General features: G+C 35.8%; 5 protein-coding genes across 5 annotated transcripts; 3 read left to right on the forward strand and 2 right to left on the reverse strand.

The window, feature by feature from the left end:
• Positions 1 to 12,303: 12,303 nt before the first annotated feature.
• LOC144450571 (peroxisomal membrane protein PMP34-like) lies at positions 12,304 to 13,415 on the reverse strand. Its single transcript, XM_078141214.1, has one exon. It carries the CDS (start codon positions 13,413 to 13,415, stop codon positions 12,465 to 12,467), a length of 951 nt encoding a protein of 316 aa, XP_077997340.1. The 3' UTR covers positions 12,304 to 12,464.
• A 6,005-nt stretch (positions 13,416 to 19,420) lies between these two features.
• On the reverse strand, positions 19,421 to 32,884 carry LOC144450773 (uncharacterized). Its single transcript, XM_078141486.1, has 14 exons — positions 32,661 to 32,884; positions 31,920 to 32,271; positions 31,292 to 31,346; positions 29,001 to 29,128; positions 28,420 to 28,583; positions 28,014 to 28,093; positions 27,191 to 27,277; positions 26,921 to 27,005; positions 26,204 to 26,434; positions 25,124 to 25,507; positions 23,604 to 23,786; positions 22,517 to 22,713; positions 21,492 to 21,600; positions 19,421 to 20,714 (listed from the first exon to the last, which is right to left on the reverse strand). Exons 1-14 carry the CDS (start codon positions 32,853 to 32,855, stop codon positions 20,544 to 20,546), a joined length of 2,421 nt encoding a protein of 806 aa, XP_077997612.1. The 5' UTR covers positions 32,856 to 32,884; the 3' UTR covers positions 19,421 to 20,543.
• Positions 32,885 to 34,738: 1,854 nt separating this feature from the next.
• On the forward strand, positions 34,739 to 42,655 carry LOC144450572 (uncharacterized). Its single transcript, XM_078141215.1, has 7 exons — positions 34,739 to 34,824; positions 39,357 to 39,686; positions 40,585 to 40,936; positions 41,316 to 41,361; positions 41,618 to 41,745; positions 42,182 to 42,345; positions 42,635 to 42,655. The coding sequence occupies exons 2-7, from the start codon at positions 39,435 to 39,437 to the stop codon at positions 42,653 to 42,655; spliced, it is 963 nt and encodes a 320-aa protein (XP_077997341.1). The 5' UTR covers positions 34,739 to 34,824; positions 39,357 to 39,434.
• Positions 42,656 to 45,571: 2,916 nt separating this feature from the next.
• LOC144450574 (uncharacterized) lies at positions 45,572 to 54,103 on the forward strand. Its single transcript, XM_078141216.1, has 9 exons — positions 45,572 to 45,708; positions 46,097 to 46,178; positions 46,725 to 46,958; positions 47,990 to 48,367; positions 49,795 to 49,977; positions 52,139 to 52,335; positions 52,812 to 52,923; positions 53,433 to 53,530; positions 54,097 to 54,103. The coding sequence occupies exons 1-9, from the start codon at positions 45,572 to 45,574 to the stop codon at positions 54,101 to 54,103; spliced, it is 1,428 nt and encodes a 475-aa protein (XP_077997342.1).
• Positions 54,104 to 60,648: 6,545 nt separating this feature from the next.
• Positions 60,649 to 72,044, forward strand: LOC144450816 (uncharacterized). Its single transcript, XM_078141551.1, has 12 exons — positions 60,649 to 61,000; positions 61,532 to 61,687; positions 61,983 to 62,146; positions 62,616 to 62,695; positions 63,241 to 63,321; positions 63,996 to 64,077; positions 64,563 to 64,793; positions 65,487 to 65,840; positions 66,599 to 66,781; positions 67,132 to 67,328; positions 67,921 to 68,029; positions 70,727 to 72,044. Exons 1-12 carry the CDS (start codon positions 60,673 to 60,675, stop codon positions 70,886 to 70,888), a joined length of 2,127 nt encoding a protein of 708 aa, XP_077997677.1. The 5' UTR covers positions 60,649 to 60,672; the 3' UTR covers positions 70,889 to 72,044.
• Positions 72,045 to 72,089: the final 45 nt, after the last annotated feature.

Raw genomic sequence — 72,089 nt, forward strand, 5'->3', positions numbered from 1 at the left:
GGTGTGGAGTTTTTATTGAAATTAACACAGTGCTGAAAATACACGTTCCCCCATGAAAGCATATACAAAAGGTACTGATGTACGTAACGCTTGAGGGCGATATACCAAATGCAACACTAGATTCTTGTGCAATGACTCGATGCAGTGAGGCCAGTTGGAAACCGTATGTAGGATTTTCTCCTTTTTTATTTTCGAGAGTGGAAGTGCAGTTATATCGTCTGATGGCAAGTAAACGTGATACATACAATGTAAAGAATTACATATTCTGACGCCACAGAAATGTTTTGTCACAGGGTGAGCGAACTTGTCATGAAGGCTACATGTATAGGTGATTAATTATGTATGGTATTCAGCTGGCAGCTAATTTGACACCACTAATTAATCCAGCCTGAGCTACAACCGAGAAAAAAACACCGGTGCGTTTGCTTGCTTGCTTGCTTGTGGTAAACAGGAATGAGGCAAATTTCATGCAAAGACATCCAACGTGTCAGTAGTTTATAAAAGTATAAACACCACATGAAACCTGGCTCCCATAACTAGCTGTTTACTGTTATAACGCTACACATTATAACGATGGAGTCTGACTAGTACTGTTACTATAACATTACAACTTCCATACATTTGCGCAGTCTTTGTTCACTTCATTTAAGCAAACGCACTGGTGTTTTTTCGAGGGTTGTATCTCATATATAATTAAAATCACACAAGGTCCGTTTCATAATCATGTGTGACACGCTCGCTGCACCCTGTGGTTTTGCAAATATTATATGGTAATATATTTGTTGATAATTATTATTTTAATTATTACAATTAGTTAACGCTTCAAATAGTTCATGTTTAGTTTACTTTTTTAAATTTCTGTCGACGTCTTCAACATGTCAAGCGGGGAATCGATCAACACGAAGCAGAAAATTACCACTAAATGTAACTATGTTGCTTGTAATAAATTGTAAATATATCTGAGACAGAGGTAGTTTATGTTTCAAGATAAGTCGTGATGAAACAGTACTGCTCGTTTGTAAGTTCTGATATAAATGTAGCGGGCTGATTTCCAAGCTATACGGGGACAAGATTAATAGTTCCATGTAGGATACATTGTTTTAGTTAGGCCTTACAGCCCCCTAACCCCTTTAACTAAATTGGCCAAAATTGAAAAATGTCTCACTACAGCGTAGTCAGATCAGTATGTAGTAGTATCGTAATGCTATGAATATAAAGCCAGTAAGTAGTGCGTAAAAATAGCTCTTTTTTGTTGACGCTTTACTTTATTTTAGTGCCATGCATTTACTAGAGCGAAAGGTCTTCCATCTCTCTAGATCCGTTTTGACATTTTTTAAACAGAAATATTTGTATTTAGGGGTACCAAACAGATTCCATTAAAATTAAAATCTAAACTAATATGGTTCAACTCAGTGTGTCCCCCCCCCCCAACTAAATATTTTTTTTAAATCCTACATTGAGCTATGATCTGGCCCCTCTGGTCAGATTACTATAAAATGTTCTGTGGATTATATGCAATGGAACAAGAGAAGGGCACTGATGATACGGCTTCTTTAGATTTGTTGGACGGTTTAACGTACATGCGAATGTGTCTTCAGTCCGTCCTCCATTTGAAAACACCTCCAGGAAATCTCCAAAAATTGTCCTAAACTTACATACAATATTTGTGCGTGAACGACTGGTTCGGCCGTATCATTCACTGAGGGCGCCATCATGTGAGGATACATAGTGTTGCCGCTGACAAAGTGTTTATACGGATGCACAGACACCTGTTGATGGTGACCATGGAAACGATGTGTCTGTTTCTTGATTAAGTCTGTTCATGCAGTTCAATACCATCGTTTTGAATTTTGGAACTGTAACTAAAACATATATAGTTGCGTTTTTGCCCGCCATCTTCACTACTCTGTAATCGTCTGTGTGGTACAAGTGCAGTATACTAGTACATCTAGCTAGCTTATTATAGCAACCTTTACTCTCACAGTTATCGCTCGGCTCAAATACACTGCACGTTCTTTACATAGGCCATGCATACGTATACGCCATGGCGGTAGCTCCACAGGCCATTTGGCTATCACCACTAGGGTTTGTCGTGTCAACATCTACGAGAAAAAAATAAAATAAGATAATAATACTTGTCTTAAAATTCTTTACTTGCTCACTAAATAGTGATAAACAAAAATATGGCTTAGCTTTTAGAAACGATAACCCGCAGTTTACCTGGGTGTCAAAAATGATCAAAATCAAGACTTTTCAAGCTCGACCATAATTTCGAACTCACGTACCCCTAGTATGTGTATAGGGTCCATGTTACCCAGCTTCTTGCCGTTGAGGGCTACACCCCAGCAGAGCCCTCAACCGCAAGAGGCCGAGATGAAGTATCCCACCCGCATTCAGAAGGGTGGAGATCGTCTGCGAAAGGACTAGGATTCGAAGAGCGTGTCTCAACTTACCGTGTTCAACCATCTCAACATCATCTGTCTGTATGACTTTATTGTTTATATCCAACCACTTTAATTTGACAAGTTCATCCACAAGCGCCACGGGTAGACTTTCAATCTCATTATCTCTTAGTTTCAGATCGACAAGATTCCTGAGGGCACAGAACGATAGCGGTAGACTGGTCAGTCGATTGCAGCTCAAATCTAACGTGTGGAGGCGCTTCAAACGACCGATTCCCCTGGGTAGAATTCTCAAATCGTTGTTGTTGAGGAGGAGAGTGTGTAACCTCGGCATTTGACAGATGGATTCGGGAAGAACGTTTAGCTTGTTGCAGTCCAGACACAGTACTTGCAGTTGTTGGAAAGTCTCGCCGAATCCTCCGGGCAACGTTGTTATGTTATTGCGGTCCACCTGTAGCTCAATCAAGTTCTCTAAATCTCGTATTGTGTTTGGTAGGGTAACAAGGTGATTGTCACTCACTAGAAGTCTCTGCAGACAGCTTGATTTTCTGTCACTATACGCCGGCAACTTTTTCAACTGGTTGTGTTTGATGAGTAGCGTCCTCAGATTCTTCAACATAAACAAACCTTCTGGCAGCGTGTCCAAGTTGTTGTAGTTAGCTTCGATGAGTTTCAGCGCTGGTAGACCTCGCCAGCCCATCATAAAAGGAAGACTCTGCAGTTTATTCCTGTTGATGTACAGACTCTCCAAACTTTGCAGCTCGCAGATTGAACCTGGCAAATCAACTAACTGATTCTGACTCAGGTCCAGGTATTGTAGATTCTGTAGGCACCTTCCGATGTCGGCTGGAAGGGAGGAAATTTCGTTTTTCCTGAGACTCAGTTTCTGCAGACATTCAAGATGACAAAAGGAGTCGGGGACGGAGGTCAACAAATTTCCGTGTAAATCCAACGCGGTTATATTTCTCAAGTTACTGATTGCGTTCGGTATCTCAGATATTTTGTTATACGCCAGATCTAAATATTCCAATTGTCTGACTTCGAGAACACCATCAGGAATCGCTTCCAGTTCATTGGAGTAGAGAAACAACGCTTTCAAATTCAACAGTTTGGCAAACTGGAACGGTATGCTTTTGATGTGGTTATCTTTCGCCCATAGTGATTTCAGGCTCAGTAAACTGCACACTGATTCTGGCATAGCTTCGAATTCATTGCTGCTTATATCGAGCCAGATGACGTTCTTGAAGTTAGCAAACTCCGATGGGAGGGTAGTTAACTTGTTGCTTATCAGACGGATATTTGTTAATTCCTCACATTCGAAGAGTTCATCCGGGAATGACTCCAGTCCGAGATTGAACAGCGCCAACGACGTCCTGTTGTAGATATGCTTGTCCCAATCCCCCATGGTTTGTCTAGAAACAATTTACAAAATAATAATCAATACATTGAATTATACAGGTACATTCAGAATTCAAAACCTTTCCATTTTTAATCTCCCCTTCCTTCTCTCCATTACCCTATACTTTCCATCTCACCTATGGATTCTCGTCTTCCTCTTTATCACTTATCCTTCCATCCATCCATCCATCCATCCATCCATCCATCCATCCATCCATTCATCCATCCATTTCATCTACATATATTGCATTTCTCTATCTATCTATCTATCTATCTATCTATCTATCTATCTATCTATCTATCTATCTGTCTGTCTGTGTATCTCTATATCTATCTAATCTATCTTCTGTCTGTCTGTCTGTCTGTCTGTCCGTCCGTCCGTCTGTCTGCATACCTGCCCTTTCGTCCATCCGCCCCTAAGCACCTACAAACCTCTTTAATTTAATTTTCGTAAAATAACGTGGAAAAGATAAGTAACTAGTAAGTCGGGGAAGCCTAATGTCCCACTCTGGATACTTTTCAGAAACCTCTTCAGTCATAATGTCGCCTTTTGAACAGTAGTAATAAGTATTTGACCTTGCACAGTGGGATTGAGGAATACAAGAATCCAAATATCCACGATGACAAATTGTACGCTGTTGACCGGAAACTATTGTCACGACCCGCTGTCCTCTCTACGGCATCACGTTACCACAACAAGTACTGTACAGTACGTTCTCTATTATTTCGCCGTCAGCAGTAAAATAAATTACTCAGGCTTGCCGGAGAAAGCATGAAACATTCACGTTCCGTCACCATGTAGTGTATTGAGTAGCCTTCGTGTTTCATAGCGGCAAATGTAAATTTATCAAGTTATTGATTAATGTAAATGACGCCCTTGGTTATACGGAGAGTAATAAATTAATACTCTTCTGCGAGAAATAGTTGCTTTTTTACGATTGGCTACAATAAATGTCCTTGGAGCGCATTGCATGGTTCATTTAGCTGTGTATGTGGCTCTCGCTTCCCCTCCCTGCTCTTTCTCTCTGCCCTTCTGTCTGTCTGTCTGTCTGTCTGTCTGTCTGTGTGTGTGTGTCTGTCTGTGACTGTCCTTGTCTATGTCTGTCTGTCTGTCTGTCTGTCTGTCTATCTCTGTATGTATGTATGTATGTATGTATGTATGTATGTCTGTCTGTGTCTGTGTCTGTCTCTGTCTGTCTGTCTGTCTGTATGTCTGTCTCTCGCTCTCTCTCTCTCTCGTAATGATTTTGCCGCGTGTTGTTTTTTAAATACGATTTCTAAATACGAAGGTTCTTTAACTGCATATTTACTTACAGTATTCTACTTACTAAAATAATCTTCGTAATTTTCTTTAGGAGATTGCATAATGTCTACCCCTAAACAGTTTTGTGTTGAATGTATGCGTTGTTATACCGAACCAAATTCAAGAGTTAAAAAACAGGACAGGAGTATTACAACGGAGGCCAGTTAACGTGGAACACAACTCGACAAAAATCATACAAACATTTATTGCTACACTTATATCGTCTGGTTCGACTTCAATCTTACTAACACTGCTACATTTTGAATTGTCGTCTGGCACTACAAATATGTTACCGATCAACATGTATACTTTTTCTACTTACACCCGTACCCGTACCCGGTATAGGATTCAAATGTAGCAGTTATCATTGAACGCTAAAATGTAGTAATGTTAGCAAGATTTTTGTCGATCCAGACGATGTTCTATTTTCAGACAGACTGACTGGCTTCTATTGTAACGACATGTCGCTTGTTGTGTTTCAACTATTTGACTAACTCAATGAACATGACACAAAGATTATTTCTGATTTAAATACCCTCAATCTTTTAAAAATCAACCGTTGTCTGATCGAATGGAGTTTATTGGGAAGTTGCGATGACTTGATGATAACTGTTATGTTATCTATGCTATGTACACTGATAGTATTGGTAGTAGTCACTTCCCAATCACGAATCATGCGACCATGATGGTACCCGGTGCGCATGCTCCGTATCGGAACTAATATTGACCTATATTTCACGTTATCTTATTAATATTTCATAAATCATAGAAGCTAATCATATCGTAAATGTATTTCAAGACACCGACTTGAGATGACCGCTTGTCCGTCCGTCAAATTAAAATGGCGTGTCCGTAGAGTAACCATAACAACAGATCCGACGTCCTGATTTGTATACGAAATCGCTTTATATAACTACGTGATGCAATTCTATTTTTCTTTATAAGCTTAGCCACAAGTCTCCTATTTTACGGCCCAGGGGCAATTGTTGTTGTGGCTGCAGCGGTTTCAAAACGGTACACGTTTTCTTGAAAGGGTCTGACCGTAAATAATACAATCAAACATAATAGCGGGGTGTGTACTTTGTCTAAACATGTCCCAGTAGAGACAGACGTGTACGTACATGCAACAAGTGTCTCCAAGTTCGCTATGAAATGTGATCAGAGTCTGACCGCGGCAAAGGTCAAGTCGAGTTAGTTTTGAGTTGCACTTGACAGAGAATTAATTCAAAAGCTTCATTTTAGCGAAATTACCAACTTTTTTACTTTCTCCTGGCAACGTTTACGTCTTGACGCATAAAATTTCCTTTTTATAAATTCATGGCGTTTTCTGAATGAGACTACAAATCGTTGGAGTCAAACTTTGAACGGGGCTTACGCATGTGTATTCCCGCTACACTATTTGTGTTTCGTTTATTTGAAGTTCAGATTTAGCCCAAGTTGTCTCTTGTACGTCACGCTGTAGTAGGTTAAAGATTTTTTTCGTTCGGTCTGTTCGCCAAAGTGCACTTAATTAATCTTTTACGACCACTATAATAAATTCAGTTTTGCTGAACACAAAATTAGCCTTTTTAAACTGTAAGTGCCGCAAATACAGCTCAACCATGGCAAATTTAATTTGTTTCAACGAACGAAATCGTGGTCGGCTGTTCTATTTTTATACGCGAACAATGTTAATCTACACGCAATTGATATGGCAAAGAGCCAAAATGATATACAAATGGTCGCTCGGTATGCCCCTGACGTGACTAAAAAATGTGACCGGTTGTCTAATATTGAAAAGCAAACGATTTGCACACCTATGAATGTATAATTTGTACAATCTATGACACGGATTTCAATCATAGTTGATCTTAAATGTCAAGTACTTGACACAAATTGGTGCATACGCCGATTTACGTACATGTTCACTAATTATGGAAGTATATAGGAACTGACTTTGACCGTCGCCTACCTGTATGTACTGCCCTGGTACTGGCTCCCCGGTCACTGACGAATTCTCCGGTCACAAATCGACGAAGAAGCGTTTACGTTATCAATACATCCAAATGACAGATAACTCGGACTCCAGGCAAGATTGTAGCCAGTCAGGTATGTAAGAATACACGGGCTGGCACTTATTACCTGTTGAAGCAGCATTGTCAATTGTTAACTTTATTAACCTGTGACGAAAGGTCAGCGGAGTATCATACATATCGATTGCAGTCCGCCCTCTATCGTTCAGTCGTGCCATTGTGGTCTATACGATAATACGTTTCAGATTCGTTTACAACATTTAAAATCATGCAATCTCGAATAAAAGTCAAATTGTAAATTCACTATATCTTTTACGATGTTTCGCAATGTAAATGTCTTTTTTGGTAACGGTACAACATAGTGTGGTACATGGAGTGTCCTGTAAATTTTTAACTTCTGATACCCATTTCAATACTAGGGTCCAACAATTTTCTGTTCCCCTTTTTTTCGTGTTTTTTATTTTATTTTATTTTAAGTTTGCCAAATTTAAATCTGCATAGTACATGTAGTATATGCAAACTTTAGAAAATGGATGCATTTGCATACACAATTTTGATAAGTAATATGTACATGCACATACACTATAATAACACTATGACGGTATATTTATCATGGAAGCACTTTGTGACGATTCATACACAAGTTCTCTTCTTGCATGCACTTCTTGAATGAGAAACAAACATGTTTCAAACAAATCACTTGTCCTTCTCCAGTGTCTAACGGGATCTGACAGATTGATCTAAATTTGCTGGAGGTGTTGAGTAACTAACAAGAGGTGTGAAAAGGTTAGCTTCAATATATGTAAATATATGTAAATTCAGGTGTGAAAGTACTTAACTTGTCAGTTATATGTACATCTAACTGTCCACCTTCTGTGATGATATCAATGTAGATTGGTGAAATATAAACTCTACGATGGATTGTTGATTTTGATATACATGGCCTGCAATTAATAATCTTCTTTTTTTTCCATGTTTTGATCCATGTCGACGACATGATCTTGACTGATTTTGACTTGACTGATTAGCGTCTGCGGCTTAAACTCGGGTCGATCGGGGTTATCGGAAAGGCATTTTTTTTTTAATTTGGCCTTTTTTAAAAGGCCTAAAAAATTAAGTTATGTGGTTCTGGTTACTCGACCACATCTAGTTTTTCACTGCAGACCCTAAAATATTTTTACATATTCGAGAAAAAAATTGTGAAGTCTCGCTAGAAATAGTGGACGCGGAAACTGCCATCAACTTAAAAGGACAATATAAAACTGTTCTTCCAGTCTGTAATGGCTGTACATGTGATGGGAAGAAACCAACAACACAGAGACCTCTGGAAAACACATAACTAACTGAACTAGACACTCACAACTGGAAAAAATAAAATAAAATTTTAAAATCTACTTACTTCACCTACTATATTCTAAAATTGAGCGTAATCGGAACCGTACACAGGTCTTATCAGAAACAAAAAATTATTTTCATTTGGCCTTTTAATAATGATATGAACAGACATACAGTTGAACATTTTGAACATAGCATGCAGAACATATTTACAAAAAAATGTTCATGGCACTATAAATAGACATTAGCAGAAAGAACAATGCATATTTTAGGATACAAAAAGATATACTGGTATTGTATTGTATAGCATACTACTTTGTGTCTCGTTTCAATTGTTCAAAAATACAATAGCATATTTTTTCTAGTATGATAAAGCATCACACCAATACATTTGTAATTGTTCTAGCCACGTTAATTCCCATACATCAATTTCGAAACGCAGACGTTGACCCAAATTACTCTGCCTCGTTTCAATTACAATAGCGTATTTTTTCTAGTATGTTAAAACATCTTTAATGCATTTGTGACCCAAATTGCTCACAAATTGCTCCATATATAGCAAAGTGGTCAAATTGTTACAAGCTGGGGTTATAAACTCCACTGATTCAACAACGGTGCAGGTTTTCTATATCATTACGATTGTCTTCTGGCAATGTTAAAACAGTTTATTGCAATGTAAGGAGTTTTTGGACTTTTTTTTAGTACGTAAAGTAAATGACGTCATCGTATCGTTTATAAAATTAATGTCAAGTTTGAGTTCAGTTAAGTGCAAGAGGTGGATAAGTGTGATCCAGTCAGTACAATATACTATGAGTACCTTACAAATATGTGGCAGAAACTACGCCCAAACACGTATAAACTGAAATTGCAGTATACGATGGTACCCGCAACTTGTCAATATGTATTTATATAAAAATGCCAGTCTGCAACAAACTATTGAATTTCCAATGAGACGCACACAGACAGACGCACGCACGCACACACGCACGCACACACACACACGCACACACACACACCACTGTGCTACAGCATTTCCATTTCGACTACACATGCAACTTTCAAAACTTTTCATCCACTTGATTTTGTCTACACTCAAATTAGATCCGTCGTCGTTTTCCCCACATATATATCAACCACTCATAACATCCAGGGGGTGCAGGGATTGATTACATGAACAGAAACAACGATGGGACTTCCAGTCTAACCTCAGTACAAAGAGATTGTAATTTAGATGGTTTCCATGTATTTACTGATGTTTGGTGTAATTCGAAATGGTAGAAGTTCGTGGACAGTGGTCGACACACTTTGTTAATATAATGGTCCGAGTACTGATTGTATGCTGTACATATGCATAATATGAGAGAGGTGGGTATCATTATATAATAAAGTTATTAAAAAAGCGGCTCTTTCTCTGGATGGCTTATTACATCAAGTTGAGAGAGAGAGAGAGAGAGAGAGAGAGAGAGAGAGAGAGAGAGAGAGAGAGAGAGAGAGAGAGAGAGAGAGAGAGAGAGAGAGAGAGAGAGAGAGAGAGAGAGAGTGTGTGTGTGTGTGTGTGAGGGAGAAAGTGGGAGGGAGAGATAGAGAGATAGAGAGTGAGAGAGTGTATGTGTGTGTGTGTATGTGTGAGGGAGAAAGTGGGAGGGGGAGAGAGAGAGAGAGAGAGAGGGAGGGAGAGAGGGAGAGAGGGAGGGGGAGAGAGAGGGGAGACACAGAGTAACAGAGACAAAGCTAGCTATTTCAGCAACTTTCTAATTTTATTTTTTTCTGTGAACATTGAAAATTTATTAAGCATTCAACATGTTTTCGCTTGACAAGTTGGTAAACAATGCAGCAAATAAACACAAATACAGCTGTTCCAAAAAAATCATCACTTAAGACAATAACTTCAAAGGCACCAAGAGTCTTGTATCCCTAAATTAAATGATGTGAACTCTGCCCCTTCCATAGAAACTTGATAAATGGGAAAGGTATCAAAAAGTCAAACGAAATTTATGAAGAAATTATAAAAGTGCATAATAAACAAAAAAAATGAGAAGATATATATCTGTACAAAAAATATTTTTCTGTCATTGAATAAAACTGATGCACACAACATACACATGTACAGTATATCGCAGGTTAGTGTTCACTGACTGTTTGATAACACCACATAGAAACCAAGAGGAAGCTGCACATTCTATCCCTTAGGATCACAGTTTCTTGAATGAAATAAACCATTTCAAACATACTGCAACTAGATGCAGACACAGTGGCACCAATGTTTTATTATCTGCATTTGATGTCTGCATGGTGGCAAGTGAATTGAGATAAAATGTTGCAAAACAAAACCTGTATTCATTCAATCCTGCTATCTTGAAGTGTAGCATGTGTAGTTTCGTATTGGTTTCTGATTGGTTGTATCAAACAAGAGCCAGTGAACAGTAATCTGCAACTTTCTGTATCTGGGTGAGTTTCATTCACTCACTGAGTCTCACCATTTAAATGTCTGTATGTGTTACATACTAGTCTAGTTCCTATACAGTATCATTACCTTGTGGTTTAGTTAGAAAACACATCCAGACTAGTTGCATACATACAAAATATAATAAAATTCATAAATTACTACATTTCTTCATAAAATAATATTATAAATGTAATAATAAAAATGAAATTAGAATTCACAGTGCTAAATTGGGCAGTAGTAAACGTGACATTATCGACTAAAACGTTTTATGTGTATCGTATTATTTAGCCCTGAATAACATCAAGGGATGTGCAATAGGGAACTTGCAAACCCGCCATGTTGAATGTTGCATCATGTGAAATGTGATAATAAATACTAATAAATTAGCATTGTAAACAATATTGTTACATTGTTTATAACCAGGAATGAACAATTCATAGTCATCCTGAGCTCAGTGGGAGGTTAATTGTATCAGTAGCTCCAGATTAGGTATTATATATCACAGATAATCCCACAGTCCTTTGCGTCTGAGCATGCCCAGTTTGGATTGCAAGTTCCCTATTGGAGGTCAGTGTTGTAATGGCATATTATATGTACTATGAGTCTCTGTTAAGTCCAGAGATTGAATTCCATGTTCTTGCATTGGTGTTATATGCTGGCCTGTTTACTGCGCTTATGGTATATTTTATTCAATCTCTCATACCGATAACTTGTAAGTTGTGACTAGAGTTGCAAAAAGCTGTTAATGTGGTTTGAAAATCTCAACACAAATTGTCCAATCAGCTTGTGGTCACCCTGGTGTATTCAAATATATGCAGATAGCATACATGCAAAGGAAGTGTATGCAGATAGCACACATGCAAATGAAGTGTAGGCTGATGAAGACACATTTCCACTGCAAGTCTTCATCTGCTGCATACACTTCATTTGCATGTGTGTTATCTGCATACATTTGAATACACCACTGTGATGACAAGCTGATTGGTTAATTTTGCATTGAGATGTTCAAACTGTATGCCATTCTAGTTACAAGCCTACGGTATGAGGGCAGAGTGAGAGATTGAATGGAACCGTAAGGGCCATATGAACAGGCTAGTTATATATGCAGTGTACTGTGTAGTCATAAGGATACATAGGATCATTCTTTTGTTCTGAATCAATTTTTTTCTATAGCTGTGCCAGACAACTGTATTTCACTCCTAATTTCAACTCTAATCTGAACTGTGCCTTTGGAGTCAAAAGTACACAATTCACCCTAAATCTTGGTCAAAATATTCAGATCCTCTAATGATCTGTTTAAAATCCAGGGTTTCAATCCCAGGTTTTTGCACTAGTGTTATCTTATCAATGGATAACATACTAGGGTCATTCTTTTGTTGTGGACCAACTTTTTTTCTGTAGCTCTGCCAAAATAACTGTTTTTTAACACACAAATCTTGATCCTGTTCCAAACTGGACCATCAGAGACAAAAGTGCATTCAACCTTGGTGATGATATACTTATGCTGGAATGATGTGTCAATGGAGTAAATTTGAGTGATGAAGACTCAGAATCAATAAATTTCACCATCAATGTTGTTTTACGGTTGCTTTACCTCCCAGTAAAGTGAAGATAAATGCTGTAATTTTCTCATAAGTGAGAAACATCAAAGCTGCCATGAGTACAGTTTGAAGCAATTTGGCCTCGAGACCTTTGTACATTCCCTTCATGCCCTGAGTTCTTATCAGCTCAATAAGTAAACCTACTATTCCTCGCTTCTTTCCATTTTTCTCCTTGTCACCATGGTAACGTAGACGTGACTGGATAACTTGGAGAGGGTATGTAATCACCGTAGCAACAGCCTTAGCAACAGCGCCCATGAGAAAAATTTGTAGACTTGAAAGTTCTTTGTTTCGTGATAACTGTCGCTTCAATGCTTCGTAAACAGCAAATTGAATAGAAGGGTTTGCAACCAGAAACAAAGATGGAAGCGTGCCACTCCATAGACTGGCCAGGCCTTCTTCTTTGTAGATACGTGTTAATGCGTCTATCATACCGTGGTATCGTGGATGCTTGATGTCTTTATCGATTTTGCTTTTAAAGCTAGCACCCTGCAACTTCAAACGAGTGTTTGCCACCCATAGCGGTGTTGTCATCAGAACATTGATAACTCCGGAGATAAAACCAATACCCAAGTCCCTCAGAGCGTCAGGTTTTCGGGTTGTTCCATAAATCACAACTTTCAAACTGTTGTACGCATAAAAGTACACGAAGTTTGAACAGTATAAACTTTGTAACACTGGGAGCAGGCCCCTGTAGAGAGAAAGCACTCCTTCTTCTCGGGCAATCTCCGCGATAACATGAGGTGTGAATCGTGCTTCCCGCTTGTCGTCCAGTTGCAGCCGTACTCTTGCTGAATCAAGGGGAAAGAAGGCCGTCATCGCTGTGGCACTACCAGTGGCACCTGCGATCGCGTGTACCAGGTTGTCATAAGAAAACTGCGAGACGACTGAAACAGCTGGGGACGAAGTTCCTGCCATTTTGCCGGCCTTTGGAGGAAATACTTACAAACCAATAAACAGTGTTTTTGTATATTACTGAATACACTCACTAAAAACCTATCAAACAATCACCAGTGTACTTCTCAATCATCTTAGATTGATGAGAAAACCCCCAATAAATGTTGGGGTATGGCGTCTGCGAAGTAATGATATGCTAAGTCATAAACAAGTTGTCAACAATTTGCAGAGGTCAACTGGGGTCAAGTACCAGGGTGGCGCTGTGCATGCTGCAACATCGGATGTCAACGGGATCTAGGAACTCAACAATTCATCGGTCGCCGTCGCAGGACTCTGCATCGTACAAATTTATTGCTGCACTTTTACTACGAAGTGGCACAATCGACTTGATTATTTGCAGTTGTTCTTTCAGCATTCATTTTGGACTGGATGTTCAGAAAATCAGTTTTATATATGGTCCCAGGATTTACTCCGGAGAGAGGCGGGTAACAGGTGAAACCGAAAGTTTGTGAAACTCGAGTGTGGTAAAACTTAAAAGACATGATATCGGCATGAAGTGAGATATACGAAATATTTGTTTATGAAGTTACTCCATATTGTGCTTCGCCCTTTGATATTGTTATATAACAACTCAGGAGTATTTCTGTGGTAGTCGGACAGGTTTAAAAACTCATGAGAAGTTGAGAAAGCACGTACGTATATCAACCCGGATACTAGTACCCGGATACGAGGACATTAAGTGGTTTGCCAACAAGGAACTTGCACAAAACTATACTTAGTCGTGCACAAACACATGGAACCCAGTCATTAGGTATTCTTAGAGATTTGACGGCAATCTTCACATACTCAGCATGGCCTTGAAACCCAGCCACTGATGTACGTGGTATTTTTTTGGCCTTTGATCGCAGCCATTGATGTGATATATACAGTGTTGTAGAGAAAAACAAACTGAACACATGCCAGGAAAAATGAAACTTTTAAACCGAGTATTCTGTATTACTGCCACGACCATTGCCATTCTAACATGTATAGTCCTGGCTTTGAATTTCACTAGAGCAACATCGGTGTCATTTCCATCTCGCAAAGCTTGGTGGAGTAAAAGAATTTCAGACGACTTGCACACTGCAGGACGACTATCTGAACGCCAAATCAAGTATGCCAGAGAGACAGGATTTAAGTCCATTATTTCAATCTGTGACTATCCGCAGAGTTTGGGTTTTGGGGATGGAGATCGCTTACCATCATCACAAAGAAGTCTAGAAGTTGCTGCTATAGCTGGTATCACGTTTAGAGTGTTGCCGTTTTCTGTTGCAGATCACCCCACTGTTGCAGTGTTAGATTATTTTACTGAAGTCGCTGATAGTCTTATGAAACCTATCCTTGTTACAGGTACCAATGCTGGTTATTATGCCACTCTATACACTTTGCTGTACTTAGTACAAAAATCTAAAACTCAAATCTTAAATCCTGAATTTACGGTCACTGATATCGTAGAAATTGGTCATGCACATGGATATGATTTTACTCAACAACCTGCTAGCGACCTCATTGCCATGACAACAGGAAAGGATGTTGCTATGAAAACCTTGGATACCATGACTCCTGAATCATGGGAGACCTACTGGATGGCAAAGCCGATAGCATCCGATTGGTTCATCGCAGGACAGATTTACAGAGAACACCTGTCTGTGATTGAAGCAGCCGGATTTAAATCGATCATTAACATGAGGAAAGGGGTTAAAGTTCAACCAAGTGGTGACCCCTCGCAGGAGGAAGTAACGCTCCTCAATGTACATGACCGTACTGGCACATACACAGATGTAGGACGACAAAACTCACAAAGACTTCTTCAGACAAGGATAGATGCAAGTAAACCAAATACATACATCTCAGACACATCGCCTGTAAACTATGAAGATAGAAATATAGGAGAATTCGGTGATGACATTGGTTTTAATGAAGTTGTGGAAAAAGAATATATTCGTAGTAACACTGGTTTGAAATATTACCATCTACCTGTAGGTAGGTATTCGTGAAATTAAATTACCATTAAATAAATTATCATATTCAGTTAATTAAATGAGAATTAAATTGTGGCTGGAACATTCATAAATTCATATTTAGGAAAAGTACTTTCTGTACTTGTAATATGGCTGCCTTGAGTGACTTTCAAAAAAAGAGATTTTTTGACCTTTGACATTTCCTTTAATCCCCCTCTGTGTGGATGTAAATTGATGTTATTTTCAACAATTGTACATTGCAGTAAAATCATATCCATTGCAGTTTTAAAATTGGCAAATCTGGCTTGGCCACTGCTGTACATTTGTGTGGGGCATTGTGGGAAGTAAACATGCCAAGTCGTGAAGAATGGACTTACAAAACTTACTTCCTGGTACTTAAGAGAAATGCAAACCTGTTGCAAATTTTAGGGACCTTGCTCATTCAGCTTGCTATGTAGGATTTGCAATATTTCCCAGAATGCACCATTCTGCAAGAGCTATCCAGCATGGATAAATTTCGAGAAAGGGTACTCAGACTCTCGTCTAGGGTGTCTCATAGCAGATCCCCCTGTGTTTAGAGTTTGGGTAACCAAGCCTTATTAAAATCTTAAATCTTATCTGCATTTCTCAGCATGTTTTTGGGACCCAGAAAAGTTATTCTCATCAATCCTATACATCTTTTTAATCTCTAGAAATAGAGTTGTAAATTTTCAAAACTGGCCTAGCTCCGAGAAGAGTCCTTCTGTATGTCTGTGTGAGATTGTTAGGTGCTTCTTACCTCTTGAAGCAATATACATCTGATATTTCAGCATCTTTCTTAGAGAGGTTGCGTGATGCTGGAGTGGTAAGATGACTTTTTCTGGGTTCCCTTACCATAATGAAATGCACATAAGGTGAAAATCATCTCTCACCTTTGTTTACCATGGAACAATTGCTTATTGTACATTTGTAGGTGGACAGTATGGCTACAGTATTGAAAGTTTCATCACTTTTAAAAGTACTTTCCTTGAGGCAGTAGAACATGGTCCTGTACTGGTACACTGCAGAACTGGACATAGAGCATGTAAGTGATCAAAAATATCAAGTTTGTAATATACCTCAATTTTGATTTTGTCTATGTAGCTATATCATGTAAGATTCTTGTCGTAATTGCAGTTATGTATTACAATCACGTTGAAATCAGTTCCTGTGTTCCTAAACTTTTTACTGCTGGATTGTATTTTCAAGGACTTGGTGGAAAATAACATGTTGGTGTGAATTAATTTTTGCATTGATATATAATTGTGGTTGAATTCAACTATAAAGTTAGTCACTTTAGAATACTAGTTTTATCTGTAAGTAGGGACTTGATTCAAACTTTGTTGTGGGGACAGTGCTCATGTCATTATCAGGTGCAATGCAACAGAATCAGTACTCTCAAATAGTTGTACATCATTCAATACTTATTTTGTACTGAACGTGTAGTGGGGACAGGGCTTATGTCTGATGCAATGACGCAGGGTACCATCATTTCAGTAGTTTTCATGTAATTCCACTAGAATAGGATTATCAGTAAATAGTGACTTCATTCAGACTTTGTAGTGGGGACAGGGCTTATGTCAGAAGCAATGAAGCAGGATACTGGCTGTTACACTGAATATCAAAGCAGTGCCTTTGATTTAAACCTGCTAGAATGGGATTATCAGTAAATGGTGACATAATTCAGACTTTGTAGTGGGGACAGGGCTTATGTCAGAAGCATTGAACCAATACAAAAACTTATAGAACTTAATCTACATCAATACTTATTTCTGTTACTGTTTTTATTTCACAGCTGTCTTCACTCTCATCATAGTAGGATATCTCAACTGTAAGGACAGTACCTGGGCTATCAACAAGGCTCATAAACTTGGTTATATCTTTACTCAGTCAGGAACCCCACCACAGTACAATCTGATCAAAGATATTCTAGATGAACATCCTAATCCAACATGTGCTAGTGAAACATCTACAGCTGCCATTCCCATGACAACTCTACTTTCACCGATAGGTGTGAACAGAGGAGGTGTTTTAATGGCAAATATGCTAGCTGCCATTTTGTCAGTATTGGTAGTATTAGTTATGTAATATCTCAATCTGATTATTTTTATTTGAAATAATTTTTAGCCAAAAAGGCAAATCTTCAAACTATTGGAAAGTAGTTCAGGACTTATAATGTGTATAAGGAACATATTGTTCTACAATCAACTCGATCTTTCCTGTATTTACCCGGTACTACCTCTCATGTATGAAAATAATCAGAGAAATTTACTGATATTCTGTTAATATGGTTTTAATGACCCTAGCCTCCAAAGTTTGTAAAAATGATCTATTACATGTGTGTAAGTAAGTTCTTTAAAATAATATTATTTGGCACAAATAATAAATGGTCTATTAATAATTGTTATACATATATATTACAGTAATAGATAATACATATTTTCATATTTTGAAACTGCAACAATTTTGTAACTGATTTGCATATTTTAGGTTTTATAACCTCCAAGATTTTTTTTAATACATGCCACTGAATACATTAAAAGGTTTGGTAATTATTCATAAGGCATTTTGTATGAATAATTATGATTTAATTATTATGTACATAAAGTGATGGGAAATGTTTTCATATTTTTGAACTGAATCAGTTTCATAATTCCATGTATGGGGTTTGCATTTGCAAATATCTAGAAATAAATGTACATGTGTAAAAGTAAATAATGTTTTATATTCTATTTTAATACCAGTAATGGAAAGGCAATCTTTTTCAAATGTATTTACAGCATAATTATACATTATTTTGTTGTCATTTTTTTGTTGGGGGAAGGATAATTTATGCTGGAATTGATTAAAACTGTGATTTAACATGTATTTTTGTTTCATTTTTGTTTTATACTTTGAATAAGGACTTAAAAAAAGATTGTTTGGTTCCGGTTACTTGACCCCACCCTAAACATTTTTTTAAGTATTTGAGGGGGAAAAATAATATAATCGGCAAAAATTGTGTGAAGTCTTGCGAGAAAAAGTGGATGTGGAAACTGGCATCAGCTTAAAAAGACAATATAAAACTGTTCTTCCAATCTGTAATGGCTGAGTGTACATCTGATGGGAAGAAACCAATAACACAGAGACCATATGGAAAACAACAGAAAACATAACTACCTGAACTTGACACTCACACATGAAAAAAAATCTACCTACCCTATCTATGATCTATTCTAAAATTGAGTGTAATCGGAACCACACAATTTTTTTTAGGCCTAAGCGTGATTGTGACATAAAAATACCTGTGTGTATCCTAATACATGTGTACCTTGATGTACCATGTTCTGTTCCTGTACATGAGTATGTCTATCTATTCAGAGCCATCGAATATCATATTCTTACACATCATACAGCATGTTGCAGATTAATTTTCACTCTCTGAAACAAATATGAAACTGTATATTCTAGTTTTTGAGATAAAAAGTCTGCAATTTCTTGCTACATTTAGTCTACATGAAATAAACCTTCAACCACACTGTGACTAGACACAGGAATGTGGGCACAAATATTTTGATGTCTGCATTTGACGTGTGTACGGTGACACAGTTCTTTTCATTTCAAAAAAATGTAGCAAGAAACTTTTGAACAGTAATCTGCAATGTGCTGTATATCTCACGATTTCCTTGACTTATGTGAGATACATGAGTAAATAAATAGCAAACATACCTTTCATCACATTTTACTATAATAATCACATTGTTTGAGAATATCTTTGGAGGTATATTAATTACTTTTACTATTTGAAGCTTGTTGATAATGTAACATTGTGTATTTTGACATTCAAATTTTGTTCTGATATTCCTTGCAGTTTGGAAGAAATTTGATGAGTACAGATAACTAATAACACATCATCCATTCTTCTCAAAAGTGACAAGAAGCAGATCACTACATGCACTTATTATATCTTAGAAAGCTTTATTTATTTCCAAAATTCACATTTTATGCAAATGATGTCATTTATATACACTTTATTTAGTTAAAATTGATGCTCCTATAAAAAATACCAATGCACACTTTATGTCCACATTGCCACTTTTACAAGCAAGATTCAACAAAACTTTAAGATGCACTGTGTTGCTCAACAGCGTGAAAGGGGTTGGTTGATGTATGAAAGTGCTCTGACACAGGATACCTTACAAACTAGATTCTGCCTCATAAAAACACTGTGTCCTTTATTGTGCTTTTATTATGATCAAATTTGCATTTTATGCAAATTATATATTCTCTGATAATGTGGATAGTAACATGTATTTCAATAGTGTCTCAATGAAACTTGAATTCGTTCCAAATTCCATGAAGAATTATAAATATATTTCAATAATTAAAACAATTTTAATAAGCAAAAAAAAACCAAAAACAAATCCGGTTTATATATAGTAAAGAGTTTGTTGTCGAGTGTTCTATCTACATTAAATTGTGAACCAAGTTATCTTCTAAAACTAAATTTGCTGTTTATTAAAAATCTTGAATAACAGAACTCCATGAGGTGTAAGTGCACTTCCTAGCTGAAAAAAATACTTCTGAGTAGTACTATTATAGTAGGGGCACTCTGGAGATTTTGAATGAATACTCTGGATTGCTTGCAGTGTTATCAGCTGGACTTTAAGTTACTTTGCTTGTGAAATAATATGCATAGAGAACACCATAAGCGCATGTGCAAGTACTCCCAAGTATGCCTTATTGGCACTCGCGTGTCATGGGGCTCTACACTAAGCCTATTTACGTACATTGACCATAATTAACATTGACAATCTGTAACTCACTTGAAGACCAAATAATAGAAACACAAAAATACAGTACATGTAAATGTATATACAGAGTTTGGTATGCAGCAATAAAGGTTTTTAAAATCTTTACATTTCAACAACATGATTACAGCACCATTAAAATTACAAACTTTAGGTTTTCATTTCTTGCTACTTGTATAAAATCTTAAATGGTCTCTCTGAATAAGTTCCATGATAAGACCGATGGACATGGGTCATTCCTATAGGCCCCTCTGAGCTCTGTCCATTGGGGCTAATAAAGTGTTCATTTTTATCTGATTTTTAATCAGACATTACTTCTTCATTCATGAATATATATTTTACTATTCAAACATCTTCTTCATATCGTCCACACGTTCTTTACACTTGAGAACAGGACACGTCTTCCCTTTGAGTTTTGGTGCACAGTCTTCACAAAACTTATAATGACAGCAGGGTAATGCCATATATGATCTCTGTTTGCCTCGGCAGGTAAAACACATGTAGGCTTGCCCCTGTGAAAATAAAAAGACATATATATTGTTTATATTAGTTTTGTTACTGAAAAATTAACAGAACATAATGACCTGGATATTGTCATGAATATTGTTTACAAATTAACTACATTAGACAAACCACATCTTAGACTTATAATGAATTAAAGCAATGGCAATATTGAAGAGTTGTTTTTACACTTAAATAATATCAATGCTGCAAATGTTGTTTAAAACTGTCAGCGAGTCCTACACGATTATATACAGGTTTCTGTTATTAGGTATACCACACTAGATTTTATGTATTTGAACAAAGCATGTGATTTTTATACCTTGGACAGTGATTCTATGTCATGACAACTTGCATCTATATGTTATTGGTTCTGCAATGAAATATAGGTCCAAAATCACCCCCCACCCCGATTTTTTATAAATTATGCTTGGGGAGGTACATGTATAATTACTGTAAACCTGGGAAATTTCGCTAAAGACTTATTTTTGCTAATTTCACAGGGAAAACAAAATGCAAAAATAAGTAGTGACTAAAATGTCTTCTTCTTGCACATGAACAGTCTGGTAATTAGAGAAAATTAGTCTGAGTGAGAACTTGCTGAAGACTGTAAAATCGCAAAAATTATGTACTCGTGAAAATATGTAGGTTTACAGTATACTATTATAATATATGCTTTATTCAACTGGAAAATTGTATCAACTTGTATTGACAAGGCCCCTTAGGTCACTCATAGTTTTGATGGTGGTACAAAGAGAAATATTGGGGGATGATATCTAATTACTAACCTCTAGTTCAGAGCATATCTCCACACATGTACCAGCAACTTGTTGGCAAAGAGTTTGGACATATTTTGTGGTTTTCTTACTTGTGTTCATATCCTTGACTTCATCAGCTCTGTGCACATGAAAAAAAAGTTGTCTATTATGTACTTTTTCAGCAATTATAACTGGAATACTGGACAACCACAAGTTACTATTTTAAAGGTAGTACTGTACCATATACTGAATGTAAATTCACTGTCACTGTCACAGTGATAATTGAAACCGTAAACTTGTAAAATAAGGTCATTGGTTGTGTTCGAGTAAGCTATGTTTAACACACATGATTGCATGAATCTCTAAATTGCAACTAGAATTTGTTGTTGACAACTAATGAGATTGGCAGTAAGATGTAAGATTGAATGATGATGTCGAATTGTAATCACTCCTAACACATTGTGAAAGCTGCAGTGGTTTCAATTGTCAATTGTAGCAAACATCATAATCTCTCAGCAATTGTTTAAAGGTTTGACGTGGTCATATGGACGAGGATTGGTTATTTATTTTGGATTTTTAATTTGCAAAACAATTTTATCATGGCTTCCTACTTGAAAAATCAATATGAAACTAACATATACCACGAATGTGTTTATAGCTCACTAAATTGCAGAAGATTAACAAAAAATGTGTAAAATGTCTGCGATTGTACATATAAAAAAAACTTTTCACACATTTTTTTTTTTTTTTAGCTTTTTTGCAATGTGATATGACATACAAACAAATATTTGATCAATGTTGTTTCACTTAGTTTTTCAAAAATCCAAAATAAATGCCCAATACTCATCCATATGGTCACAGTCATTGCCTAATGCAATGCATTATGGTACAGATACCGTAAACTCAATATTAAGCTTTCAATAATCAACAGTAAATATTCAAACAACAGGTTTTTTGTCTATGTAAAGCTGAAATTTGCTACACCACAGTCTCTTCAACAGGGCGGTATCTTCCACCTAGAGGGGAACATATGAATAACATAATTCGAAACCTACTTTTTCTGCAGCACCATCTTGAAGTGTGTGACTTTTTCAACCATAACGGTATGTCTGTGATCAAGACACTTAGAGAACCTCTCGACATGATCTTCTTGTTTTTGTAACATTGTTTGTTTATGAATCAGATCTTTCTGTGCATCTAAGAGTACCTCATTCATTTCTGCTATTTCTTCATCTTTTCTCTGCAGCTCTCCCTGCATCAAGTACATATATTTATTGTTATTATTTTAATTCTTAAACAAACGCACTAAACTTATATCTCAGCACATTTCACAATTACTAAAAGAGAAAAAATAGGATAACAGCTACGAAAACACATAAAAAAGAACCACCAATGAAATGTCTGAGAAGAAAGGGCACCACAAATGATGCATAAAATTGCTGGTCAAAACTTCTTTCGAATATGAAGGATAAAATTCAGAAGACAGTTTAGCTAGAAGATTAAATTAAATTACTCAAAAAGAGCATCACACATTAAAATAGAGTCAACTGTCCCATATCATGTAAGGTATTAAATACAGGGGTGGGTAAATTTCAGTTTAACCTTTATTTTGAAATTTGATTTTTTTTGTGAAATTTACAGAGGTAATTATGGGTCATGCAAATATACCCCTTTTCTCACTTTCACATATAATGAAAATGAATGTTCTTGTACTCAGACAGATGGTGTGGGGAGATGGAGTGTGTTGGGTTGGGTTTTGCAAATTTACAATTTCTGAAAAGATACAAAGAGATGATTATCGGTCACGAAAATACTCCTTGCCCCCTCTCAAGAAAATTAAAGTACAATAATGAATCTTTTTGGACTTGGGTTGGAGGGAAAGGGTTCATAGCATGAAATGAAAATTTCTACTCAAAGAGTAAAAACAAAACTTGGAAGCATAGTACACCCCTGATGATGCTGATGAGATGACAGCTAAAATCTGGGATATCACTTTCAAGAAATCTTTTGACTCGCTGAATAGACATTTTCATTTGATAAAGGTTGAATTTGCTTCAACACTCAAAAAGGTGTTTTTAGACATTGTTCCTACTGACGTTTACCACTATCAAATCAGTGAAGATCCAAATAAAGCCCACATACCTGTACAGTTTCTTTGTACTTTTGTAGTTGTTGACGAAAGTGAGTTTCTAGTTCCTCCATCTTTAAGTCTACATCAGCATCTCTGACCATATTATTCATCAGATCTTTCCTAACTACTGTGATGTCATGGTTCAGATTAGCTAACGCTTCTTGGTGTTCTTTCTGACTTTGCATTAGTTCCATCTAGAAGAATCAATTAAACACAATTTTTTTTACAGAATGTGAACATTATTGACTATTTTTATAGAGTAACCAGAATCCATGTACCTGGAATTAATACTTTCCTATGTTTTGGAACACAATGGAAATACTATATTAAACATCACCCAATGATGTGCAAGTGCCAAGCTGACATATTGGAAAAAGTGCTTGCAGTGTTCTCTGCAACTATATGGTAGTAAGTGATTGTACCAGGAAACACCACAAGTATAAATGCAAATATCTGTGTACTTCTGTTCCTTTTGCTGTTACCTTTGTATATAAAATACAAAAAAATACAAAACTGGTTGCAGTTAAAAGCTCTCAGCTTCTCAAAAGTATGTTCTGTGTGTTGGTTAAAATTCTAGTACTAAATAGAAAAATAGGTTTAAAAATCTTCTATCAGCTAGGAGAGTCACCAATATTACTAGGTGTACTGTACTTAAGCTTAATATTAGGTAAGAAAACCTGTATTATCTTTCACTGGCATTTAGCATATACTGGTACTGTAACACCATTGGTTACATAAAGTGCAACGCAGGTGAGTTGTAAAAATAAATAAAAAAATATGCTTGAGAAGTGCAATACCATGAGCAAGCTATCATCTACACCAAAATAAAGAGAGTTTTGTGTCGAATTATTTCAGCACTAAAACATGCTGTTGTATAGTTGCTCTGTTGTTACGTTATTTGTATTGTTATTTAACGGTGTGCTCATTGGTCAAGAGACCTCATGCAATAATAAATTGAATTGAATTTTATTAATGTCAGATATATGTTCTCTATTTTTAGATATCAAATCCAAGAAATCATCAAGTTCGTGTGAAATAAAACCATGTTTCAAAAACTTTGAGTTCTAGAGAATCACTTCATGATTTTACATCACACATACATATTGCCATGATGGACCAAGTTGATACATGGTCCTCATCTGTTGTTTAGTGCTTTGTAAATCATTTTTCTGTGCTTTGTAAAGTGCACTAGTGATAGTTATATGGAATGCACTATATAAGAAAATTAGATTAGATTAGTAGATTGAGGTACTTGCCATGGACATGTTTTGTCTAATAGAAGTCAGTAGAAACACATATATAATATCTAAGCATAATATTCAAGACTCCGAAGTGTTTATTACCTTCAAATAAAACAACTATTCAATTCAGTGTGTCTCTGTTATTGCATGTAATATTAGTGAGCTGAAATGAATAAATGACACCTGATCCTAAGTTTACGAAAATGCTTTTGAGGCTTTGTTTCCTGTCATGGCATTTTCTTGTAAGTTACTTTGCATTTGATGATTAAATGATGATACACACAATTTACCTTAATATGTTTGATTTTCTTTCTTTGAATTTCCTCTTTTTCCACACAGTTAGCATGTACACCATCATAGTCTAACAGCTGTCCTTGCTGATGTATCGCAAGACAGTAGGGTACCGTCTTTTCATGTTCCTTACCAGTGAACTGTGCAAGAATTGCTATCAAAGCTAGATCAGGGGGAGATTCCTTGGGATGCCGACCTATCTTGTCTGGAATGTTGTCTTTCCGTAATGACAGCAGGGCATTACAAAGTCGAATTTGTCGGCACCAGCATGTGTGTTTGCCTTTACTGCCATCAGGTCGACATAACTGACCATATCTGTGAACTTCTTCAGTTTTAACCATCCACAACGGGATTTCTATTCTGTCTCCTCTAACAGATGGTCTCTGTAAACAAACATTTATAATGGTGTAATACTATCCAATATGGGGGAAGTGTACAATTGTGGCCATGTGCATTGAACAATACAATGTTGTACAAATGTGGTACATGTTCAGGGTCTAACCCTATGCTTATCCTAAAATCTCAGAAGTTTGAATATAAATGTGTATCTCACTGTTCTACACTATTACCTCCATCAAATCTGTATACGTCATGACTTCATAATTTCTGATTAACCCCCACCCCCCACCCCCCACCACTGACACATGTTGGGTAGCAACATGTTGATTGTTGACCACAAACTTCTCATTTAATGATTCCCATTGACATATGGAATTGATCACCCCCCCAAAAAAAACAACAACAACAAACAAACAAACAAACAACCCCAAAACATTTCATTCACATATTGACATGAACATTTGCAGATTACTTACAAAATAATTGACATGAGTATTTGCATATTTGACATCATAACTTACATAGATATTAGTGACACCATAATAAATGTTAATATTTACATATTAGTAACATCATAACTTGCATGATAATTTGCATATTAGTGACATCAAAATTTGAATGAATATTTGCATTTCACTAGTTTCACCATGAGCAAATATGCAAATATTCATCTATTTTTAGAGTCGATGACATCATAATAGATGAATTTTTGCATATTTATGACATCACAATAAACCTACCTCATCTTTTTTAGAGTCGATGACATCAATAATTTCCACCTTCAACTCCGGATCTACAATATTAGCTGTCCTGACAGACTGTTCTAATACTTTCAGTTCTTTCTTTGTCAGTCGTGTCAGTGGTTTGACGTCTTCTTTGTTAGGTTTCAGCTCTGCTCTCGCTACCTCCAGAGTTTTATACCTACCAGACTTGTGGAGCATACTAAGTACAACATCATTGCACTGTACTACCTGTACATTGTGTAAAATATTTTTACATTCAGTATTTATCATTTTCCAAATAGACAAAATTATGTCTGAAAGGGGTTTTATCAATTGAGTTTATCTTAACAATCACACTCACAGTTGTGTCTATTCCTTTCATGCTGGTCATGTGAATTTCATTGTAACACTTCCTTTGATAGACATAACAACGAAATAGAACTTTATAGACTGGCTGAGAATGCCATTAACCTTAGCCTTGAAATACAGAAAAATGGCATTTTTTCCAAATGAGTTGTCAACTATTGTGGCCCTCACTTCCTTCTGAATAGCACTCAAAGTTACCAAAGTTTAAAACCTGCCTTTTTTCATAACCAGACTATAGCATATTACTAGAGGGCTTGACATTCTTGTTTACTCTGCTCAGGGAGAACTCTGTATATTTATGATGTATTATGTTGGCAAGCCATTTTTTATTTATCATGACAGTGCAATTCAGCAAAGAGAATAACTTACAGGTTGTCCTAATTCCTGCTGTAGACTGGCTACATCATGTGGTGAGAAGGCGCTGCTGACAGGGAATATATTAGGTGGCTTCCCTCTGATGAAGTCAATGGAACAGAGAACTTAGTAAGGCTGAGAGTGCATCTTATGACACAAAACAACATCAACAACAACAACAACAACAACAACAACAACAACAACAAAAACAGGCAGACATAGCTTTGACAAGCTAAGATGCACAAACGTGCAGATTTAGTCCTTGTAGTTTATAAACATACTCACTTGGCAAATTCATTTGCTATAAGCATTGGCACTTTGGAGTCATCGCCAATAGCATATATATTGGCATGTCTCACATCTCGACTATCCCTGTAGACAGAAAACAAGTCTATAATGGTGTGTAGACACATTATGAATGCATTGTGCAATAAAGTGTAATGTCATTCACAGCAAACAAAAGTTCACTGATTTTATTTCATATACTTAGGAACTAATTGTCAAAACTCAACACTACAGGTTTCTACAAAATTTGACTAACATTCTGCCTGTCCAAGAGTATCATCAGGTCCATAAAAGTTTAGCATGCTGTATTAAAGGTTGATGAATTTATGAATGCATATGTTTCAAAATCATAACACAAAGCAGACTATAAGATACATCATGTCGGTCTCGTCTCACCAGGATATTCTTTGCATCATGAGGACACCCGAACATAACATATATATGCAGGACAGTAGACCCTCTATTTTAATGTGTGATGCTATTTAACGAGTGAATTGTTTTAATCTACTAGCTGTCTTCTGAATTTTTATCCTTCATATTTGAAAGAGCTTTTAACCAGCAAGCAATTCTATACGTCATTTGTGTTCTTTCTTCTGAGACATTTTATTGGTGGGACTGGGTGGTTTTTCAGTGTTTTTGTAACTGTTTTATTTTTTTCATTTTTAGTTGTTAGTTTGTTGTACAATGTGCTGAGACAGTGTAGCACGTTTCTTAATAATAATTATAATAACATCTAAAAGACTAAACATACAAAGCTTTTTTCACAAATTCTCCATGTAATTCCCTACCCAAGTCCTTTAAATGTACGGATATGGATACTTACACATGTTCCACCAGGAGTTTATAATATCTTGATGCTAAGTCAGGTCTGCTTTCAAGTGCTCTTGGCCACATACAACTTACCTGTACAAAATATAGATGAAACATAACGATAAAACAATGTACAAATATATCTGAAAACATAGATTCTGATCAAACATGGCCTTTTATTTGGTACAATTTGTCTGCAATATCTTAGTACATGTATTTCTTTTCCAAAACAGATTATGGATCACCTCTCAACACATTCTTGGCTAACTCATCAGACAAAAGGTTAGTTTAATGATGTTCGTGAAGTGACAGAAAAAGCCTGACCGAAACAACTATGGTGGCTATTATTTCTTTGGAAATATTAGAAGACTTACTGTATCCTTATTATTACAAGAAAACTAGTAACATCAATAAAGTACCTTGTGGTCAATTTCACTGAGTTGTGGTACAGCATTTCTGTCTCTGTCAATCTGTAGTTCACAGAAATCAACACCAGTTTGCAGACCTTCTTCTTTCAAGTCTAAGACATAACTTCCTTTTACAAATAGTTTACCAGCAAACCTCTTATCTAGTAGAAGGGTACCTTTCATAGAGAATAAAACAAAAATCTAAATTTTTACAATCGAAGTTTGTTATTTTTTGGCTATGATTTTGATGATTAATCATTATTCTGGGAAAACGAATGGTTTAAGAAGTACCGTAAAAGTAAACAAATAACATACAGTAACAGAATATGCCATATTCCAGCATAATGGCATTTTAGTCTGTAAGGTACGCCGATGGGGCACTCTCACATATTGGCCAACCCCTCAAACGAGAGGAGGCCAGTGATTGTCAAGATGTATCTTACAGTCTGATGGCGTCTTAGAATGTTTTGACTCAAGCACCATGGACTAAATGATTTAGACACACATGGAATGACCAGGGTATAAAGCTAATATTATTTGTTTGAATGTATTCAACTTGGTTTGCATGTAATGTAATGTAACATATACTATACCTATTTCTGTTTGCACTTTATCGTTAGGCGGTGTTAAAAACAGGAAATTTTCCCTGCATTCTTTAAACTCCTCTTCTGAAACTGAGGATATAGATGTTGAAGTGTCCTCTTCTTTCAGTACAACTGGGCTAAAATTTAGAAATAAAAGATCTTTTATGACGACAAAAATGTGCAGCCACTTGAGGAAAACTTGCTATCTGAGACGTCACCCTACTGTGAGTGTAAATAGAATAAACACTGAATGAGGTTGAATGTGTAGCCACTTGAGGAAAACTTGCTATCTGAGACATCACCCTACTGTGAGTGTAAATAGAATAAACACTGAATGAGGTTGAATGTGCAGCCACTTGAGGAAAACTTGCTCTCAGCAATGCCAATTTACTGAGTGTAAATAGTGTAAACACTGAATGAAGTCAAATATGCAGCTACACTTGCAGAAAACTTGCTATCAGCAATGCCAATCTACTGTGTGAAAATAGTGTAAACACTGAATGAGGTTGAATGTGTAGCCACATTTTTGGAAAACTTGCTATCAGCAATGCCAATCTACTGTGTATGTAAATATTGTAAACACTGAGGTTGAATGTGTAGCCACATTTTTGGAAAACTTGCTATCAGCAATGCCAATCTACTGTGTGTGTAAATATTGTAAACACTGTCACTGAATGAGGTTGAATGTGTAGCTACATTTTTGGAAAACTTGCTATCAGCAATGCCAATCTACTGTGTGTGTAAATATTGTAAACACTGAATGAGGTTGAATGTGTAGCCACATTTTTGGAAAACTTGCTATCAGCAATGCCAATCTACTGTGTGTGTAAATATTGTAAACACTGTCACTGAATGAGGTTGAATGTGTAGCTACATTTTTGGAAAACTTGCTATCAGCAATGCCAATCTACTGTGTGTGTAAATATTGTAAACACTGAATGAGGTTGAATGTGTAGCCACATTTTTGGAAAACTTGCTATCAGCAATGCCAATCTACTGTGTGTGTAAATAGTGTAAACACTGAATGTGGTTGAATGTGCAGCCACACTTGCAGAAAACTTGCTATCAGCAATGCTAATCTACAGTGTCAGTGAGTGTAATAATACCAATGCTTATTGAAACATTAATGGCAACTAAACCTACCATGGTGGAAACATTAATGACACTTGAACTAAACCTACCATAGTGGAAACATTAATGACAACTAAACCTACCATAGTGGAAACATTTATGACAACTAAACCTACCATGGTGGAAAAATTAATGACAACTAAACCTACCATAGTGGAAACATTAAAACCTACCATGGTGGAAACATTAACGGCAACTAAACCTACCATGGTGGAAACATTAACGGCAACTAAACCTACCATGGTGGAAACATTAACGGCAACTAAACCTACCATAGTGGAAACATTAACGGCAACTAAACCTACCATAGTGGAAACATTAATGACAACTAAACCTACCATGGTGGAAACATTAATGACAACTAAACCTACCATGGTGGAAACATTAACGGCAACTAAACCTACCATGGTGGAAACATTAACGGCAACTAAACCTACCATGGTGGAAACATTAACGGCAACTAAACCTACCATGGTGGAAACATTAACGGCAACTAAACCTACCATGGTGGAAACATTAACGGCAACTAAACCTACCATGGTGGAAACATTAAAACCTACCATAGTGGAAACATTAACGGCAACTAAACCTACCATGGTGGAAACATTAATGACAACTAAACCTACCATGGTGGAAACATTAATGACAACTAAACCTACCATGGTGGAAACATTAACGGCAACTAAACCTACCATGGTGGAAACATTAATGACAACTAAACCTACCATGGTGGAAACATTAACGGCAACTAAACCTACCATGGTGGAAACATTAACGGCAACTAAACCTACCATGGTGGAAACATTAACGGCAACTAAACCTACCATGGTGGAAACATTAATGACAACTAAACCTACCATGGTGGAAACATTAACGGCAACTAAACCTACCATGGTGGAAACATTAACGGCAACTAAACCTACCATGGTGGAAATATTAATGACAACTAAACCTACCATAGTGGAAACATTAAAACCTACCATAGTGGAAACATTAACGGCAACTAAACCTACCATGGTGGAAACATTAACGGCAACTAAACCTACCATGGTGGAAACATTAACGGCAACTAAACCTACCATAGTGGAAACATTAAAACCTACCATGGTGGAAACATTAACGGCAACTAAACCTACCATGGTGGAAATATTAATGACAACTAAACCTACCATGGTGGAAACATTAAATCCAAGTGTTCTTCTTCCACTTCTGTATGTGCTCGTGCTGGAAAGAGACAAAAATATACTAAATCATAAAACAAACATAATAATCTTTCAGGGGGTGTCGGTGGCCAAGTGGTTAAACGACCTGCCTCTTACCACTGTGGTCAGGGTTTGATTAAATTTACCATGCTGTAAGTAAGAAGAGTGTTGTTTAGTTTGACGCTACCAAACATTGCAGGTTTTCCCTGGGTACTTCAGTTTCCTCCTGCATTAACACTGAAACCATGAGGGATGGCCCTCACTGGACTTCTTGGGAGACAAGTGTTCATATACATAAAGAACTATCCAGTATAAATAAAGATTATTATTACATTTGTATTCAAAACATCTCCTTCTTATATTAATCTTTGTCTCATAACCAGTGTTTAAACTGTGCATCTATTGTTTTCATTAAAAGAACACATTCACACTAAGCTGTAGTTCAGGCAAATCTCACCACAGTTTCTGAAAACATTTTTGATATATTTAAAATAAAGAATTACAACTGGTGAGTCTCTTAACATTTTTCTGAGCCTAAATATCTGACAGGAGCACAACTTGATGTACTAAAATCATTTTATTTAATAATACTTACTGGACTTTGATACAACCACAACCAATCCAGGTTCACCTCCAAACTGTTCATAAGGATGGAGTGCAAACTTCCACCGCTCACTATTAGTTTCCATGGTAATATAACGACCTTGTCTAACTAAAGCAAGAGCACCAATTTTCAAGCCCTCTCCAAACTGACCAATCACATCTTTGTGTTTGGACTTCGACGAGTAACCTAGCAACAGTATTTTCTTCTGAAGGGAGATTTTTCTGTTGACTAAAGTTAATCTTTTATTACAGATGTCATAATGTAGAGAGCCATAGATTTCTGGTCTTCCAAATCCTATCTGGACTTTAGCATTGTATACAACCTCATTCTGATTTTCTGTTACCTACAAAATGAACGGAGACTTGTTGGTGAAAAATATGGAATTAGTACAAGGGTGGCCCTGTTTATGTTTCTCATTACTTTTTCATAGCAACTATGAGTCGGTCTGTCGATTTGAAAAAAAAAAGTAAAAAAATATAAAATCATCTTCTTCATGGTTCTCTGCCTCTCCTTTTCATCCTCTCTATCTTCTACAGACAGAACCCAATGTAGTAGTAGTCCCAAGCAGGTGACTTAAAGTTATTGGGGCATTTGGTTTTATTGTGTATTCTGCTGCACTTTCACTCACTACTCTTGTGAAAGTGTGACTGCAGAAAACAACCCAAGCATCCTTGCAGATATCACCCTTGCATCCATATGTCATGGGGTTTCTGCTATTACTAGTATACTTACACAATGAAAATTGACTATTTGAGTCTTGTATAGTCTCTGTTCTAGTTCCTCTTCACTTGCATCATAAATACCATCATGCCAATTCTGTATAAATTCACGAATTCCTTCCCAGGTTCCCCAGGAACTAGCGTATCGTGACGTCAAGTTCAAGTGTACAATTTTGCTTTCTCCAACAACACGTCGATGTTCTTCCATCAACGCATCATATATGGCTGATTCAGATCCAAGAAGCTCTTCCGCTCCTCCTGACAAATACGCCATCTCTGTTTTGATTACAGGAGAGATAAAAACTGTAGGAAGCTATGCTACATATACATTTTATTAGCGTTGTAATCTTGTTGTGGAGCCTGTAATATTCTAAACTAGCATAATTTTTCGGAATCGATTTAGTATTGAGTCCCTACTTTAAGTAATAATTTTGTCTGCAAGCAGAACTTTGGAGGTAAGGTCTACAGAATTTGACTGAGTGATTTTGATGCCATTTTGTTTCATGATTTTTCGGTAAGGTGGGGAGGGAGTTTTATCGCACCATTTGCTACATAACTATACAACACGTACAAATGCATGGACTGCTTCACGAGACTGACAAGAGCTTGAACACCGAGCTTGAAAGGAGCGTTACGCCGTTACGATTGAAAAGATTATATTGCAACTGATTGATTGCCTCAAGTTGGCATTCTTGCTACGTCTGCAATAATTTCTTATTCATATGTAATAAAGCAAAACCTAGTCCTGCTTACATGACGGTGCACGAGTCTATATTACTGACTTGACTCCAAACAGGTAGGAGGGTCAGAATCGAGTCCCGGATACTCCGTATGCAAGCAGGACTAAGCAAAACCTAAATATCCGCCTCCTGTAAACATTACTTCTATAAGAATTGCAACCATACATACAAACATACCTGCCTTAGCCACTAAGTCGACCAATTTTCAAACGCTATGCATGCGGAAGTGGGATCCGCATCAAATCATGGCTGCCTGGTGACGTCACAGAGTTGAAGGGTTTCCCCGAAACATAAATAATGGAAGGTGAGCTAGGTGGTTTGTAAGGAACGACCCTTTAACTTATTGTATGTTTTAGGAAGCAGTGGAGACGTGGTTCGGCTGTTTGTGTTTGCTCGATCCTTTACACCCAGTTTACACTGACGAACTCCGTTCTGACATTTCTCGACAGATAATATGAAAACTGCAAAAAATACATATGACAAACAATATAAATTGATGTCTATTTCAAAAACCTTTGATATAGAATAACAATAATTGTTTTGCGGTATTCGCACGGGATTCGTAAACGGTCAAAATTAAGTATCTTGCGATATTCTTCCATCGCATCGTCTCATAATCTTCACATGTTTTTGGTTTGTTATTCACTTTTCGGAGTTTTTTAAAGGGGAAAATTATCACTGGTAAGCTCCCTAAAAAAATAGCAAGTCCGGGTTTTAGCCTAAAGAAGGAATTTAAATTAATTGAATAAAATAGCTTGAATAAGAATGACATGAAATGTGTTAAAATCTGATTACGTATAAATCTTTATTTCAAAACTTGTAACAAAACATTAAAAAGTTTGTTTGAAATACAATTTAGTGTGTGGGACAGTCTCATCATAGCTAAACTAAATAACAAAACTAAAAAAGTCGATCAAAATCTGGAAAGAAATTTAACCCCGTGATTTAACCCAATTTTCAAAAATATTTAGATCGTAAAACTGTAAAACGCATTTAGAAGATTCCTCTTATATTTACATGTATCATGCTAAGGCAAGCCTTCGTAGAAGTGTTGGGGAGTCGACTTGGGCGACTCGACCGCGCTGGTCCCTTTTAGTTTCTGCCATCTGATCATTGTTTAATAAACAATTATTTTTTTTAAAATTGAAAATATGAGAAAATTCATGCTTTAGAGAAAGGGAATTGAGGAGAGCCATTGAATCGGGGTTACGCGAGAGACTGTGATTGACCCCCCCCCCGGTAATCAACTACGGAAGTCTCCCTTACTACATGCTTCCTTTGTCGTGTGTTTGATTGGTTGTCTCAATGTGACGTCACACAGCCTGGCTGGTGAAGATCTCAAACGCTCAGCGTACCGCATGACATTTGTGTTGTCACTTCCGCGTTTGAATATACATCAAAATACGTCGTTAAAATGCAGTTTTACTAAAAAGTCAGGTACGTATATTTATAAATGTATCGTGTGTATTGATACGGGATCAATGTCAATTTCTTTGCATCCAAATATCAAACCATATCTTAGAATTTGTAACACCGACACTTCGCGTCGTCAACTTTAGGTTTTGATTGGCTGTGAGGTGGACGTTGGCCCTTTCCTCACACCTATTTAACTGGTTAGCGTGTTTTGCACGAACGGCAGAATTCGTACATGGTGTTTAGATTTATGACAGGTATCCATGGTTCACAAATGGCGTTTTCAGTCTGAAACACTAACTATTAATCTTGCACATTTACCGTAATGATTTTACGTTTTACGCACAGGCGTAAGGTTGCAGCTGGGGTCAGAATTTACGACAGGGGGGGGGGGAGCGGGGGAGAATGGGGGGGGGGGGGGAATGAATAAATTAAAGGGGGGGGGGGAATATTTTACTCATGATATGAACCAAATTAAACCTCAGCAGTTGTCGTTTGCCAAGTAAATTAAAAAAAATTCTCGCGGCTTCTTCACAATAACTTCTATAAAATATAAACCTAGGCTATATTCAGTGATGAGCCGGTTGACAGCCATGGGAATGTATTTGTGTATGTGTATATCTGTCTGTCTGTCTCTCTGTCTGTCTCTCTGTCTCTGTCTCTCTCTCTGTCTGTCTCTCTCTCTCTCTCTCTCTCTCTCTCTCTCTCTCTCTCTCTCTCTCTCTCTCTCTCTCTCTCTCTCTCTCTCTCTCTCTCTCTCTCTCTCCCCTTTGTACATTCATTTACCTCAGGAGCAGTCGTTTACCTTGTATTTTGCACAATTGTACACTTCATTTACCTACCATACATTTAATTATGAGGCAGTTAATAGAAAAGCGAATGTGTGTGTCTGCCAAAATATAAGTTAAAGTGCACAGTAGGTAATAGCCATACAGTTACATAATATTAATAATATATTGACTAGAGTAAAATTGGGGTATATTGAAGACAATTTTCAAGCAGTCTATGACTTTCGATATTATATATGGTTTGAAATTTTGGCCTCCTACAAGTGCTTACTGTGGGAGGGGGACACCTTCTCCCACACCCTCCCCACTATCTAGTTATCATGGGGGATGCTGTTTCTGCCCAGAATCAAGATTGAAAGAGTAAACCCTGCTAGCTATTAAAGTATCTCCAAGTACAGGTTACAGGTTAGAATGAGACCTTTTTCGCAAAGCCCTCGTATATTTGTTAAGAAATATCTCATTGCTATGTATGAATGTTTCAGTTGGGGGGCTGGGAATTTTTTTTTGACCAAAATAATTTCTACCCAGGACCCCTTGCCGTAAATTCTGATCCCAGCCTAATATGCTTCTATCAGAATATAATAAAATATCGATAATATGACGTGTTTATAAATGAAACCTATTATTTTCAAGAGTATAAAGAAGTTTATTTATACCTCCTGATATCAAAGTAAGGGAAATAGTTGAGAAAAAGATAACTTAAATTTTTTTTTATACGTTATGGGATCTCAAAGGTAATGGGTAAAAAACGTTACATATATAACATGGTGTTCTTTCAGAAGAAAGAACTATGTAGCTTGAAATCAGAAATAGTCCAAGCTGAGCTGCGTGCAATTTGGACTAGCTATCAGAGTACACATATGTGTGTATATATATATATATATATATATATATATATATATATATATATATATATATATATATATATATATATATATATATATATATATATATATATATATATATATATATATATATATATATATATACAATGTAGTTTTGAAACTACCAAACATTTACTGATTTCCTTGGCTTTTATTTCATTATTGTAAACACTTTATATTTCTGTAGTGCATTCATTATCTGCTACAACATTATTTTATGTATCATTATAATGTTGGTCAATTCAGATACATAACTGTGACAACATGTATACTGACATGCAGGACAGTTGACCAATAGAATATTTGAAAATACCATGGTAATATAATCTTTAGAAAGTCATATTTATTCCTTTGAAGACAAATGTTGTGGAAACTGGCACTTTATAAATTCTCTGATTGATTGATTGATTGATTGATTGATTGATTGATTGATTGAAGAAATCTTATGTAATGCTTATGGTGCCATTGATAAGATATGAGTAACACTATGACCCAGTTCAGATTATGATATAAATCAAGTGTGTAAAACAGTATTTGTCTGTCAGAGTTGGTCAAGAACTAACTAATTATCCTGTGTAATCCTTAGGATTCCACTACAGTTTAATTTGAGTACTACTACTACTACTACCAGGGATTGGGTCTCTGGTCTTTAATCTCTGCAGTTTTAGACTTCTGAAAACTTCTTTTACATATCATGCATGATTTTATATTGTCAGACTATGTGTGTCGCGATTTGCTGGTGAGGGTTGAATGACAGGCCATCTAGTTGTCATGTTTTATTAGCAGTGGTTGTAACATACATTTGTATGTTATACCCTGTACAGTAATGGCTGACACACTAGCAATGATTTATAACCAAAGCAAGCTTAGATTTAAATATGACACCAAATGGTCTTACAAATGGTGACTTTTCTATCTTTAATTGTGAACATCAGCAAGCATCATAGTTAGTGACAAGTTGCTGTTGACCTTTACATTAGTAGTACTAAAAAATTAAATGTGTATTGCGATTATTCCATAGTTGTATACCTCCTACATATTCTGTATTTCTGGTAGATTTGAATTCTGTTTTGGAATGTGTTCATTGTATGTTGCACAGATATGATGTGCCACAGCCACATATACAATGTACAGTATATATAGTTTCTTATGACACATCAAATTTTGGTAATGTCCTATCATCGACTCACAAAAACCCTGGTGTTTATCATTTTGACCACAACTAAATTCTTGGCTTTTCACAGTGGACCTAACACTCGATCCCATTTGTTTATTTTCCAACCTAAAAGCAAGTGAAAATTCCATGTAGTGTTTTTATAGGTAATATAATGTGTATGTATCACATTGTGTATGTATGTTTGAATTGATGATATAGCAAACTAGTGTAATGGACTGACAATTTTATGAAGTCAGAACAGTGAGAAAGAAGTATGGCTGCCTTGGTAATGATTAACTTGACCCAAACTTTACCACTACCAGACAGATGACCCTAGCAAAAATATACTACCAGTGCATGACCTTACAGAAATGGACTCCTTTCAGATGTTAATTATTACCTGGCAGTGTTTAGATACTACTTGTTTGGTACAGTCTCGGATCATTTCGTCCCAATTTCAACTCGTCCCTTTTCAACTTGCCCCATTCTTAACACACAATTTTTGTGCATCAGATTTCTGGGCTCATTTTTTGTTATATTTTTCAGTATCTGTTAACAATATAGGTCTGGTTTTCTTACCAAAACAAGGGAGGGATAAACCAAACTGAAAAGTCAGTGTATTTTATGTACGATGTTGTTTATGTCTTTAGTATTGTGATGTCTTTTTATAATTAAAATACTTGCACACGTAAATCATATTGCAAAGATCTGCAAATTACTTTCCTACATGATTTTGAAACAGTGGGACGAACTGAAATTGGGGCAAGTTGAAATTGGGGCGAGTTGATATGGGACGAGTTGAAATTGGGACGAAGTGAATTGCAATCGTTTGGTACTGGTGCATTGTAGTCTCTGATAGTAACACAAAATTTTGTTTGCAGTAGGTAAATGATTAGCTTGGTTCTCTTGTTCGTTGCTACACACCAGTAATTAGGGATACAGGAACGCCATTTGGTGTATCAAAAATTGCTGTACATCTGTGATACAACAACTTGGTATAGCATTAGCAGGTACAGTCAGTGTTTGGCAATGCTGTACTCATTTGTGTCATGGTCAGAAACATTTACCAGGGCAAACATAGATACTGGAACTATCAAATTAACTTAAGCCTTTCCAAATTCATTGTATGCATGACCAGGGTTCTGGGTGCTCTTTAATGAAAGGCAAAAATTTTTTGTTGTGGGTCAAAATGATAAAAACTCAAGGTTTTGTTGTGAGTCAAGGAAAGAGGAACACCAATTTTAATTTGGTGTGTCAAAAATAGCTGCAAGTCTGCGACAAATGTCAACTTTTCTTAGTTAGAGGGGACACTAGCTGTTTTAAATTCTTTTCTTCTTTGCAATACTACTTAATGCCCCTTATTTTTTATGGAACAAAACAAAACAATATGTGGACAGTGTTTCGTGTATGGGTCATGGTCACAACAGTTTGCCAGGGGCAAATATAGACCCTGGATCTGTCAAATCAGGCCAAAACATAATTCATATTGTATGTCACTGAGTGGTTATTACCTAGATGTCACTGAGGTGTATATTTGAGTATTAAAAATACCTAGAACACTGAGTCGGACATTTTTAACTCAGGATAAAAATCAACATTATGATCTACAAACGTGTCGCATTCATGTATGCACTGCACAATTACGTTTATTGTTACTTGTAGGAGAATGTATGGCAAATAATAACATTTGATTAACTACATTGATTCCTACAATTCATATTCTTACAGGTAAAGGGCATTTGCATCTAGCATTTTCATAATTTGGAATGTGATATGAGGTGACGGGTTTGTGATATAACTTAAAAGATGGCTGCCAGGATGGAGACTGATGATGATGGAGTGGAAGACACTGGGGATGCCGAGAACATACCAAGATATGCTTGTGGAGACTATAATTTGATACCATTGAACCTGACATCCAGATATGCACATAACTGGGGAACTTGGGAAGGAATTCGTGAATTTATACAGAACTGGCATGATGGTACTTATGATGCTAGTGATAATGAGGTCCAACTAAATCCACTGGCCAAAGAACAGACTGTCACCTTTCCTTGTGTAAGTAATGTACATAGTAATTGTGTTGTTTTTTAAGCATATCTGAACTGAGCATTTCAGTGCTATAAACATGGTGAGGTGTGTGTGTGTGTGTGTGTGTGTGTGTGTGCGTGCGTGCATGCCATGCACTGTGTGTAAAGTATGCATTTGTGTGTGTGTGTGCATGTGTTTATATATAATGTATATATGTACATGTATATATGTATGTATGAATGTGTGTATGTATGTATGTATGTATGTATGTATGTATGCATGTGTGTATGTATGTATGTATGTATGTATGTATGCATGTATGTATGTATGTATGTATGTATGTCATGTATGTGTATGTATGTATATGTATGTATGTATGAAATGTATGTATGCATGTATGTATATATGTATGTATGTATGTATATATGTATGTATGTATGTATGTGTGTATGTGTGTATGTATGTGTGTATGTGTGTATGTATGTATGTATGTATGTATGTATGTATGTATGTGTGTGTGTGTGTGTGTGTGTGTGTCTTTGTGTCTGTGTATGGGTAAAACATGATTGCAGTAAACCTTAGTAGACATGTGTTGTCAAATGACTTGGAGAATACAAATCCCATACTTTTTGTTTGAATGCATTCATGTTGTATAATAGGAATCATCTTTTCGTCTTTTTATTGACCTTCATAAAGATGAAAGTCACACCATGATAACTAAAATCGTCTTGGTCACTGTGACACATGATATATTGTATTTGCATCATCAAGATGATTCAGAAGCAATTTCAAATCAATCAATATCTATCATTATTTATACTCTCTCATTTCATAGGGCACTAAACATGTAAAACAGTAAATTAAATACCAGAGTTGCATTGTGTGGTTAATTGACTCATGAATACTCTCATTTTCTCTACTTCAGACTACTGAGGACGATGAAAAAGTGGTATATACAGCAAATGTTACGTTTGTTACGAATGTGCCAAAGCCCTATGGAACGCTGCACTATGATGTTGTAAATAAAAGACTCACCTTAGTCAACAAAGAGGTGTGTCTCCAGAAAAAAATACTGTTGCTAGGTTACTCATCCAAGTCAAAACACAAAGAGGTGATTGGTCAGTTTGGAGAAGGGCTGAAAATTGGTGCTCTTGCTCTGGTTAGACAAGGTCGTTATGTTACCATGGAAACTAATCAACAGCGATGGAAGTTTGCACTCCATCCGTATGAACAGTTTGGAGGAGAACTTGGATTGGTAGTTATAGAATCCAGGTCTGGTGAGTATACTACTCAAATTATCCTTGAAATAAAGTACTTGTGGAGTTTGCTGAAAATGTGGTTCAAATCTTGTTTTAGGATTTTTGCCACTCAGAAACAAATAGCATTAGCAAGTCTTAAACCAAAATTCCAAGCCAGCTACAAGCCAGTCACTCTAACTATTCAACAATCATGACAGCATGTAGACCTAGCCTACCTAGCCTAGGACTAACATTAACAGTAGACCCAACCCCTAGTAGGGAATTATTTCTTCAATGAGAGCCTGTCAAAATCTTTTTACATTTTTTTAATTATTGAGGTTTGAAAAAATAATTTTGAATAAGTTGTGATTTGTTTTCCTGAATTACTTAATTTTATGTTTATGTTTATGTTTATCAGAAAGAACCAACCAATCAGAGCACCAAGAGTTTGTCTTCCCTCCATGGTAAGTAATATCCACAGCATCCAAACATTGTAACAGAAAATAATATTAATTTGATATTTCCTCATGTAATGTGTCAAATACAGATATGGTTTGTTTATTAAATTATTGTATTTCTTTTATTATACTGCACGCAAGCCAAGTTGAATATGTCTGATCAAAAATATGGAATTGATACCCTGGTTGTTCTGCAACACTGTGGATCTATGTCATTGGTTCCAAGTTTACCAAAATTTACTTTGCTTTTCTTCTCCAACAGCCCTGTCAAGTTGGATGTAGCTGACACATCTGTTTCCATATCACCTGTCTCACCAGAGGAATTTAGAGAATGTAGAGAACGTTTTTTATTTCTGACTCCTCCAAAGCACTGTGTAACAACTGAACTTGGTATGTATATATGATAGTGTGATTTGTGTGTGTGTGTGTGTGTGTGTTTTATGGACCGAAGTTGTATGGCGGATGGGCCAGACTATAGGAGGGCCCATAAGCTGTAAAACCAAGGTCTGCAAAACCCATATCAGGGCCATTAAGTTTTTATCGTATACATGCATGTACTTATAGTGGCACAGAAACATCATTTAAAAGTGAAACCTTATTTTATGCTCAAAAATGTAAAGATATTGACAAAATAATCGAAACTTAAATACTGAGTGACCGGATATTGATGAGTGGACCATTTGCCATATTTGGGGAAAGTGTGCCAGGACTTGATACAGAACATTAGTGCATGTGTTTGGTGCTCACACTCACATTGAATTACATTGGAAGAAACACAGGTATATGATAATAGGTATGATAATCTCTTTTTGGTTCTTATTTTCAGGAACCCTTCTGCTTGATGAAATGTTTTCGGGTGACTTGTTCGTAAAAGGCACCTTCGTGGTCAATTTAAAAGACCAAAATTTGGTTACCGGTGTTAACTTTAGTGATGTAAAGCTAGACAGAGATAGAAACGCAGTCCAAGAAATGAGTGAAATTGACCACAAGGTAAAACTAAAAGTCTACTGTTTTAATCTTTATAAAATAAAACTCAATACTTGGTAGGTTGACTACAAGAAAAAGTTAAAGACCCATGTCACCTTAGGATGAAAATCTTGAGACGAATAACAGTTGTCTGACAAAGCTATAGAAACAGTTGCTCCAGAGCAAAAGAATAATCCTATATAATCCTTATGGCTACACTGATAAGATAATACTAATGTGAGAACTGGGATTGTGTCCCTGGACTTAAAGACTATGTTGAAAATTATCTTCTAAAAATTTTTCTATTTGGCAGTTTGTATATACAGAGTGGTGAGAACAAAGATTATAGTTAAGATTATTTCTACAAATTGTTGCATATTAATAATATATCTGTTTGTATTGTTATTGTCACAATTTGAAAAAATAATTCTAGTACATGTATGTTCAAATATTCTTCTGAACTTAAATGCTAGAATATGTGGACAACCATGATCTAACAAACAAACAAACTTGTCAAGCCTTAAACATCTCATGAGGATGCCTGCAGAATAGGCTTTTCCAAAATTTCCCATGGTGGCACTCTACTTCCTGTCTGTGTGTTTCTTGTGGGTATATATAGTATAGGTTACTTGGTTAATCATAAAGCACTGCTGCTTTCTTCGGTGTCTGAACAGCATGAAAATCATCCCTGATTTACACTTCTACAGAATACCAAGAGAAAAAGCTCTTAAGAAACAGTATTATGAGGTGATGATCCCCCAATTTGAGTGAGGGCGCTGTATTGTCAACTTCCTGTTTGCAGTCTACATAGCTTCTTTCAAATCTGTCACATTTAAAACTTGCAATGCATCAATTAATTATTTTGAGTTCAAAAACGAATATTTTTAGTGTATAAATTATGTTATAAATGTTGTCAACTATTTAAAGCATTTCTCCTTTTATGATAGGTTAGTTGCATGTGGCTTCGAGCTCTTGCAAAGAACACTAGGCCAAACGACCTAGCTGAAAGGTACTATAAGTTGCTGGTAAATAACCCGTAAGTATTGATAACCTCAATGCAATAATATCCCATTTGAAATGACTCACATTCCAAGAGGCAGTTTAACATCGTCATAAACCACAGACTGTTTTACAGTACTGTCTGAGATACACACCTTGATATTTTACAGTGTTATGTAATAGTTTCATATCATCATAAACCACTGTTTTACAGTACTGTCTGAGACACACCTTGATATTTTACAGTGTTATGTAATAGTTTCATATCATCATAAACCACTGTTTTACAGTACTGTCTGAGACACACCTTGATATTTTACAGTGTTATGTAATAGTTTCATATCATCATAAACCACACTGTTTTACAGTACTGTCTGAGACACACCTTGATATTTTACAGTGTTATGTAATAGTTTCATATCATCATAAACCACTGTTTTACAGTACTGTCTGAGACACACCTTGATATTTTAGTGTGTTATGTAATAGTTTCATATCATCATAAACCACAGACTGTTTTACAGTACTGTCTGATAGACACGCCTTGATATTTTAGTGTTATGTAATAGTTTCATATCATCATATACCACAGACTGTTTTACAGTACTGTCTGATAGATACGCCTTGATATTTTACAGTGTTATGTAAGAAATATAACTCTAGTTTGCAAGAATGGACATGTAGTTTTAATATGCTTTTCTGAATCGGTAATATTCATGATGAAGGCACTCTTTTTTTAAAGAAATCTTCTCTTCAAATTCCATAATCTTGTGTGTTTTATCTTCACTGAATGTCAGAGTAAATCCTTTTGGAATACACTTATTCATTGTAAATATGTCTGTTCACACCAAATCTGATAAAAAATAACATAAAAGTGCTCGGTAAGTTTGGCTGAGAATGGTGACAATTATGTCTGTTATTAAAACCAGGTTGGCGAAAGTCCATGAGGAACTTTGTAGGAGTCTGGTAGCTAGTAGTGGAGTTCCTTCAAGCTTGGTGTTATGTGTTCTTGTTCTGTTAATGGTGTAGTAGGTTATATTTTTCATTTGCTGGGCAATGATACATTGGATTAAAATCTGATGTGGTGAATACAGCTTGATTTCTTTATTTACCTCTATTTCCGTTGTTCAGTATTGTTTTTGTTATTTTGTTCCTGGAATGATCACCTTCTTCCCACCTCTGACCCTGTGTACTAGAAACTTGTTCAAATCACATGCTTTTGCGTCGCCAATCAGGCCGACCATTACGTTACAAGCTATGCACAGTGACATGCTGAAAGAAGTATGCATCAAGTCCAAACTTACTCCATCTGCAAGCAGAACTAAACTTGATACATGTATGGAAATAACCACAATTATAATATATAGATCACTATTACAGAATCTGTTTTCTCACTTTTTCCACCACAGAGAATGTCGTGATGTAAGGCATGCATCAAAATATGCTTTCACTGATAACTCACAAGAAGTAAAGTATGTTCCAAAGATGATGGCTGAAGAATTTCACAAGTAAGTGTAGTGCGTACGAGTTGATTTTTGTACCATGGTGAGAGAAGGTTAATTTATCAATTAAATGTAAATCAGTTTTAGGTTTGATGTAAACATAATTTAGATAAATGATATTTTGATGTAAAGTTTTAAGGAAGTGTCCAGCTGATATAATAATCCATTAGATTATCTTTATTGAGCATAAAAGCAGTCATAAAACAAATAACAAGTGTGCAATATGCTTGCTACCCCCTGTGGTTATGTTGTAGTTCTTGGACTGAGGATATTTGTGCTGTCTGCCATAGTGTTCACAATACATGTACCTTTTGTGGTTGCATTCACTGCACTGCAGGGTCATTTTTGTTTTGTTACATGAAATATAAAAAGGCTTCATTGATTTTTGCAATTTTACAGAGCTTTGATATCTCCATGCTTTTAATCACTTTGAGCATTTAGTTTAGAAAGGTACTACCACACATATCAGCTATCCAAAAAGTCGTAACTCTGTCATCACATAATGCTATTTATTTTGTAGATCCTGCTATCTTCATGCTTTGAAGTGTTTTGAGTACAGTAGGAAAAAATGAATATATCAAAAAAAAAAACCACTAGTGTTACATATATTGCTGTTTTTGTAGATACTACTATCACCATGCATCAAAGCACTTTGAGCATGAATGGCTTCTGAAAGCTTTTTACAGATATAAAAAGTAACATCTCTGAATGTCATTACATAATGCTATTTTATAGTTCCTGCTGTCACCATGCTTCAAAGGGCTTTGAGCACAGTGTGGGAAATCACTGAAGATATATACCAAAAAGTACATTCTGGCAAACCAGAGCTGTTATTTCTTCTGCTACACTTCAAAATAAAAGTGGGTGGCACATTAAGAACGGTGCTGTAAAACAGGCCATGGTTTGCGACAATGCAAAAAATAACAATGCTTTCATTACATTTTGCTGTTTTGTAGATCTCGCCATCATCACCATCATATTTCAAAGCTGGCTGTAGTACAAATATCACTATAGAATGCCTTTGCTCCATCCATGACAAGTCACTCTCGCCTCACCCTTGTTGCTTCAAGATCCATATAGCCAGGTACAAATAGCACAATGGACAATTTACTGAAATTTGATAAATATTGAATTGTAAAGAAAATCCAGTTATTTGCAGTATGTTTTTATATTATTTTCTCATCACAAATCTTAATTCTTATAATACCTGCAATATTTGTCTGATTGATTCCCGAACATATAATTCAAACCGTAAAATGTCTTCATATTCACAGAGCAAACCCGGACTATTTCCCAGTGCCTGATACCTATCCTAAAGATGCTCTCCCCAGCCTGCAAGATGAATTGGGCGTGTCGGTAGGTCAATATATATATGACAGTAGGAGAAACAATACAAACATACTTGTCATGCTTTCATAGTGTTACCCAATATTTAGGCTATTAATCAGCTACTTGCGCATTCTATTTTATGATAACTATTTGTGATAACTTAATCATGTACATAGAAACAACTAAGGCAATGACAAGATTTAATTTCATGTACGTAATACTTGAATGTATTTATTTTGCTTGAGTGCTTACACATTGGCTCCTGAATCCAAGAGAACTGGGAAAATACATCTTACCTTCTTGGGGGCTGAATGGTTCGCACGCACTTTGATTAACCAACCCGGTGCTGGCAGGGTGTGATTAAAAATTAACCAGATCTGTATATGAAGGGGGTGATGCTGAGTTTGACCTGATCGAAAAAAACAAAATTTCCCCTGAGCTCTCTGGTTTCCTCCTGCTTTTTAACACTAGCAGGCTGCCTTAATGTTGACCATATCTCAGTTTGCAACTTTGCTTTGGCCTTACAAAGTGTCATTATTATAAATGTATCTTAATTAATTTAATCCAACCCAGGTTTTTCCTTGCAATGAAGTCCTACTGGCTCTTCTTCACAAATCTGGACGGTATAAAACCCTTGAAGAAGCTAGGGCCGAGTTACAACCAGAACCACAAGCTGAGTATGCACCAGGTCCAGAACTGACTCCAGAACAAATGAGTGTATTACGACAAGCCATTCAAAATGCCCATATCGCAGATCCTGACTTAGAAGCAAATAAGATAGAGATCATCCACACACCAAATAATGAGGTAAGAGTAATCACATGGGGACCATCTTAGTAAATTTGATGAATAAAATATCATGATCCACAATATGCTTTGAGAAATTGAGTTGGAGAACTACAATAGACTAATACTGTGGGGAAATGCCACAGACAAAGAGATTGGATGGGAGGGGGGGGGGGGGTGGTGACGTGAAAAACTACCCATAACTATAAACTTGTACTGAGGCAAAAAGCCAAGTGACAAATGGGTTGTTGGATGGGAGGAGGGGGGGGGGGGGGGGGTGGGCTCAGTGGCCTAGACACATGGTGACAATTATGTAGTCTATGTGTGAAATGCCTATAAATATTCATGCGAGTGTGCCTCAAATTATTGTGTGATCAAGAACAAAACAAACTTTCAGGCTCATTTCACAGAGCTTATTGGTTCAATAACTGGACAACAAATGTTGTTTAATAGCTGCAGTACAATTTAAGCAATAAATATAATGTAACTTTAACAGTGGCCCACAGATTATCAGTTGTAAACATCTTAGTGTTTGAAAACTTATATGGAAATATGTCTTGATGAATGTTAAACCTTTATAATTTAAAGACCGAAACACAATATTTAGGATGTGTATTTAGTTAGAGTTACAGAAACCAAGTCATTAAAGGGTTAAAGATATATTATATATATATATCCAAATGTAAGTTGCACATCTTCTGGTGTAAAGTGCTCGATACGGATGAAGAGCTTGATAAATGAGTGAAAAAATAAGGTGATTTGGTTACTCGTTACATTCGCTTCTCCACTACAAATTTGTTTTGTATGGCCAGTATAGCTGGTCACACTCGTCAGGCGGGTGTGACAGTGATCTGACTCTCTCTCTCAGTTACATTTGAGATATACCGTATATATATATATATATATATATATATATATATATATATATATATATATATATATATATATATATATATATATATATATATATATATATATATATATATATATAATATAGATAATATAGATGTTGAGTACTGTAACTATACATTGTTACCTTTTTACAACAATAGAAACCACCAGCTCTCCAGGAAGGCAGACTTATTATCCCATCCTGGATGTTGGAAAAAGATGTTATGCACAAGCATGGTCAGTTATGCAAGAAACAAGGCTCCAGACATTGCTTCTGTCGCCAAATCCGTATTTGTAATGCCTTGCTATCATTAAGGAAGAGGGAAACTGGTGGCAAACCAGAACGCCATGCTAATGAGCATCCACCTGACCAGTCTCTCATGACCATTATTGCACACTTCACGCATGACGATGGTAAAAGAAAGGCACCATATTGTGTCCAAGTTCACCAATCTGGACAAGTTTTAGACCAAGGCAGTGTACATGCTGAATGCACAGTACAGGAGGAAGAACTGAGGAAGAAAATCAAAGAAAAAAAGGTATGTTTGACTTAAAAGTCTGTGTGAGTGATTGCATGATGTACATTGTATTGAGTTTTGAGTTTGGGTTTTTATTACCCATATAAGAATTAAAACTTTATAATTTGAAGTGTAAAGTACACAAAAGTTGATTGCCAGGTAATGAGAGTCAGACGTTGCAAAGTGACATAGTTACAAAATAGGTGGTAACTGATTTTAACATCTGGATATATAAGGGTGTGAATTTAACGTTTATGCTGGGTAGTCAGAATTAGCGAAGTAAAATGTGTCCAAGTGATTTCCATTGGACTATGAACAGACAATCACCCTACAGATTTGGTAGTCGAGATATGAAGTTTAGAATTTATGTGCCCTAGACTACTGCTGATTTGGTAATATTTGATAAGAAGTCAACATCATTGATTAAAAGTAATGGATTTCAAGCCCATCAACAACAATTAGAAATCACAGGGAGCATATCCAGCAGCAACATTATGAGAACAACCCAAAGTTATGATCATACAACATTAGTATGAATGCTATGTTATGGAGGATGTTGCCCCCAACAAATGCTTCAAAGCATACAGCGAACTTCACAAACATAATCGACACAAGAGCTACCACCACCGAGAATTTCAGAAGGAAAGATGACTAATACACCGTGTATTACCATTAGTCGGATCAGTAGATGTTTACACTCACGGCATAATGCGTTAATTTAGGCAAATAGTGAGTTTGTTCTAGCAAGCTAGTAATTAATGCAAAGCTGATAAACTCAGATAAGACATTGATATCAGGTAGGAAATAGAAAAAACAGTGAGAGGAAACAGTAAATAATATTAAAAATCCGGAAAATCGAGAGTACAAAATTGATTATTTGTCCTTTATCCTGTGGTTATGGATGCACCAAATGTACCACACCATGACTTTCCCACTCCAGGTTATCTAATAACACCAAATTGGTATAGATACTGAAAAGACAAGACAGCCATGTTGTATTGGCTTGAGACAAACTCAGAAGAGAATACTTTGGTCGCAGTGCATGCACAGACCCATGGTTGTTATGAACAGAGCTGAAACTTTCCATCTGTCCCATATCGCTGCCCACATTACACACTTGGCTGCCATCAATGGTACTGATCGACAGCCGTTAAGATTTCATCATGAACACTTTGCTGAATGCCTTGTTTTTACTACCTTGAACTGGACGCACTTACTGTTGACATCCTTCTTTCAAGGGTTTAGTGCCTATAATATGATCAAGCTAGGATGGGCAACTCTATTCAAGCAGTATAGCCTGACAATGGTAACTTTTATATGGAGCAGGTACCATTATTCTGTTTGCACCCAGTAAAGCACCTTGTTAAATAAGCTCTTTAATTGAACTAAAAAGATCACTAATATTAGAAGTATAATATTATATTTAATTGTTCCTTCTTATTTTACAGCTGGAATTTATGCAAAGTCAGAAAGATCACCAAGAAGAATTGGCCAGATTAAACCATGAGTGTGCTGTTGTTAGAAAAGATCTCATGAACAATATGGTTAGAGATTCTGTAACAGATCAGAAACTTGATGAGGTCAAAATCAAGTATGACAAACAGCTTGAAGAGTACAAGATAGGTGTACAAGTGAGTTGATTTCAAACTTATTTCATTTAATAAATGACATAGTACATCATTCATTTTTAGCCTTTGTTGACTTAAGGCCTGGGATAAACATCAAAATTCTCATGCACCTCATCTTACTATTCTTAGTCTACTAATTGTATTGAAGTTGATACAAATATTGAACACATATTGCCTGGCCATGAGGGCTATAGCACCCGTTTATTACACCCGAGGGACTGTGAGTTACCAGAATCACATGCTATTTCCCGAGGCCAAAGGCCAAGGGAAATAGCATGTGATTGTGGTAACTCACAGTCACGAGGGGGTAATGAACGGGTGCTATAGCTCGAATATAGGCCAGGCAATATGTGTTTTATAATATACCTCATGCTGTGAACTCGCGGTGACAGACGACATCGTCAGAAGCTGCCATTTTGACCTGCGGTGAATGCACGGTGGTCACGTGACCATGTAAAAGTTGATGGAACTATTTCCCTAGGGAAATAGTCATTCTATTTTCCTATCACGTGACTGATTCTAGCGAATCATGGCACAGCATTATCACTAGGTATATTATAAATTTAAATATGACACAATGGATGTCGACAAACAGCTTAGAGGGTCTAAGTGGCGTATGTAATGACACACTTAAAGGGGTGAAATCGTATGGCGGATAACACAAGATTGTTAATGATACACAAGATCACGGAAGAAAGAAACATCACGACATAGTGCTATTGTGTGAAGTCATGATGGGTGAATCGTTAGCATGACCGGCTTGGAATCTACAGGTTGTAGGTTCGAGCCCTGTTGCTGCCTGCTGTTTGTTTCTGAGTGGCTAAAGTCCTTGGGCAAGATTTGAACCACGAATGTGCCTCAGTCAACCCAGCAGTATATTTAGCCCTTATGGAAATGGTCTATAGTATTCCTAAAAGATTATTCCTATAAGATCTTTTAGTATTTTGGCCCCTTTCTTAAAGGAATACTTTACAGTTCCTATAGGAATTAGGATAGTCCTAAAGGAATCTTTTAGGACAGTCCTATAGGAACGATCAGTCCTGTAGGAATCCTACAGGAATATTACAGGTCTTAGGAATCCTATAAGAATACTCTAGACCATTTCCGTAAGGGAGGGACCTGGTAGGATGTAGGTTGCAATGTGAAGGCTTTAATCCTATGCGCTGAAATGGCTGCAATGGATTGTATGCTCCCCGGGGAGTTGAGGAAGACTAAAGGGCCATTGTGCCGTTCTCATCCGAGCCTGGGGTAATAATTGTAAAGCGCTTTGAGCACGGTGTGGGAAAGCGCTATGTAAGAACCCAACAACATCATTATTGTAATATTGTGCAAAGAGATGAAGTTAATTTCAAGACAAATGATGCACAATCATACTTTTGAAGATGACATGACGCATTGAATTGTGTTTAATACTAGTATCTTGGATTAGACTCAACACATCAAAAGTTTCATGACACACTTGCATTATTTTCAACAGGAGGTGTCAAGTTTGATTGCTTGTCAAATTTAACATTACTGGCAAAAAAATTGCAATAAGTGTCAAATTTGTCATGCCACTAATCTGATAATTAGATTAGCCACATGAGAAGTTTGATGTTTATTTACCTATAGGAGAATGAAGACTTTTCGAAGCTTCTCTGAAACCCTTACAGTTTGCTCTCCCAAGAATTTGTTCATAATAGAGCTTGATTGAGGCAGGTTAAATACTAAATAGAGACAAAAAAAGCACATTTAGGGTTTTTTGGCTTTCTCTTGATATCATTTTTACAATAATAGAGCATCAACTGAGAACACTACATGAACTTATGAAAGTAAATCTGAAAATTTCTCTGAAAAAAGGCCACACAGCAGATGGAATAATAGTCTTGTGACTTTTTTTGATAATTTGTCCTGCAAACTGGGCATCTGCTGAAATGCCTACCAGATGTAAACATGTATGGAAATCTTATTGTGAAAATGTTTTTATTAGCCAAAATTCAGTAGTACAAATTGTGGTATTTATGGTAATTAGACCAGTTAGAGTTAAACTTATGACCTAGTGTGTGTGTGTGTGTGTGTGTGTGTTTTCCTATTTTCTCCAGTACTTGTCCCAATCCCTATACTATACATCATATAAACTTGAATTTCATGACATTTTCCTTCAAATATGTTATTGTTGAAATAGGGACAACTGCAAGACAAAGACATGAAGATCAAAGAGAAGGATGACATACTACTACAGGCAAGAAGGGATCTCATTCACAAAGAGACAATGCTGGAGAGACAGGCTCAAAATATGGAACAATTTTCCAAGAGTAAAGATCATCGACATATAATATTAGTTGAAAAAGTCACCCACTACAAAGCAGTGCTTGAGCAGAAGTAAGCTTTTTACAAATTGTAAATTAATTATTTTTAGCACAACTGGACACTGATGAGGTAGTTAAAAGGGGCTTTTGTCATCACAAAATTTTGGGAGTGTGTGTGTGTGTGTGTGTGTGTGTGTGTCTGTCTGTCTGTCTGTCTTTCTCTGTGGGTCTGTGTATGTGTGTGTTACTGCATGTGTCTCTCTCTGGGTCTATTTGTGTGTGTCGGTATCAGTCTGTGTCTGTGTCTCTTAATGTGGATCTGTGTGTGTGTTTGAGTGTGTGAATGAAGTAAAGTCAAAAACTGACTGAGTGATCATCTTTGGTATTTCGTATTTGTGCCCCTTTAAATATGGAGGAATGTTGAGAGTGCGTACACATGTTTGACTGTGCATAAACAATATGTGCATGTATTGTTTACATTCACCTAATATATATATTTATTCAAATGATGGCATATGATATCCATTGACATTATCTTCATTTGTGTAGGGCTGCTGAAGTTCAGAGAATGCAAACAGATGTGAGGAAGACTAAATCATTTGCCCAGTCGTTATGCAAAGAGGTCGCTCTAAAATGTAATGAAATATGTTCAGAACTTGAGGTAAGCCCATTCATTAATTTATTGGAGGAAAATTGCAACAATTTTGACAAAAAATATTAACATGATTTTATCTTTTTTGGTATAATGTATTGTAATTGGGTTTTATAAATTCTTACTTATTGAAGGGGGATATGTATTGGACTGTATATGAACATATATGCATTAGGTGAACACTCATGAATATTTATCTGTAGTTCATACACCCTCAGGAATCATGAATATTCATTGTTTATCTTAAGCAAATGCCAAGTTCATGGAGACAATAGTGAACCACTGAGAACAAGGAAGGTGAAATAGAGTTTCAATTTGGTGTTTCTTGGCAATCGAAAATTTAGGAGATGTGAAACCATGAAATGACCCTCCGTGGGCTCATTTAAGAAAGGAAAACACTTTCAAGGTTCTTTCAACTAAATTTGACTTTCTACATGTACTCGTAATATGTATATGTAACAGTGAATACCTGATTTGTCATTGAAGTAGTACTAACATAACACTTTGTTTGCTTTCAGGGACAAACCTACCTTTGCTCAAGATGCAAAAAGTCAAAGAAATCTCACATATTTTTCCCGTGTCATCACTACAAGTTTTGTGAAAAATGTGCCACTGAGTATGTTTCAAAAAGATGTCCTGTTTCAGGCTGCAAAAAGACAATTACTTCTGCAAAAAAAATATATGAATAGTGACCAAGATGATTACTGTTGGAACATTTCCACAAGGTTGTTGTTGTAAGAAAGCCATTATAAATGTCTTTTGATGCAACTCAAAATTAAAATCTTGTTGATATCAATTTAATACCAATTATGCAATAGCTCAGAGACTTTGTTATCAGACTTGACAATGCTATAAGTACATGTATAAGTCTAATATCAAAGGCCCGAGACCTACTAAGTGGAGAAATTTGTGCTGAGTTTGAAATTCCCACCAAAAAAGATGTGTAAATCCAGTTGGAGCTCTCAGACTGGCATACACTGATGGTCATATTGAATCCCCTTGTAATTTACATTGGGAAGCAAGGGGTGGAATTGCACTGTAAACAAACACAATCAAACGAATTGAATATTAATGGGTATTTGACATTGAACTTTGCAAATTCAACGTTTATGGTAGATGCTTGAACAGATGTATAAGCTCTCAGCTTATAAAATTATGTTGTGTTTATCTGTTAAAATATAGTACTTGATGAATAACAACTGTTTGAACAAAATAGTAAATTACAAGCTACTTTCAATATTTGATAGATTGCCAACACTCTGACCCTTACAAATTCCATTTCCATATGCATAGCTGGAAGTTTATCACTTGAGGCGGGGTGCTTCGGGTGAACATTGTCAAGCGTGAAAGCTCTGAGTCTCTGGGCTCAATATATGCATTGTACAAGTAGAACATGACAAAAAGTAAAAGTAGCCATTTTAACAAGTTAATGGAGAAGTTTAGATACACATTAGAATGCATACGCATACAGTAGCATTACCTTGCAGGCATACACGTAATGACACATACAAAGTTGTGTTCATGTGAAAAACATTGGAATGTGCATGTGCACGTACATTGGCATCTCCTGTTCAGAAGGCCAAACTCTAAACATGTCGGTGTTTTTACCCCAACTACCCAAACGGAAAAGCGAACGATTAGTTTACAGTAATACTTCCGAACTTTGATATAAAAAATACAACAGTTAGAAGAAAAATGACAAAAACGTAACACATATTCACAGTTATGTGTAAACCACCATTTTGACATAGCATCATCTGATACAGAATGCATGGATTGCTTCAAATAACATGACTTTGGCACTACGCATATATAGAACACAAGTAAATATGCCTTGCTAATATGCCAATCTCTCAAACGTGTCTTCCTTAGCATGTACAATGTTACTCTTAGTGTAATATGCTTGTAGTTTGCATCCACAACACCATGTGTGTATAAACAGTAGAAAATTTAAACTAAAAAAAATGTTTTCACAAATTTTTTTTAAATTGACATCAGATGTTATCACTCAAAGCAGATGTGTGATATTATATAGTAGAAAGTTTTGTAGTGGACGGCAGTTTTTTGTGCTGGTTATTTTAGATGAATGTCGAGCGGGGCCGTCCTCTGCCAACCACCATGAGGAGGTCACAGGATATAAAGTAAAATTTGTTTTTATCAAATGATAAGAATGTGCAATATAAAATAGATGCCAAAGAAATGTGCTTTGTAGATACTTAAATAGTTACAAAATATAGCTGTAACAAATTACTAGTCAAGCTTGTTCTTGCCATCTGGTGCCTTCTAAACTTGGCTTAAAGAGTATAAGGTGATGTGTTATTTTTTTAAGCCATCCCCAAACTAAAAGATACCTATATACACATTTTTTAAAAATCTCCCCAGTTCTTTGTTAATAATTGTATGTTCTGTAGTTCATCCCCTTTTCAAAAGTTTAGTACATATGAATACGCAGACATTCTTTATGCCAAAATTTTACTTTGAATTTTGTATATTAAGTGTGATATTATGACTGTCATAGTATTACTCTAACGAAATTACTGACAGAAATGTGTCATTTTATTTTGGAGTACATGTATCTTCTACTTAGGCCTAAAATAAATTGTTTGGTTCCAGTTACCCGACCCCACATTGTTTTTTCACTGCCAACCCTAAACTTTTTTTTACGGACTAAAGAAAAAATAATAAAATTGTGAAGCATCAGAGTCACCAGAAATAGTGGATGCAGAAACTGACTTCAATTTAAAAAAACAATATAAGACTGTTCTTCCAATCTGTAATGACTGTATATCTGATGAGAAGAAACCAATACCATAGAGACCATATGGAAAACAGTGGAAAACATAACTACCTGAACTAGACCGTCACATATGAAAAAAATATATATATAAAAAATAAAATAAAAATTCTACCTACCCCACCTATTCTAAAATTGAGCATAATCAGAACCACACACTCGTTTTTGTTTGGCCATATTGTGAAAGATTCAGTTATCGCCCTTTTGAAAACTGCCATCCAAAATTTGTTTTATACTTAAAAGTGCCAATTTTTTGTTTTCCATAAAGAATTTAAAAGATTGTAATACAGTGAAAGTTCTGTGTAGCAGTACTTTACACTATTAATTTTTTTTTTCTAGCATGCCTGTCAAACAACAGAATGTATTGGTTTGCATATTATCACATGTAACAATCTATAATGATATCAGGTGCTGTATTTACTACTGAGATGTTGATAAATTTACTGCTAATTATACAGTGCTGGCCAGGGGTTCTGTTGAGTATTTTAATGTGTTTACTATGTTTTTACATTGTATGGATCGTAGTTCTGTGACCACTACAATTTTCACCAGTATATACGTACCATATATAAACGTTATCAATGTCACACCTGTGAACGTTCATTTAGGGGAGAGGAGCAGGGTTTTGGCCTAAGTGAACAAAGTTCATTTCTTGAGCTCATGGGACAATGTATGACCGTCCCTTAGTAATGCATACTTCCATTCACGTATGACCTATGCATAGTATTATTAACTTTTTCATTGAAAATCACACTTGATATTCATAAGTTTTGACCCAAGTTGTAATATTTGATTCAGATCTGAAAGATGATTAACAACATGCAGTACTTTGTGTGAGCAAGTGTTGTAGCCTTAAGTGCTGGTACTTAAATACATTTAGTACAACCTACAAGCTTCATTTTCCAAAGCAAGCAACTAGTGTGTTAGTAAATTTCATGTCAATTTAAGGACAGTACATAGATTTTCTTACATCTTCTTTCTGACTTTAAGACATCGGTCATAGACCATATTAGTATGGACACGTGGTATATTTTAGATAGTTGTGTGGTAACTTTGGTGAATGGAAAAAAAAAACATTTTGTAAGGTGTTGCTTTGCTTTGAACTGCCTTTGAATCTTTGAAATTATGAGATTGAAAATATTTAATGACAAAAAGTTGATACGTGATGGCCTTAAAGTGTCCATATGGGTGAGGGTTGGGTATTTATTATGGATTTTTAATTTTTAAACAATTTTATCATGGCTTCCTACTTGAAAAATCAATATGAAATAACATTGACCAAGTCTGTGTTTGTAACTCGATACATTGCAAAAAGCTAAAAAATGTGTAAAAAAGTTTGTTATTGTATGTACAATGACAAACACTTTACATTTTTATCAGTCTTTTACAATGTATTGAGTTACAAACAAAGACTTAGTATATGTAAATACTCAAATCCTCATCCATATGGATACTTTAAGCTCAATTTATACATTATTTATGATGTATGATTTTATGATTGCTCAGAGTAAAATGGATTATTTTTTTATAATACTGAAATATCAGGGAATTCTTGTTTTGTATAATTTGTTTTCATGATAAATAAATAGAAAAGACATTTTTTCAGCTTTCATATCTGTTGTGTTCATTATTAGTAATGTCAATCCCCTCCCTACACATACCTACACACACTCACGCATACATACATACATACATACATACATACATACATACATACATGCATACATACATACATACATATATGCACACACACACACACGTTTTCATGTATACATGCATACATACATACATACATACATGTACATACACACACACGTATACATACATACAGACATACATACATACATACATACATACATACATACATACATACATGACGCTTAGGCAAAGATTATGTTCTATGAAAATCTTCTTGATTTAGCTCTTGTTCCGGGAAAGGTCTTTGTCAAATCACATTTCTTCTGAAATAGCGTATAATGATATAAAAACGAAATTTTCAATGATTGAACATTAAAGTGTGCCTTGTGGAATAGCAAAACTTGTTCCCAACCAAAAGGTTTTTATCAAGCGCTTCGATTCACCAAATACTTGTCGAAACAATTTTTCAAATCATATTGTACAGTAAATTTTATCTCCCATGATGTGTCATATGAATACTGTAGGTGTTAGACGTATCTTCAATGTGTTTGTTCTTTACGTGCAAGGCGAGCCTGGGGGAAGGGGCGGGGCGGGGGTTGGGGTGCAACTCTAGAATGCATTAGATGTAGTAAATGCATTAAATGGTTTAAATTCAAGCTACCGGAACATCGATCGCCGATAAATAGAATGTATTTCGTTTAACTCTAGAATGTATAAATGCAAGCTACCCGGACCATCGCCGAGAAATAGTCTAAGAATATATTTCGTGCAACTCTAGAATGTAATACATGTATTAAATGTAGAATGTATTAAATGTATTAAATGGAAGCTACCCGGACCATCGCCGAGAAATAGAATGTATTTCGTGCAACTCTAGAATATATTAAATGTATTAAATGGAAGCTACCCGGACCATCGCCGAGAAATAGAATGTATTTCGTGCAACTCTAGAATATATTAAATGTCTTAAATGCAAGCTATCCGGACCATCGCCGAGAAACATAATGTATTTCGTGCAACTCTAGAATGTATTAAATGGATTAAATGTATTAAATGCAAGCTCCTCAACCGTCTCCGTATATTAAATGTATTTCGTGCAAATGTGTATGTAAAATAGTCAAGTACTGCTGGTCATACTCATAGCTAATTCTTTAGAACATGGAGGTAGAACCAACTGCAGTCTTTCTTCCTAAATTATTTAATTGAATGACGCAAATTTCAGAAGGCAGGATCTTCTTGAAAGACTGAGCTTTTTCAAGCTCGCTTTTTCCACTCACTGGTAAAACTCAAGACGAAATATTATTGAAATAAAATGTGTCCATGATGGATTGGAGCGTGATGTGAGGGCGCAAACTTTTCTCATGTTTCCGGGAAAAACCCCTACGTCATCAACACCAAAACAACGGCCGACAACTTGGGACGCCGTACGGCGACAACAGCTAGTGTCTGTGTTATAGGCTGTAACCGACTGTAAACTTGGTGAAAGGTAAGATATTACACTCCTTTGTTGCTTTGGAAACAATGCAATGCTTACTCAAGTTACTGGGTCGATTGCAACGACAATATTATGTCGGCACTTGCAAGCGAATGCCGTTTCGCACAAATTCCACAATGCTTTACAATGGCGTTTCGACTGAGAGGTCATCTGAGGTCACACATTTTGGGACTCGAGATCCCCGGGATCGTCTGCAACGGTTTTTATTGACATCTTGCAGACACAACCGTTGTTTAACGAGTGGAATTCTGACAGTTACACTATGCAAAGGGAAGTGTAGCATATCACAATACTTTACAAAAGACACTGTCGCCATCCGAAAACAAAATAATAGTTTGCTTGTTGGACTTCGACCGACCATACCCGATTGGTACGTACGGTACGGGTATGGCAACCATGTTTGATTTTGAGTGCAATTTTGTATGACCATAATCATATCGAGATGAGGGCGACTAGTGAACTTCCTATGATTTCTAAAAAGGTCAAGTGAAGGAATAACGTCAGTTGGTTTAATTTTGCAATGCCATAGAAAATGTTAATTTGTGGAGAAAATTTCGAACAAAGGGTTAATTATCAAGTTTATAATTACAGGCTTAGCCACTTCGTTAGTTGTGTTTATGAAAACAAACAAACAAACAAACAAAAACAACATATGAACAAACAAACAACATATAAACACTGACAAACATAAATAACAGGGTAAATACAAACGAATATCAACATTGTTTCTATGCAACAAGAATGACAATATGTTTTCCTACATGTGAAGTTTTTTTTGGCCTGAATGAATAAAGCTCATTTATTGAGCTTGTATTACATTGTGTGACATTGTCCATCCATACAGTAGCTGGGTAAAATCTAGTTGTGAGTTTTGAAGTCTATCAAAGTTCACCATTAAAATCATGATTACAGTTTAGGAAGTTCTAAGTTTATATTTGTTTTATACAAATCTAGTTTAGCCAACCCTCCAACCCCACCTCCCCACCCCCAACACTTTGTCATTAAGGTTCCAAAATCACAGCAAAATACATCGAATATAATTCTAATTTCTCTCTTTTTCATAGGTTTCTTTATAACATTTATAATGGCAAGTAGATATGACGATGACACTGAACCAATGGACACGGAAACATCACTGATTGTCCAAGGTTCACAATATGCTGAATTTGTTGATTCTATAGAATCAGTAGAGATGCATCGTTCACACATTCATAATTATCAATATAGGCCATTGCTTGGTCCTGAAGGCAAATCAAACATAGTGTTATTGAACCTGACTGAACAGTATGCACAGTCTTGGAGTGTATGGGAAGGAGTGAGAGAATTTGTACAGAATTGGCATGATGGAATCTGTGATGAAATGGAAAGAACTGCCCAGAAAACTAATTCATTCTGTAGGTACCATAAGAAAGAATTTGAACTAGTAAGTATTTACTTAATCTCAAATCATACCATCAAACTGGTATCAGTCAAAGCCATGCAGTTATACTCCCTTCCGACTCTTCCCCATTGTGTCGACTGTGCTCTCAATTTCATTTAACAGAATCTTTTTCACTTAATGTGTCACTTTTTACACAAAGTCTGAGAACATGTCTGCATACTGTTAATCCATAAAAGAAACTGTCTGCTAAAACTTTAACCAATCCTCAGCTTGTTAATCATTTCTATAGCACTGTCCTCAAAATGCAACCACTATGTTCTACAGTTTAAATGTTATTTTGAGTTTTCCATGACCTTCAGTATGTGTTTTGAGGTGGCTATATTTATAGGTTTGAATCTCTTTATTTAACAGATCATTGACAATGAAGAACATGTGATTTACAAGGCATCCATGGTGAAGAATAAGCAGGCTGATAGCAATGAACAAAATGAAAGTTTTGGGTATTTGATTTATGATAAAGCTGGGCAAAGGTTGACCCTTGTCAATCAACAAATTATCCTAGAAAGAAAAATCCTCCTGCTTGGCTATTCCAGCCATACTAGAAGTAAAGATGTTATTGGACAATTTGGGGAAGGGTTGAAAATTGGTGCTTTATCCTTGGTCAGAGAAGGTCGCAGTGTTTCTATGAATACGAATAGAGAAGAGTGGAAGTTTGGCCTGTTTCCATATGAGCACTTTGACGGAGAAAAAGGGCTTGCTGTTTTTGTTGAAGATGCTGGTAGGTTGTTTTGGAGTTTATTTGTTTGCTAGCAGAATTGAAGAAAGCTTCAGCAGGGTGCTTCTATATCAATATCCCCTAATCGAAAATAAACTATTATTCTCAAATTCCTGTTCTGGATAAATGTTTGTATCCTGATTGGGATAAATTTAAACCTTTGAACACTACTGCACACGTTGCTACAATGTGCACACGGAAACGTGTATATAAAAAAGTCAGGGTCAGACATGGGTTTTCCAGAACTGTTACTTGATGCTTGCATTTGAAAAATAATTTATCTGAGATAATTATCCATTTATCCCAACCTTCCTGATTGGGATAAACCAATGGTACCTGTAAACAATTTCATGGGATAATTATTTATCCCCAATGGGGATAAAAATGGAAAGTATATTGTATGTTTTTATACCCAATTTTCATAACTGTATTCATTGTTGCTGACTTAAAATTTAGGTTTGTGTACATAAAAGACAGACTTTGTAAAGACTATCAAAATTATTTCTCCTATGAATCATTTTTTTCTTTGTACAGGAACGATGACACAAAAGAAACCCAACAGAATTTTTCCATTAGAAGATGGTGATACATCTGTATCCATATACCCACTAACACCTGAAGAGTTTCAAGATTGCAGAATGCGTTTTATATTTTTAAGCAAACCAGCTGATACTGTGGAGACAGAAATGGGTGAGTGTGTGAAGTTTCACATGATGTGCTGACAGACATTAACAGTAGTAGACCCAGTGTGCTGCCATCAAGATTACACTAACGCTTTTGTATCAAAACACCGAATTTGTCCTGTATTTAACAGGTTTCCCACACAGAATCATACAACACTCTAATAGAGAAACTGTTAGTTTTACCCGATTTCTTCATTTCTGTTACAAGGATTTCGTAGTGAAAACAAGACTTAAAAAAAAAAACCTACCCATTGCTGTACAGTTACAATTGTCACTCATCATCCGTATATCTTTGATTGCAGGAACATTATTACTTGATGACAGATTTGCTGGTCAGTTATATGTGAAAGGTATCTGGGTCTCTGATCTCCGTGATGACAATTTAAATACTGGTGTAAATTTCTGTGAGTTGAAAATTGACAGAGATAGGAATGCTGTACCACAACTCAGTGAAATTGATCACAAGGTAAAATAGTATAGATTAGATTTATATATATATATATATATATATATATATATATATATATATATATAAATATAATCATCTGATCGTATTCATGAACTAACAACTTCAAGCTTTCATACATAAATGCTTATATTTTTTTTTACAGATAATGAAAGTTTTCTAATATCTGGAAAATTGAACATATTCCTTGCCTAATTCACCAAATGTAAATTAATTATTTTGTGTTATTTTTTAATCAATTATTTAACAAGTTAGTTATTCACTCAGTCAATTAATTAATCAGTTGATTAATTAATCAGTTGATTAATTAATCAGTTGATTAATTAATTTATTGATAAATTGATAAGTCGATCAGTTGATTAATTAATCTATAATAAAGTAAAAGAACTATACAAATTTACACAAGTTTCAGTGTTCAGAAAGCAATTTTTACAGGCACTGTAGTATTTGAATTTGCTTTTTTTCTCAGGTGAGCTGTATGTGGCCTAGAGCCTTGGAAAAAAGAAGAGATCTTGCGCATCGATACTACAACCTGCTGAACAAAAATCCGTACGTTTTATTATCATCCATTTTTAGTTGTTTGCTATCAAATGCAACAGTTAGTATTCATCTGGTTGAAATCATACCAAATTGTAGATGCTTAAATTATACCTTATTGTAAATGCTGACAGAAATTTAAATGTGTTTAGGGGCAAGATCAATAGTTCAATGTAGGATAAAAAACTAAATTCTTTTAATTAGGCCTCAGACTCTTACCCCCCCCCCCTTCCTTCCTTTCTAACTAAATTGGCCAAAATTGAAAATTGTTTCAGACTGCACAATCAATTTCAAATCAATATGTAGAAGTATGTGGTGCTATGAATGCAAAGCCAGTATATACTGAAGACAAAATAGTTCTTTTGTTGACACTTTAGTGCCATGGATTTACTATGGCAAAAATTCAAATATAGTAGTCCACATATACTCGTCGCTTTGTTTCATGGCCTTTGTGATAATCACCAATCAGTGGCCAGACTTGTCACAAAAAATTCAGAATGTGAATTACTAAGTTGAAGCTCTGTCTTTGACAAAGACTTGTTTTTGTTATTTTACAGTAACTGCCGAGACGTGAAACATGCAAATACCTATGCATTCACTGAAACGACAGCAGTACTAATGGCAGAACAATTTAGAATGTAAGTATTTGTAACATACAAAATTAGAAGTCAGCTAGCTGACCTGAAATGCTGCTGTCTGGCTCAACAAAAGTAATAATAACATTGCTACAATTGATATCATTTGATTAGACAATAATCTGCCTAACCAAATGAGTCAATGGTGTTTTGTATCTCTCTACATACACTTTACCATGATTATGTTAGAAGTACATATTCATACACACTGTTAACCTTAGCTATTATTGCTATTAGAAAATTTTGCGATTTTACTGTGAGTCTTATTTCAGCTAGTTTTCAAATACTTTATTGCATGTAGTTAGCAGACTTGTACATTGTGTTTATGTACAAGAAGGCATTTTAGTCACTACTTATTTTTGCATTTTTGTTTTCAAGCAAAATAAGTGAATGTGAAAATTTCCAGTTTTACAGTTCTAAACTGAGTATAATGTTGACATGATAGATATGATATTTCTTTAATTACACATTATTTTCAGTATTATATGCAAATAAAAGTATACTTAGTATAGTGGTGTGGTGGTTCAAAGTTTGCCCATTTTGTCATTCAGAAACAGTGCAACAAGCTTACAACTGGCAACTTGCAAATTCTGAGCCTGCCTCTAACCACTTCACAGTATGATCACAGTATGACAAGTATGTGGAGATACTGACTTTATGTAAATGTTTTTTTTCAGTCAAAATCCTGATGCCTTCCCAGTCATGGATTCACACAGCTGGCAGGAACTACAAGGACTGCAGGATGAGTTACAAAGAAAGGTAAGTGAACATAGACTATGCCAGGATTATTAAAAGAAGAAAAATGTATGGCTAAAACTTTGTGTTCTATAGTATTAGTTTTAATAAGTAACAGAAAGTCTGGATTAGATTCATAGAATATATTATACCATGCACAAGCCAAGTTATTTCTTTCAACAGAAAGTATGGATTATATATACCCTGGTCTTTTACATCACGACAACCCTTGCTTATGTCACTGGTTCTGCAGTGACCAAAATGTGAGTCACAACATCCCAAATAACCATGATATTTCCATAATAATATAATGCTTGGGGAGGTAAATACTTGTGACCTTACAGGGTTTGTCACTACAAGTCTATTACTCATAGTGACAAGGCCCCTTAGGTCACTTGTATTTTCTTTAAATAAAGGAAAATATTGGGGAATAAATTTTTCTAATTGTACTCTTCTGTCATGAATGATTTTAATTAATAAGCTTTCAAATAAAATATTATCTATTGCAGGTTGTGCTTTGTAATCAATCATTACTTGGTCTGCTCCACAAATCTGGTCGATATACAAGTTTAGAAGATGCAAAAGCTGCTGTAAGAGCCAAAAAATCTGACATCAAACCACTTTCTAAGCTTAATATGGAAGAAAGAAGTATATTAGAACATGCTGTCAAGCTTGCAAATATAGCAGATTCTAAATTGAAAATATCAATGATTGATGTGATCAACACAGAAAATGAAGACGTAAGTAGTGATGTCGTTTGTTGTTGTGAGTATAACATTAATTTCTTGAAAACGAAAAATGGCTTAACAAAAGTGGTTATTTCTGTCTATCCAGGTATGTATTTGCTGTGGTCACAGTGGTAAAACTGCTTACATTGGGTGTTCAGTTTTAATATAAACCCCTCTCAGTAAAAATGTTTTCATTTATTTGGCAAATAACATACTTGACAATGTTCAATGTATACAACCTCCCATGATGAAATTTTAGTACTTTTTGGCAAAGAAAACAAATTTTGGAGGCAGATATGTCACACTTCATCTGCAGTTATTTCACACATTATCTGCAGTTATAGATGTCACTTGATTTAATTAAAAGACTGAACGTAATTTAAGAGTCAAATGGTTGACCATTCCGTAAGATTTGTGTTATGCAAAATCAATATTTTATATATTCATTAACAAAAATGAAATTTAAAAACAAAATTCATATCTATGGATCACTGAACTAGGGAAGACTGGTGAGGACAGTGACTGTAACTTGCCCCTTTATAAGCTTGTCGATAATATAATACCCGAATGTCTGGTATTACAAGAAAACTTTCGATTCTAATGGCCATGGCCATCGAGCCATGACAAGTCACAGGTCGCAGTTTACAGTCCATTTTTCATTGTTAGTTTCACTTTGAAGAACTCTTTCTTTTCATTCATTCACAGAAACCTGTACTGCAAGGAGAAAGAATTGAAATACCAATCTGGATGTTTGAACGAGAATCAGCTCATAGATCAGGACAGATGTGCATCCAAGGCCATGGTAGATGCATGTGTCGTGAAATGCGGATCTGTAATTCTTTTCTTCACTTACGAAAAGTTCAGGGACCTGGTAAACATCCACGAGAACCTCAGCCTGATCAAGCTATGATGAAGATTCTGTCCAAGTTTGTCAGTAAAGAATGTGAAAAGGCACCAGCTTTCTGTAAGAATGTTAGTCTTCCTGTAGACCATGATGAGTTACATGCAAGCTGTGTTGAAACTTGTGAGTCATTACAAAAAGAAATACAGAGATTGGGGGTGAGTTTGTGTTAGTAGATTTCAGAGACTTATAAATTCTCAATGGTTTGAATACTTTCGGGGTATTATTAGCCTAGGCAGGCACACCAAAGGAATGATCTATGTTCATCTGTCCATCCATTGTGGTGTTGATCTGATTGTCTGTCTGTGGACATCCCTATAATCTCTAACATGCATAACTCAATTTCAGCCAATGGTTTGAATACTTTCTTTGTATTGTTAGCCACAACAGGCACATGGAAGTTGGCTAAAGGAATGATCTATGTTCGTTCATCTGTCCATTCTTCTCTACATCTGTCTGTCAGTCTGTAATCACTATCTCTAACACCCACAACTCGATTTCAACCAAAATTTGCACAGATGTCAGATACTGTAGGGGTCGTTGCATGTCACTGTACTTCAACAGAGGCATGTACAATGTAGTGATAAGAAAATCAAAGCATTATATTACATTGTGTAAATCAGACTCAGATTCAGATTCAGATTCAGATTCAGATTATATCGAATAAGATTTATTTTAAGTTTCCAAAAGCATAATACTAGTATAGAGAGAGGTGAGCGAGATGACAATATCAAATTTGTAATGCAAAAAATGATTCAAGTAAAAATAATCTTTCAAGGTAACAAAATCATATTGAGCATCAAGCAGATAACTTCTACACCAGGTTTTTATTTTTGATTAGATTGTAGAGACTAAATCCATAAAATGTACAGGATATAATTGTATTTACTTTGAGAGAATATCTTTTATTTTACAGGATGAACATGAAAACTTGAATGCTGTGCATGTGCGTGAAATGAAACGTATGAGAAGTGAGCAAAGTGCAATTGAGAAGGAACTGAAGACTAACATTGACAAAGAAAATAATCCTGATGTTAAGATTTCTCAACTTCAAAATGAGTATGAAGCAGCATTTGTGCAATACGGGAGAGATGTTGAGGTAAGAATTATATCGCCATCTTATACATCACTGAGTCACTTCCGTCTTTGTTGGACCATAAACATTTCATCTTAAAGTCGTTTTGGAACATTGCATGCTCACTTGCCATGGAAATGTGTTCACTGTTATTTTTAGGGCGGAAAGAAAATTTCTGTAAGAGTTAACGTGTATATTTGCAGGCTCACTGAATGTACATTTGCTTTTTTTCATTCTAACCTCTCTATGCTGCTTATAATGCTAATACATAAATTTTTTGTTGAAAGTGGCATATAAGCCCAATGGGATCATGGGAGGAACTACCTCGTGTCACTGTAATAACATAATATACTACCCTTCACTTTACTTAACAGCGAACACTTGCAGAAAAAGACGACTTGATAAAGAAACGTGAAAATGAGATGCAGGAGATTCAGATGAAAGTTCAAAAAGCGGTAGAAAAATACAAAGAAGAAGAACGTCGGATTGAAGACCTTAATAAAGGTCTGGAACAAAAACACCTTATGATGGTTGAAAAAATTGTCCAATATAAGAGAGTTCTTTTTGAAAAGTAAGTTTAACTTTTGTTCACTTAAGTTACTTGAACTTTGAATAATGCCATAATTATCAATTGTAATTAAGGAATATTCTTAAGCACATGGTTGCCATATGCACCTCTGTATTATAACAACAAACATAATCATGGAGACTGGTACTTGACTAAGATTCCATGATGCAAGTTACCAATGAAAGAAACTTGTTGAGTTACACTTTCAGAAAACACATCTGGGGCTAATAAGGCCAGTTGAAACACAACCCAATACAACCAAAATTAGTAAAGTCAAATTAAAAGACATCTAAAGACACCCAAAGCTAATTATTAATTCCAAACAAAACTCACCAATTTGTCATATTGTGTTTTTTTCACCCAAAACACAAAAGTTAACATTAAGGGAGTTTTTAGCTCAGGAGCACATTTGTTTTGTATTGTATGCATGACTTATTATGTTAAATTTTAAGGAGATGAGATATTGTCTGATGTATTGCGGCATCTTCCCAATACTGGTTTTCCTCTCTGTCATTTTTTCAGAATCTGTATGTACATGCATCCTTGTGCTGTTTCTTTACTATTGTCATCAGTTATTGCCACATTATTTTTACAGAATTGAAAAGGTGAAAACACAGAAGGCAAAAACAAAAGAAAGGGAGTTTACAGCCAATTTATGTACAGAAGTAGCTGGTACTTGTTCTGAAATATGTACAGAGTTAGATGTGAGTATTTGCATACTTAAACAGGTACATGAACTGAAATATGTACAGAGTTAGATGTGAGTAATTGTATACTTAAACAGGTACATGAACTGAAATATGTACAGAGTTAGATGTGAGTATTTGCATACTTAAACAGGTACATGAACTGAAATATGTACAGAGTTAGATGTGAGTATTTGCATACTTAAACAGGTACATGAACTGAAATATGTACAGAGTTAGATGTGAGTATTTGCATACTTAAACAGGTACATGAACTGAAATATGTACAGAGTTAGATGTGAGTATTTGCATACTTAAACAGGTACATGAACTGAAATATGTACAGAGTTAGATGTGAGTATTTGCATACTTAAACAGGTACATGAACTGAAATATGTACAGAGTTAGATGTGAGTATTTGCATACTTAAACAGGTACATGAACTGAAATATGTACAGAGTTAGATGTGAGTATTTGCATACTTAAACAGGTACATGAACTGAAATATGTACAGAGTTAGATGTGAGTATTTGCATACTTAAACAGGTACATGAACTGAAATATGTACAGAGTTAGATGTGAGTAATTGCGTACTTAAACAGGTACTTGTACTAAAATATGTAGTGAGTTAGATGTGAGTAATTGCGTACTTAAACAGGTACAATATGCACTGAAATATGTAGAGAATTAGAGGTGAGTAATTGCATACTTAAACAGGTACTTGTACTAAAATATGTAGTGAGAGGTGAGTAATTGCGTACTTAAACAGGCACTTGTACTGAAATATGTAGAGAGTTAGATGTGAGTAATTGCATACTTAAACAGGTACTTGTACTGAAATTGAAATAAAGCAAATACACAGTTTTCAAGAGGGATAGTTATGTGGCAAAACCTGCTATGATGAATTTGTGAGTCTACGTTTGCTAAGAGTTGGAAAGCTACATTAGCTGTTGACACATACGATGAATCTGACTTTGGATTATGTGATTCAGAATTTAGTGAATCGTACAGAGAGGAAGGAGAGGACTGTGATCTCTTAGAGATTGCAGATAATGTAGATTTATTGATTCATTCACCCATATTATCTACAATCTATGGATATGTATTTCTATGGTGGAATGAATACATTCAGTCTCAGACCACTATAGTCTATAGGAACAGATTATGCGAGAATGAATATTCATAGTCTCTGGGTTCATAGTTACAAATGAAAACCTCTACTCACAGAATCAAAAAGTACTTGCTTGTGAATCCAAAATTTACTTCCAAGTTATTTTTTGACTCCGAGTGGAAATTTTATGAAATAATAGTGGATAGTGAACAATTCGTTGTACCCTTTTACTTTTATATCTAAAGATATGTTGTATCATATTTTAAAGTTCAAAATCATTTAATCTGTAAATGGGGGGGGGGGGGGGGGGGGTGTAGATACAGGTCATGAACGTGAACTGCATTGAGTATGGACCAGCAGTTTTCCTTAAGGACCAGCAGCATTTGCTACATGTCGGTCCTTATGACCAGTAGTCATTTTCCCTATGGTTACTGTACTCACATTTCAAGGTCATGTGTCCTGAATAATAGGTCAATCAGTTGACTGCAGTGTGTGGTCAAAAATATCAGGTAACAATTTTCGAATTTGTGCTTGGAACAAACTTTTACTTCAATACAATTTTTATTGGTCTTCTTGGTCTCTAGCAATGATTAAGATTTAAGGAGCCTAGTGTAGGTCATGGATAAATATATACCCTTAAAGGCCAAGGTTTCAATCCCAGGTTCTCACACTAGTGTCATTGGAGCCATGAGGATTACATAGGATTATTCTTTAATTCTGGACCAATTTTTTTTGTACACCTGTGTCATACAACTGAGTGTCACACCTAATGTTTAACCCTTTCTCAAAGTGGGCCTTTAACAATAAATTTGTTCACATGCTGCAAAGATTATGAAGAAGTTGATATACTATTATTACTATATATAGGAAATTCTTAACATTTTGAGACACAAAGTCGTTTTTTTTAGCACTGCAGAACCAAAGATATTAATGTGTTTTGTCATAACACAGAACAAGAAAAAATAAGACCAGTTTGAACATTTTAGCTTACTTGTTGTATAACTAAGTAATATAACATGTGAACAACTCTTGTCATGTGAGAATGAATGTTCATGGACTCCGGGTTCCTACTTTAATAAAGTAAGAAACTTTCTACTCACAGAGTCAATAAAGTGTAGTATACCCCTGATGATGCTAATGAGACGTCAGCAAAAATGTATTTGACCCTGTGAATGAAAATTTTCATTATTACATTTGTATCAGAGATTACGTGCACGGGTGTGCACACATACTAGTGGTATTGTCTCTGCTGTGCATTCTGAAAACACTATTGCATTATTATCTGCATGCAACGAGGACTTGATCGTTCACTACGCACAAAATTGTGTGATTGTGCATTATGATTTTTATGGAAATTTGCCGTTTCAGATAAACATATGTAAATGATAACAGAACCCCGTCCCACTTCAGTTCCAGTGTGGGTACTCAGGGGTATTTGCACTCATGCTTGCAGTGTTTTCTGCTGCACTTTCACTCATGAAAGTACAAATGCAAAGACAGGACAAGCACTCATGCAAATACCCCGAGTACATCACACTTGCACTCGTATCTTATGGAGTTCTGTCTCATGACTAAAGCTTGTCATGTTTTTGTTTTTGTTTCAGTCACACTCATATATATGTGTTGTCTGCAAAACCAAGCGAAGAGGATATGCAGTTTTACCATGTCTCCATTTTAGGTACTGTGAGACTTGTGTCACTAAAGTTGGCTTAAATTGTCCAGATTGCAGAGAAACTATCAGTGGTGTCATCAAGGTGTATGAATAAAGTAGAAGCAGTTTACAGTCATTGTTGTGTGGTGTGGCTGGCAATATCGCTCATACGTCATATAGCTTGAATTTTATATAATCAGTCCAGATATATAGACAAGCACAAGGTGTTGATTATTAGGGACTCAATCTCCAAGCTCCTTTGTCACATCTGACAGAGCTGGTGGTTTGTGTTGTAACAGTGACGTAAAATACAATATTTTGTATGCTTGTATGTTATCAGTATTTCATTTTAACATATTAAATTCATGACAAAAACATTGTGTGAGACATTAAAACATGCCACTTAATTGAAACGATATAGTCACTCTGGTTCTGTATACGTAGTAATGAGTTTTAGAAAATGTAGTGTGCAAATAATTACCATTTATTGTAGAACACAGTGTCTAAGTCAGTTGGTTGAAAAAGCATCTGAATGTTTCTCTTTATCTCCTTTTCCTCTGCTCTATCTTCTTTTTATTGGATTCTCTGGTAACAGAACCTTTCCCATCTTCTCAACACGTACAATTGACGTTGCTTCTCTTCCAAAACCCTCCCCCTACTTGAACAACTTTCGGCATAAAAGAAATGCCTCGTTTCTTGAACAATTAAGTGTCATCGCCGCCACCATGATTGTAGATGATGACAGTCCAGACACTTGTGTAATCTTGCCAGAGAGGGTGCCATTTCACAAAATATTAGAGGTGGACGGAAAAAAATTGGTCGGGTTATCATCATGAGAAACAGTAATATTTGAAGTCAAACCAATAGGGAACTTGCAATCCACACTAAACATGCTCAGACGCAAAGGATTATGGGAATATATGTGGTTATCGTAATACCAAATCTGGAGCTACCGATAAAATAAACCTCCCACAATGGTTAGGATGACTATGAATTGATTATTTGTGGTTACAAACAATGTAACATTATTGTTTATAATACTATTTGATTAGTATTTATTATCACATTTCCCATGATGCAACATTCAACATGGTGGGTTTGCAAGTTCCCTATTGTATAGTATTATATATACCCCTTCCTAACTCTTCTCCCGCTTAGAAAATGTACCTCTTCATGTACTAAAATTTATCCCGATTTAGTCACATAGATTTTTGAAGTTATAATGATAAAAGTCTTTGATTTCCTTATTTATATATTCCAGTATTGTGCAATGCAGAATTTATTTGAAAGTAGAAGAGATTTTTTTATACTTCAAT

The sequence above is a fragment of the Glandiceps talaboti genome, chromosome 20, assembly GCF_964340395.1.
Source record: "Glandiceps talaboti chromosome 20, keGlaTala1.1, whole genome shotgun sequence".
Taxonomy (NCBI): Eukaryota; Metazoa; Hemichordata; class Enteropneusta; family Spengelidae; genus Glandiceps; species Glandiceps talaboti.

Excerpts from the sequence above, each read along its gene's own strand:
- LOC144450571 (XM_078141214.1), bottom strand. The coding sequence starts at position 13,415 with ATGGCAGGAACTTCGTCCCCAGCTGTTTCAGTCGTCTCGCAGTTTTCT.
- LOC144450773 (XM_078141486.1), bottom strand. The coding sequence starts at position 32,855 with ATGGAAGAACATCGACGTGTTGTTGGAGAAAGCAAAATTGTACACTTG. Across the intron at positions 28,584-29,000 it reads TAAAGTGCAAACAGAAATAG|GTACCCTTCTACTAGATAAG; the intron begins GTATAGTATATG and ends TCTCTATGAAAG. Across the intron at positions 20,715-21,491 it reads AGATATGCTCTGAACTAGAG|GGGCAAGCCTACATGTGTTT; the intron begins GTTAGTAATTAG and ends TTATTTTCACAG.
- LOC144450816 (XM_078141551.1), top strand. The coding sequence starts at position 60,673 with ATGGTGAAGAATAAGCAGGCTGATAGCAATGAACAAAATGAAAGTTTT. Across the intron at positions 67,329-67,920 it reads AAGAGAGTTCTTTTTGAAAA|AATTGAAAAGGTGAAAACAC; the intron begins GTAAGTTTAACT and ends TTATTTTTACAG. Across the intron at positions 68,030-70,726 it reads AAATATGTACAGAGTTAGAT|TCACACTCATATATATGTGT; the intron begins GTGAGTATTTGC and ends TTTTTGTTTCAG.
- LOC144450574 (XM_078141216.1), top strand. The coding sequence starts at position 45,572 with ATGCTTCAAAGGGCTTTGAGCACAGTGTGGGAAATCACTGAAGATATA. Across the intron at positions 46,179-46,724 it reads AAGATGAATTGGGCGTGTCG|GTTTTTCCTTGCAATGAAGT; the intron begins GTAGGTCAATAT and ends AATCCAACCCAG. Across the intron at positions 52,336-52,811 it reads AAAGCAGTGCTTGAGCAGAA|GGCTGCTGAAGTTCAGAGAA; the intron begins GTAAGCTTTTTA and ends TCATTTGTGTAG.
- LOC144450572 (XM_078141215.1), top strand. The coding sequence starts at position 39,435 with ATGGCTGCCAGGATGGAGACTGATGATGATGGAGTGGAAGACACTGGG. Across the intron at positions 39,687-40,584 it reads AGACTGTCACCTTTCCTTGT|ACTACTGAGGACGATGAAAA; the intron begins GTAAGTAATGTA and ends TCTCTACTTCAG. Across the intron at positions 42,346-42,634 it reads TGAGTGAAATTGACCACAAG|TTTGTATATACAGAGTGGTG; the intron begins GTAAAACTAAAA and ends TCTATTTGGCAG.